The sequence below is a fragment of the Saccoglossus kowalevskii genome, chromosome 7, assembly GCF_978046115.1.
Source record: "Saccoglossus kowalevskii chromosome 7, keSacKowa6.1, whole genome shotgun sequence".
NCBI lineage: Eukaryota > Metazoa > Hemichordata > Enteropneusta > Harrimaniidae > Saccoglossus > Saccoglossus kowalevskii.
The window spans coordinates 17,433,235-17,505,323 of NC_140647.1; the positions used below are offsets into that span (position 1 = coordinate 17,433,235).

Sequence of the window (72,089 nt, forward strand, 5' to 3'; positions counted from 1 at the left end):
TTCTCAGAACAGCTGTAACAAGTTTATTCACCAAACCAAAGTTACTTTTGTGGTACCACATACCCATGGGTAAAAAGTTAGTACCGGTATGTAGAAAGTACTGTAGAATACTTTATTTTCGCTTGGAATTTATTTTCGCTATTTTCGCTGAAGGGATGATTCCGTGAAAATAAAATCCAGCGAATATACTTTTTTTCCTATATTTCACATTAAATTCATCAAAAATCAGTGAAAATAAATTCCATACAAAACACTCAAAAAGCCTTTTGAGCGAAAATTAATTCCAGCGAAAATAAAGTATTCCACAGTATGTACTGTATTCAGGCAGACTGAATTACTGTAAAAATTCAATTTCACTGATTTTTTTTTTAGTTGAGTGTAAATATAGGGGAAAAATGTACATTTGCTGGATTATACTTTCACTGAATTAAAGTATTTTACAGTACGTTTGAACAACAATTCATGTGAATAGGTTTGGGATCTAACAAAAATGCCATTGTACAAATAAATTTCAGAGTGCAATCAGAGTCAATTCAGTTGTGTGGGTGTGATTCTTACTTAGTATTAGCAGGCAGTGTTATTTCGGAATACTTTGCCTACATTTACTGAGTGCCTCGATATTCATGCACTGCCAAGTTCACTAGGAGAGGTCATGTACTCGGTCAGGGGAAAGACCAAACCTCAGCCCCCATATTTATAAAGGTGTGATAACAACGGATAAACGCACAACTCCAATCAAAATAGTGGCAATACAATATCAAAGTAAAAACAGTTATGAAACAGTTGAACCCCGAAGTGCTTTTATTCCAATACTCTTATTACAGAAAAGTACAGCAATTTCCAACAATGTACAGATAAGTGAAAATAGATACATATAGGTAGTATGCTATGATGTTGCCACAAAGCTGTTGACATGCCAGATGTTAACACAATAACTAAGTACTCAATATCACATGTCTGATAGATTTGACAATATAAGAAGACAACTACACCCAGTTTAGAGAATAAAATATAGAAAGCTGGCAATTATCACTGGTATAGTAATTGTTTTCATAATAATTACAATTAAGCGTAATAATTAAGATTGGATTTTTTCTTGGCCTGTACTTCCAATATGCCGTCCATATAGTCTTCATGTGTAAGTTCACTGGCTCCACGACGTAATGCAATCATACCCTGTCAAGCAAAAAATAAATTTCAATCAATTAACTGACTGACTGACTGATTCATACTGAGTTTTAATTTTCCTATTTGCTATGTTTCTGAGTGTGTGATGCAACAGGAGGGGGATTTACCACAGACCTTAGTATGCCAGTTTTTCACAAGTTGAATTCACATCCTTGGTCATTGTCTCTCAGAGATCCAAGATGTCTCTAATAATATGACGACAAGTGTATCAAAATTGACCAAACTCATTTTGCTTACTAGTTTGATATTGTTACACAAATGGTGGTCATACATTGGTAATATTGACAATATAACTGATCAACCCATACTGAAATTTATTTTAATCAGTACATGACAGCTACATTTACTTGCCAGGAAATGGAATTTCCAGCACTAGGACATCAATGTCGACTGGAAATCCACTACAGAATCTATCTCTCATTCTGGGTGGCTCACATTCTAAATGGTTACCCCAATTTTGAAATATAAACGTTGGTCAAAACCAATATAATTCAAAATAAAAACTAAGTTGGGTACATGTACCTTTGGCTTTTCTGCTGATTTTTAATTAGCAAAATGTCAAGAAATTCCTGTATGACAAGCGTGTTAGCAGCATATACTATCACAGATAACAGGGCTCCCTATTTGAAATCATATCAAGGTATCGGGAAGATACTTACAGCTTCAACACAAACAGCTTTACACATGGCACCGTTAAAATCATCAGTACATCGAGCAAGTTCTTCAAAGTTGACATCAGCACTGGAAATAAATTATTATTTAAACAAAACTATAATCTATTCCAGTCTGGAAATCAATAATACAAGGTCTGTTTGAACACCACAATTACCATCTACATATGATTATAACTCCCAGTAAATTAAGTGTTAGTGTTTATTGTTATAGCATAGGACTGGTTCATCTGAGAACGCCACTTAACCTAGAAGAGAAGGCATTGATACTGCAGCAATTAATTCAATAGACAAAAACAGTTCCTTGAAATACATATCTATAAATATGGCTTGTTCCCTGCCAACTTGAGTGACCCAGCATTTTGGGTTTGTGAGAGGACTGTAGATTTTTTATTTCCAGAGAATAGAGTAGAAAGTCTTCATTAGCAGGGAAAATAAAGATGCTTGTCATAATACCCCACACACATTGCCAGAAACAAATTAAACTGTTGACTTTGTGTAGTATGGTTTGGGCATTCAGAGCAGTGCAAACACCACATTGTTAAAGCGAGGGAGTCGTCACCTGGGCATGCGTCAGATGGCCACAGCGTGTCATTGTTTACAAACAAGTGTCTACCCATGATCCTTTGCGTTTTTTGCGTGTGTTACTGTCGCTTAGGACTCAATTCCCACGCGTGCACAGGTGACAACCCGCTCTCGCTTTAAATACATTTAAATTTGAGTACATTTATGCATACAATTCTCACCTAACATTCATTTTCCTTGAATGGATTTGCATAATTCTAGCTCTAGCTTCTTCATTGGGCACTGGAAATTCAATTTTTCTGTCAAGTCGCCCTGATCTTAGTAAAGCAGGATCTAATATGTCTACCCTGTTAGTCGCAGCTATCACCTAGGTAGAAAAAACATTAATTTTTTTACGTATTTATTTATATTTTGATAACATTCAGGAAGTAAACCATAGTCTCCAACTTCAGAAAAAACAATGATATTGACATGTGCGTGTTGAGGCTGGAGGTTTCTTTGCATTTACATAGTGTGAGAGTTCACTGAAATCACGCATGATGTGATATTGCTGCAATGCATGTGTCAAAACAGCTGCATCAGACCTCTAGGTACATAATTTTGACAACAATCCTACATCCTCAGACATTTTGTGATTTTTGTTTTTATTTTCTCAAATCCATCTGACCACAGGGCTACTGATTTGAGTTTTCCCCAGCCAGACTAAATAGCTACCTGTGCCAGGCGGGCAGTACTTTCAAACACTGGAGTTTGATTGTGATTAAACAGCATGCTCACTTTTATTAATGCAAAAATCACACTTTACGTACCTTAATTGACTCATTAGAAGAGAATCCATCTAATTGGTTGAGTAATTCCAACATAGTTCTTTGTACTTCTCTGTCACCAGCTTTTTCACTGTCAAATCGTTTTGTTCCAATAGCATCTAATTCATCAATAAATATAATGGCAGGTAGCTTTTCTTTGGCAAGAGCAAAGGCATCTCTCACCAGCTTAGCACCATCACCAATGAACATCTGTACTAACTGTGGACCAGCTAACTTTAAAAATGTGGACTGAAATAGGATAGTTTGAACGATTTAATATTATATTGGATTTATACAGCAGACCACAAGTGGTTGTTAAATATGTATGAACATTTTCCAAAAACAGGTCACAGTTTATAAATGTGTTCTTTCAATCAACAGATCAAATAAGATGACTTGGTAAGATATGGATTAAAGTGACATTGCTTACTTTGGTCTGTGCAGCACATGCTCTGGCCATCAGTGTCTTACCCGTTCCTGGTGCTCCGTACAGCAACACTCCTAGAAATAGACAAGGTACGATACATTTAATTCCTTGGGCATCAATTCAAACTTGTGTTAGATTGGTAATTTTAGTTTTCCCACACAATGTGTATTATCTCTCACTCAAAACCCTGATAGAACTACTGACAAATAGTGAATATTAATTAGTTACAAAGTAATGTGATTACCTTTTGGTGGCTGAATTCCAAGGTTTTCAAATCTGTCTTTGTGAGTCATTGGTAATACAACAGCCTCTACAAGCTATAATGTACAATAAATTTATAATAAATCAATAGATTTAAATGAATGTAAATCTGAAAATATAGGATGAGCAGGCAAGAAGTATTAGAATACCAATGTTTTTCATATTTTATAAAGAATACTTGATCTCTATGAAGCAACTGGGAAGATTGAATATTCAAATGGCTGTACTTCGGCATTTCACTATGCCCTATTAAATAAAAAATAAAAATTAACTAAGGAAGGAATAAAATATGGTTGTGTCTTAGGTGTGTGTCGGGGGATGTTTATTTATCAAGGTAAACTTATGATATTAAAACTCATTATATAAATAAATGCAATAAATAAATCTGTATTATCCAGCCTACCTCCTGAATTTGTTTATCTAAACCACCAATATCGCTGTATTGTTCTGTTGGTCGTTCATCAACTTCCATGGCTTTAACTCGAGAATCAAATCTAGAAAATAATACGAGAAAAATAATTATTGCAGCTCATGATTTAGAGCAAGTCATTATTACTATGCTTTTAGTTATCAATTGTAAAATAACAAGCATTAGTATACCAACATTGGCTGTGAATAATTAATTGAATATGCATATCGTGTCAAATACACAAAGCAAAAAACGTGATTTATCAAGGGGTCTCGCGAAAGGGGCATTTATGCATTGAAAATGGATAAAAAAAACATCTACATACATGGGTTTTTTATACTGTGGAATACTTTATTTTCGCGGGGATTTTATTTCTGCTTATTTCGCGGTAGGGAAATTAGCGCGAAAATAAAAACACCGCGAAGTGTTGTTTTAGCATCTCATGAATAATTAATGAGGCCAGCTTGCCGCCATATTGGATCTTAGTGAATAACACGCTACTTTTCTACACACTCTCTAAAACAGTACACAAGTTATTAAATGACAAAATTAAGTTTTATTTCCTTTACATAAATATTTATACATACAAATACTAGTACAATAAAAAAATGGCAATATTAATTCACAATTTCAAAAGTTCGTTCAGTTCCGATGTAGGGCAAATATTCATAGCCAATACTAGTATTTTACACGATTTTCTTAAACAAGTCCCGCCTGTGTAAATCCACTGACGACTATGTCATGACGACTGGATAAAATTTCATGACATTTAATCAATCATTTAGCATGCAATGGTTTCATCAGCGATGTACTGAGATCTACCTGGTTAACGTCAATACCTGTAACGTCTACACTGTTGTCGAGTGACTCGGTAACTTTGTCTGCATACCAAGACTGGAAACAGTTCTTTAATTCGTCTTTGAATTCTTTGTTGACTGCCAAATCTAATGGCTGTAGTCGATCGGTGCAACACGCTGGAATATATACCACATGTTTATGATTTCTTTGCAGTATTTCATGCATCTCTTTAGATCGGTGGGCTCTGTAAACATCGAACAAACACAGAGCTCGTTGATTTTCTTGGAGGCCAAGTAGAGTGCGTTGATTTTTGAAGTACGGCACAATTACTTTCTCTGCATACCGAATCATGGAATCTTCATTACTCCAGTGAGAAGTGGTTTGTGTGATATCCCAAGACTCGGGAAAATTTACTTTTGGGCGACAACGTTCAGTTTTCCCAGCATAGATGAGTTGAGGTGGCAGTAAATGTCCTGCTTTACTGATCGCCAACAGTACGGTGATTTGCCGCTTGTCGTCAATGCCATTCACTGTAACTTGCTGACTTCCTCGTTCTTCCAAAGTCCATTCTCCGCCAGGAACCAAACTAACACCGGTCTGATCCCAATTAACGATCAACTCATTCGGGATATCATGTTCAGACACCACATTCTTAAATCGAGGAACGCAAATTTGATATCGTCAAAATCACTTGGAAGTTTCTTTACCCCTTTCGTGCCTTTTCTCTTTACAAAATTCATCCGCTTCAGAAGTGACTTCGCCCAGGATTTACTAATGTTTACTGTTCCCCCATACTGTTGAAGTTTTCTATCGACTTTTTGCACTATTCCTTGTGTTGCAGCCATAACAATTCTTGTATTTATTACCCCACCACTTACACGCACTTTACGAATCCACTGCTGCGCCTTGATATCGAGCTCACGGCTGATGAGAAGTGGTTGACCCCGTTGACCCTTCGGTAAAGCTGTGACAATTGAACTCGAATCTTGTTTTTGTTTCCTTACATAAGAATCTCTCATGCTTCTGACGCTACTCTCAGAAACATTTTTTCCAAGATCTTTGCTAAACTTTCGAACGGTCTTCATGACACCATTTTCGAGAGCCGATCGTCCAATTTTTGCCCGAACTTCATCAGAATAAAAATTGTAGTCACCACGTTTTCGTTTGCGGGACACAGAAACACTTTGTTCAACAGCGGTGTTAGCAGCTTCGATGGCTTTAGCCTCGACGAGGGATACTTCTGCACGTGGGTCAGGAAGACCGAGACCCGGAGATGACGGTGGATTAACTTGCTTTAACCAGTTCGTTAACAGAGACATGGTGTATACAGTACTCGAACGTAAATTAAACTGACAAACTTGATGAAAATCACTGGTTTTTAAAGGTAAAAACCTTTGTTCTTTGGCGTTAATGTGTTCTATTATTAAAACAGGTACTGACTTTTGTATCGAAGTCTAGACCTAGGAAGGTGTGTTTATTTTTCATTCAAACATTAAGTAGCTTCTGCATTTACTAATCAAAATCTGGAGCATTTCCTGCCCAACTGGGCAAGTGTTGATCCCGGAAGTTAATCCCGCGAATTCTCTATTCAACTCCGCGAAAATAAAATCCCGCAAAAATGTCGGGTATCTTGAAATCGCGAAAATAAAATACCGCGAAAATAAAATATTCCACAGTAGTATGTTTTCTTTATTGAAATCACAGCATTCATGTCCGCATGGATTCAACTCATTGCAGGAAGTTTTACAGAGCTATATGAAAGAGGACCAGCTGAGAAGTATGTAAAGTCATGATTGCATATCCTGTCAACACTTCGAGTCAGGCCGCTGTCAAACTTTGTATCTCAGTAATTGACAGCCAGTGTAAGTTGTCTCCCTTAGCCCTTTAACGGCCAATTGAATACACAATGTGACAAAACATTAGTTCTTTTACTTCAAAACTTCTGGCAAAACACAATAGAATTTTTGAAAGCCATCCAACTACCCGTGACTTAACCAAAATCGACACTTACCGAGGGGTCACTGTAACTAGTGATGTGTATCTATAAAATACAGAATAATAATTTATCAAACTTACTCTTGGGGAAGAGTTTCTAAGATTAAATATGAATCTTTATTTACACCAACCAGATCACCAGGTTTTAACTGTTCAGCATCCACAAGACCAATAACAGGCAGAAAATAGGTCTGTTAAAATAAAGATGCAACACATAATATTAGATGGCTGTTAATAATAAGATAATTTAGTAGTTTCACAGTGTAAGACAGATTGTAGCGTAATATTGGAATACAACTAACAACATATTTTAATTATATGTCAAAATCAAATCAGTGCATTAGTTTTGTGCACATTCAAATACATGTATAAAGCAAATTGAGAATGGTCATTGAGTTAACATAACCACAATGACAATGATATCAACAACATCAAAACAAATAAGTTTTATTGGAAACTATTATGAGACATATCTGATTGTCTGAATTTGTGCTTTTCAGTGTGTTCAAATGCTGTTTCAGCATTCCATTTAAAAGTGGGTTTGTATTTCCCTTGCTAAGCTTTTGAATAGATTTAGAACATGTTACAGATTCAAAATATATAAATGTATATATAAAGAACAACTGATATGTGCACCATATTACTGGTTACAATGTTCAGAGCAAAATGTAATTACTTGTGTGAATATAAAGGCTATCCTGAATGCAAGTGGTATAAAGGTGTGTATGTTTGTATTAATAAGTTGAATTGGGATACTGAATCCTCACAGCTACAAGATATAACATGACATACTTACTTGTCTAGTGGATGTCTTTATAACAGCACATTTCCCTTTTCTTTGTGAATCTAAGTCTACATTAGCGCCATCTTCTTCAGCTTGGTCTTCTGGATCAACATCAAGTAGCTATGGCAACAACAAAAATCACAAAATTGGTCTGAGACATAAATGTTTTCCCTCACTATGGAAAATAAGACTTTGAGCTTCAGTCAAAAGACAAACAAATCATTATAGGCAGCATATATCATTAAGGTAGCGAGACTATTATTTGTGTTGAAAATTACGATTTTCACATTTATTTATTAATTGATGAAATGCACTATAAACTTTCATCTGATAAAGTCAACATAACATAGAATGTCATGTAAGTTGGTTAAAATGTAGATTTTCTGAAGGGGAGCATGACAGCGACAGTATGACAGCAACAGTAGTGTTTTCCAAAATCAACAACACAGGTTTAATCTGTGTGCCTATAAGTTTCAAAGATAAACTCAAGACAAAGCAATGTAAGGATGTGTTATCAGTAGCTATCTGACACACAATGAGTGTTTCCAAACATTTGAGTGGTTTGTCTCCGCCTCTGTTTGTTTCACAGATTAGTCATTTGCATATGAATGTGTCAGACACAAGGTCACACAGCCACTGAAAAAAATCATTGATTTTGGTGTTTTCATCTGCCGATTTTATTATAGCTATCCCATTCCTTTATTTTTTGGTTTCCAATAGCCTTACACATTTGGATGCCCCTACACATGTTAAAACAGACCTTAATGGGAAAACAAATTGATTGTGTCGATAAACAAGCTTGAAAATCTTTGCTGTTACTTCATTGACGTTTTCTAGGAGTTTATGTTTTTCAAAATACAAGGTCTTTAACAAAAAATAACGTATACTTATTGTCATCGGATTACCACAAAATTTTCACAGCTTTAAGGTGACAGTGAGAGGAACTTGAATGTGTCCAGACAAACTATTTCATCGATTATTTACCAACGAGTTGTGGTTTGAGTAGGGGGCAATGCGACTAAAACAGTAATTGAAATTCAGCACACTATTTTTTAAAACGCGTTGCTTGAATAAAACTGACCAGACACATTCAATTTACCAGATTATTGAACAACTAGGAAAAGTGAAAAAAATACTTCTTATCACCAGCATAAATGCGTAATTATTTTTTTTACAGAAAAAGTAATTTTTCACCTTTGATTGAGTAACGCGTCATAGAATGCGAATGCAGATACGAGCATGACAAACACATCTTTGAAAAGCTTGAAGTCTGGCGATTCTAAAAATATATACTTTCCTGGGTCTATTTGTAGTCATTTAGTCACAATTAGAAGATGAAAACAAGTATGCAAATAATAGTCCCGCTACCTTAAGACATTACCATTTGTTGTATGAGTGCATGCTTCGAGGTATGCTGGATTAACTGTCATTTAAATTAAAAATTAAATTAAATTTAAATTTTTTTCAGAGTCATGATTTCTCAGTTTGCATAGAACTCAGGCCAGCCATATAATAACATATAGGATAAGCACCAAATATTGCAGGCTCTCATTTGATTCGGGGTAGGAAGAAAGACAGTTGAAGTTAACTACCGGTACCTTGTCTCTAGGATGCCTGGACTCTTAAATTACAACACTTGATTGATTGATTTATTTGGAAAGACTTACGCCACAAGTCCCATTTACAGGCTCCACACACACACATCAAAATACAATAAATATATACTAATCAAGCACATTCTACTATATTAATATTATCATACATACAAAGATACAAATACTAATCAAGCACATTTTACTATATTATTATTATCATAGACAAAGAATCAAATACTGTCTACGTTAACAATGAAATGTATTCACACATGACAAATACTGCATTCAATAATTGAAAAAATTATATCTTACCTCAATCACATTGGATACCAAATAAGGTAAAGTTTTATTGACTTTGATTTTTTCTGTATTCTCTTTTATTTTCTCCTTCTGTGCTTGTAACTCATGCGATATACGCATGGTTTCACTCTTCATTATCTGATGGATGGAGTAGCATGTTAACATATACTATAAAATTTGTATTAAAGCAGTGATAATGCAACAGAGCTTCTACAATTATGAAAAATCATGAATTTTTGGGTTTCAATTATTTCAAAAGAATGGGTTCAACTTTTATTAGAGAGATGTGGGTTCTAATACATATTTTACAGTATAAACTGAAAAAGTACATGATATCTCAGGTCTAAGATGCAATGAATAGTTGATTTTTTAGACCAACAAGCTGCAATGGTTGAGTCAAAGCAAAGCGATTTACAATATTGTACCTGATTGGCTACTCAACCATAACACCTAACAGTAAGACCAATGGGAGATCAGTTTGTTTGTCAACAAGTTTTTTTTCAACTTATCAAATTCTGCCTTGTATATGTGCTTTGACTCAACTGTAATAATTCCTATTTTGTTTCAGTTTTTGTTAATCCAAGTAAGACTGAGCTAAATAAATACATAGAGGGTACAATCATAGGTTGTATAGGATGTACATAGAACATATACCTCGCTAACATACCTTGATTTCATTGTCTAAGAGTCGGGTTCTTTGAATTATTTCATCTGTTGACATGCGCAATACCTCCTCACCAACAGATTCCTATAAACAAAAATATTATGTACAGAATTAGCTGGGAGTACATAACCTGAATAGACCATATGTATGTGATGTGACCGGACAAAAAATAATTATTTTTGGAAAAATATGTTGTTTATTGCATGAAGAGCACAATAATTCCTGAAGGCTGATTAGTTTACTACTGTAAAATACTTTATTTTCGCTTGGGATTAACTTTCACTATTTTCGCTGAAGGAATGATTCAGTGAAAATAAAATCCAGCAAATTTACCTTTTTTTTTATGTTTTACATTCAAAAATAAATTCCATACAAAACCCCCAAAAATTAATTTCAGCTAAAAATAAAGTATTTTAAAGTATATGGCAATGTACAGAGATGCTTCAAAACAATAAATTTTATTTCCAAATGTTTTCGACAAGTGATATTTTCACAGCACCAAGGTTAAAATACGACCCCTGAGTCACGAATTAACGCACACCACAGTTAGTTGACAATATCAGTGTTTATGTTAATGCGGTTTATAATAGCAGATAAAACTTCCATGAACTCTGCGTAATGCTCGAGACAATAGAATTATAAATTAGAAGAACAGAAAAATAGCTGCTTGAACATTTTGCTGAGAAGTTGCTTTGCATGGAATTCAAATGTCTACTAACTATATGATTTAGACTTAGTTTAATTGAAACAGAATTGGCAGTCTCATATAATTCAGAACGTACTATCTACTATGTGTATGACAACATGCTACTGTTGATTTATCGAAGATAATATTTGGTAATCGTAGTCCTAAATAACTATTAAAAATAGCTAGACGTTTCGAGCAATGGCTCTTTATCGATAGCATAGAAGCAAGTGTGATAACGTACAGGTAGAACATAGGAACGTAAGAACGCGCATGAACTATAAGTTAGAATCACAACAAATTCCACAATAGAACAAATAACGCGCCTTAGGTAGTGAGCTCAACAAATGAGTTGAACTGTTTGTTAATACCACGGGGTTCTTTAGTACCAAGGCGGAATATAGTTTCCTCCTCGACACGCCTGAGCTGATTTTCGTTGCCATTGACAACACATACACCAGAAATAGACATATCTGTAATATTATGTCCACTAGAATTAAAATGAAGTGAAACCGGATAATAACGATTTTTCTGTCTAGTTTGCCGTAGATGCTCAGCAAACCGATCACCCAGTCGACGAACTGTAGAACCAATATAAAGTTTCCCGCATCTAATACATGAAATGCAATATACAACATTCATAGTGATACAACTGAACGGATATTTGACCTCAACATCTCCCTTGGGACCAAATATACGATTAGTGTCTGTAATAAAAGGACAAGTATTACACCTAGGACGATTACACGGGACAGAACCATATTTCTCAGGGTCTCCCGTTTCACCCGTATGCACCAATAACCCCCTTAAATTAGTGTCACGGCGCCAGGCAGTAGTAGGCATTAGTGGAAACGTAGAACTTGTCTCCTCACTGGTCTGTAAAATGTGAAAATGTTTGTACATAATGTTTTTAATCCTGACATTTAAAGGATGGTACGTAAGTGCCAAAATTACACGATCCTGATTGTCACGGGAAACCGTAGAACCAATACAATCAGTTCTTGACATTGACACAACCTTGGCCAATGCTTTCCCAGTGACATTACGAGGATAACCCCGTTTTCTGAAATAATCACATAAAATCCTCGCCTGGTTACGGAAATCAGTATCATCGCTGCAAATACGACGTACCCGGAGTAACTGCGAGTAAGGTATGGAGTCCTTCATTCTAGTAGGATGTGATGATTCATACTGTAAATTAGCCCTGAGTACAGTCCTGTAGGTTGGCCTCCTTCCGTTGATCATTCGGCCCCCACAGTCCTGAGAAGTCGCATAGACCGGGGATTCGACACTATTGTGAAAGAGTGTATCGGGCGATTTAAGAGGCATTCAGCTTTGCAGTTAAAAAATAAGCAGGTCGATACGTCTAACTATTCTAAATACCTTAACTGGAAGCAAAATTACATAAGATTTCCCACTAGGGTCGATCAAATCGACATTTTCCAACGTCAACCGAAAATATACGCCGCCATCTTGTTCTTGACGCATTCATAAACAAAACGTTGTTTCGTTGCGTAAAACTTGCTTTCGCCAACGTTCCAGTGCTGTAGGTTCATTTTTCGGCCACAAAAAAGGTATTTGTGATCGCTAGATTAGTCGATAGATGTTTTAGCTGGTTACAATCATGAAAACTGCAGAACGGTTCTCCGCCATAAATTTGTAGGCGGGTGTCGAATCCTCGGTCTATGCAACTTCTCAGGACTGTGGGGGCCGAATGATCAACGGAAGGAGGCCAACCTACAGGACTGTACTCAGGGCTAACTGTAAATAACAATGTGAATCAGTAGGTTTAGTGTAGATAGATGTAGAAATGCGATCACCATCTACCTTAGTAGAAATATCGAGAAATGGTAGTGTTATTTCTGATATCTCATGTGTGTATTGTATGGCGGGATTAAAGTTCTTCACAAAGTCAATGAACTGTAATAACTCATCCCGATTGCCAGACATAGCACCAAAGCCATCATCAATGTACCTGACATAAAATTCAGGTTTAGTGCCTTGAAAGGACGAAAAAATTAATTCTTCTTCTTGATATGACATGAATAAACATGCATAGCTCGGACCAGTTTATTTATAAACTACTGTTGATTTGGTGTTTTGAATGGATTCAGGATCCATCATCGTGGAATGACTAAGGGATTCTTCGAACCAATAACAAATGTATAAATTTTTGGTCAGCAAATACCAGAAGAGACGGAAGTGAATAAATAAAATCAAACCAATTCATTTATGAATATCAACATTATTTATGTCCCTTAAAAAGTTTTAGACAATTACCTCCCCGTCTTCCCAAATCGCCTTGTCTTCCAAAGTCTGCGCCATCTTGGAAAAGTGTTTGTTGTGAAATTGTATTTCCTCCAATGAGGAACTGTGAGGGCGTATTTCCTGAACATTTTGAATAGCGCAAGCGCAGAAGCTTATTCTTATTTGGCACAAGCGTGGGGTAAACCATTTATAACAAGGGGAAGCCTGCTGAGGAAATCGGGAAATAAACAAAACAAATATTTGGGTGGGCCATTTAATAACTGCCGTAAGCATTTGTTTTCAGTCCAACTCGACATTATATATCTGACATTGCTAACACTTGGGGGATGGAGAGTTTACTCCCGATCCATCATCACATTTACGAAATATTTGGAAAATACATGTATGAAGAATGTATTTATTATTCGTTCACATCGACGAAATAAGATAACATGTAAATTGTGATATCTTGTTCCGGTCATGCGATAAACATCCAAACCAAAACATTGCCACTTTGTACTTAATTTGCACGGCATTGCCACTTTGTACTTAATTTGCACGGCATTGCCACTTTGTACGTAATTTGCATGGCATTGCTGATAATAGATGTTCCTCTATAAAAAATAACTTCGAGACGAACGTCTTAAAGCGCGGAAGTCGTCGCGCAGCGCGTGTTCGAATTTCATGTAAATAAACAATGTATTTTACACGCGTTGTATACGTCGCTATGAGTCCCACATCGAACAGGACGCGGCACGACGACCGCCGCCCTTTAAACATAGAGATGCTGAATTGTTCGAGTTACGGACATCGAGATGTGAACACCGAGTTACACAAATGACCACGCCCATATTTTAGAAACCATGCCCACTCTTGGGACACCACGCCCAAATTATAACTCGATGTTAGAATAAGAGTTAACGGAACTTCGAGTTACGGACAATATATATATTTGTTAGTGTTGAATGTCCACATTTAGTAACTCGAACATTAATGGACAGTTAACAGTCACCTGCAACATAGATTTGTAGAGCACTTTATGAGTTATGTGACAAATACCAACTAGAAAATGAATATCACATTATATTGAGATGCTGAATTGTTCTATTTACGAAAATATTGAGTTACAAAAATGACCACGCCCATATATTCGGAACCTTGAATTAACAACTAACTGAACTTTGAGTTACGCGCATTATATATTCCTTGTTTGGTTTATGTTGCACGTATGTTCACAAAAGTGGGAGTGGTTTTGACAATATAGGCGTGGTAATTTTTTTTTAACTCGATGTTTTCACAACTCGATTTCGTATCTCGATGCCCGTAACTCAATGACCAATCACCCCATAATCTGGTGTACATACCGACCAATTTACAATTTTATTAGGTATACATACCACCCGATGTGCAATCACCCCCACTTCCATGCGTACATACCATCCAGGCCCGTATTGGGGGGGGGGGGGGTTCGAGGGGTTCAGTCGAACTCCCTAAATTTTGGAAAAGAATACAATTATGAACGCAGACTAGTAAATATTAAAACAAACATTAATAATTAAAATAATTATCATTGTTTAAAACACTTGACTCAGTGAGGTAATATCGTGACGTTATGCCTGCTTTGATTGGCTGGTGATGAGCTGAGTGGCTGAACAACAGCCGATCATAAAAGTTGTTATAAATAGGCCAGCATTTATTCGGAGATGGTGTAACGTGTATCGCGTTCAAGCAGCTGCTGTCAAGTATTAAGACTGGTAAACTTATTTACAAATATTTGCAAACAGTAATCTAACGGTAGTCTTTCTCAGAAGGAAGTGTTGTGGCCCTACATAGGGCCGTTTGTTGGATGCGAATATTTACTCAGTTAGTACAGTGTGTGAATTGAAGTGGGTTGATCGACCCCGTCATTTTTCTACCCAGGGAAGGGTCTCTGAATAAAATATGGTACGCAAACTGTAAAAAAAACGCGTAAAAGTGGTGTTATTTAGTCATTTGACGCTTATACCGTGATTGGGGTCGAATATTCTTAAATGTAACTTAGAATATAGCAATAAAGTGTGAAAAAAGCAATCTCATGAATTCATGTGACCTCAACTTGGAAACAGTATGATTTTAGTATATATATAGGATATCTATTTTCTGCACTTGAAAAGGAACATAATTTCACAAAAATAAGTACGTGTTTAGAGGCTTTTTAAAAAGCTATACTTCAGCATGGGTACCAGGTCTGACTTGGAGTACCACCCCTGGGTTTTTCTAGCACAGCATAACACTGTTTAATACGTGCATTACACTTGTCACTCACTAGTCGACGGGTGACCAGTCGACTTCGGTTGCGATCCCATTGCAATCGAATTCGACAAGAGAGTTGCATAGGTCAAATAGACGTACAACGATGTGAGGGAGGTCATTGAGTTGCGTTTAAAAAAAAAAATACGACCAGACTGTTAGTATTGCTGCCAAAATTGTTTTCACGCCACGCGTTGCAAGGAGTCAAACACAATGCTCAAATGGAACGGCAAATTCACCTGAAGAATATTACAGGCTGAATGTAGCTATTCTTTTTCTTAGCCACCTATGCAGTTATCTGAATGAACAGTTCACAGGCACAAAGTCTAACTTATATTTTTTAATATAATTTAAGGATATGCAGAGTAGAATATGTCCAGTCCCTGCATCTGTTTCAATGGAATTGTACTTTCTAAGTTTGATACATTAGTTTTGAATTCTTCAAATTAAAAATATTGTCATTTTTTTCACATATATGACATATCATGACATTACAAGGATGAAAATGAAATGAAAATATGGGGTCACCATCAGATCAGAGAAAATCGATCAACAAAATACAGAGAACAAAAAATATATAGTATCTTACACAATACTTTTTGAGATCTTTAATTTTTAACAAATTGATATGAACCAAACAATTCACATGCTGTTGACTATAAAAACTATAAAAACTAGTGAGTAGAATTCTACAATAAAAATGATGCTAGAATACGTCCAATCTTGTTCTTTTTGTGTACAACAATTTGTAGTAGTGGATCTAGGGTATGTGTGTCCGTGGGGAGAGATGGCTCAGGAATCCCTCCCAAAAATGGTAAAATATTTCAAAAACGTTAAGTGTAATAACTTTAAAAACAAAGCAAGCCAGTTAAATTTTAATACTGGGAACATAAAAATGTCTGTAACAGAGCTCGAAGATTCCATAGAATTCACACTTATTTTTCTTTTAAAATTCGCATGTTTCACATCAAATATACCGGTATTATTATGTTCGAAACCCTATTCAAAAGTACTGGCAACGGGCCTGCCATCCAATATCCAATCACCCCACATCCATGTGTACATACAACCCAATATCTAATCCCTTCACATCCATGTGTACATACCACCCAATATCTAATCCCTTCACATCCATGCGCACATACCACCCAATGTCCAGTAACCAACTTCCATGTGTACATACAACCCAATATCTAATCCTTTCACATCCATGTGTACATATCTCCCAATGTCCAATCACCAACATCCATGTGTACATACCACCCAATGTCCAATCACCAACATCCATGTGTACATATCTATCCAATGTCTAATCATCCTACATCCATGCGTACATACCACCCAATGTCCAATCACCAACATCCATGTGTACATATATATCCAATGTCTAATCATCCTACATCCATGTGTACATACCACCCAATGTCCAATCACCAACATCCATGTGTACATATCTATCCAATGTCTAATCATCCTACATCCATGCGTACATATCACCCAATGTCCAATCACCAACATCCATGTGTACATACCACCCAATGTTCAATCACCAACATCCATGTGTACATACCACCCAATGTCCAATCACCAACATCCATGTGTGCATAGCACCCAATGTCCAATCACCAACATCCATGTCTACATGCCACCCAATGTCCAATCACCAACATCCATGTGTACATACCACCCAATGTCCAATCACCAACATCTATGTGTACATATCCATCCAATATCTAATCATCCTACATCCATGTGTACATACCACCGAATGTTCAAACACCAACATCCATGTGTACATACCACCCAATGTCCAATCACCAACATCCATGTGTGCGTACCACCCAATGTCCAATCACCAACATTCATGTGTACATATCTATCCAATATCTAATCATCCTACATCCATGTGTACATACCACCCAATGTCCAATCACCAACATCCATGTGTACATATCCATCCAATGTCTAATCATCCTACATCCATGTGTACATACCCCCGAATGTCCAATCACCAACATCCATGTGTACATATCTATCCAATGTCCAATCACCAACATCCATGTGTACATATCTATCCAATGTCTAATCATCCTACATCCATGTGTACATACCAGCGAATGTTCAAACACCAACATCCATGTGTACATACCACCCAATGTCCAATCACCAACATCCATGTGTGCATACCACCCAATGTCGAATCACCAACATCCATGTCTACATACCACCCAATGTTCAATCACCAACATCTATGTGTACATATCCATCCAATATCTAATCATCCTACATTCATGTGTACATACCACCGAATGTTCAAACACCAACATCCATGTGTACATACCACCCAATGTCCAATCACCAACATCCATGTGTGCGTACCACCCAATGTCCAATCACCAACATTCATGTGTACATATCTATCCAATATCTAATCATCCTACATCCATGTGTACATACCACCCAATGTCCAATCACCAACATCCATGTGTACATATCACCCAATGTCCAATCACCAACATTCATGTGTACATACCACCCAATGTCCAATCACCAACATCCATGTGTACATATCTATGCAATGTCTAATGATTCTACATCCATGTGTACATACCACCCAATGTCCAATCACCAACATCCATGTGTACATACCACCCAATGTCCAATCACCAACATCCATGTGTACATACCACCCAATGTCCAATCACCACGAAATAAGATAACATGTAAATTGTGATATCTTGTTCCGGTCATGCGATAAACATCCAAACCAAGACATTGCCACTTTGTACTTAATTTGCACGGCATTGCCACTTTGTACTTAATTTGCACGGCATTGCCACTTTGTACCCCATAATCTGGTGTACATACCGACCAATTTACAATTTTACTAGGTATACATACCACCCGATGTGCAATCACCCCCACTTCCATGCGTACATACCATCCAGGCCCGTATTTGGGGGGTGGGTGGGGGTTCGAGGGGTTCAGTCGAACTCCCTAAATTTTGGAAAAGAATACAATTATGAACGCAGACTAGTAAATATTAAAACAAACATTAATAATTAAAATAATTATCATTGTTTAAAACACTTGACTCAGTGAGGTAATATCGTGACGTTATGCCTGCTTTGATTGGCTGGTGATGAGCTGAGTGGCTGAACAACAGCCGATCATAAAAGTTGTTATAAATAGGCCAGCATTTATTCGGAGATGGTGTAACGTGTATCGCGTTCAAGCAGCTGCTGTCAAGTATTAAGACTGGTAAACCTATTTACAAATATTTGCAAACAGTAATCTAACGGTAGTCTTTCTCAGAAGGAAGTGTTGTGGCCCTACATAGGGCCGTTTGTTGGATGCGAATATTTACTCAGTTAGTACAGTGTGTGAATTGAAGTGGGTTGATCGACCCCGTCATTTTTCTACCCAGGGAAGGGTCTCTGAATAAAATATGGTACGCAAACTGTAAAAAAAACGCGTAAAAGTGGTGTTATTTAGTCATTTGACGCTTATACCGTGATTGGGGTAGAATATTCTTAAATGTAACTTAGAATATAGCAATAAAGTGTGAAAAAAGCAATCTCATGAATTCATGTGACCTCAACTTGGAAACAGTATGATTTTAGTATATATATAGGATATCTATTTTCTGCACTTGAAAAGGAACATAATTTCACAAAAATAAGTACGTGTTTAGAGGCTTTTTAAAAAGCTATACTTCAGCATGGGTACCAGGTCTGACTTGGAGTACCACCCCTGGGTTTTTCTAGCACAGCATAACACTGTTTAATACGTGCATTACACTTGTCACTCACTAGTCGACGGGTGACCAGTCGACTTCGGTTGCGATCCCAATGCAATCGAATTCGACGGGAGAGTTGCATAGGTCAAATAGACGTACAACGATGTGAGGGAGGTCATTGAGTTGCGTTTAAAAAAAAAAAATACGACCAGACTGTTAGTATTGCTGCCAAAATTGTTTTCACGCCACGCGTTGCAAGGAGTCAAACACAATGCTCAAATGGAACGGCAAATTCACCTGAAGAATATTACAGGCTGAATGTAGCTATTCTTTTTCTTAGCCACCTATGCAGTTATCTGAATGAACAGTTCACAGGCACAAAGTCTAACTTATATTTTTTAATATAATTTAAGGATATGCAGAGTAGAATATGTCCAGTCCCTGCATCTGTTTCAATGGAATTGTACTTTCTAAGTTTGATACATTAGTTTTGAATTCTTCAAATTAAAAATATTGTCATTTTTTTCACATATATGACATATCATGACATTACAAGAATGAAAATGAAATGAAAATATGGGGTCACCATCAGATCAGAGAAAATCGATCAACAAAATACAGAGAACAAAAAATATATAGTATCTTACACATTACTTTTTGAGATCTTTAATTTTTAACAAATTGATATGAACCAAACAATTCACATGCTGTTGACTATAAAAACTATAAAAACTAGTGAGTAGAATTCTACAATAAAAATGATGCTAGAATACGTCCAATCTTGTTCTTTTTGTGTACAACAATTTGTAGTAGTGGATCTAGGGTGTGCGTGTCCGTGGGGAGAGATGGCTCAGGAATCCCTCCCAAAAATGGTAAAATATTTCAAAAACGTTAAGTGTAATAACTTTAAAAAAGAGTAAAACAAAGCAAGCCAGTTAAATTTTAATACTGGGAACATAAAAATGTCTGTAACAGAGCTCGAAGATTCCATAGAATTCACACTTTTTTTTCTTTTAAAATCCGCATGTTTCACATCAAATATACCGGTATTATTATGTTCGAAACCCTATTCAAAAGTACTGGCAACGGGCCTGCCATCCAATATCCAATCACCCCACATCCATGTGTACATACAACCCAATATCTAATCCCTTCACATCCATGTGTACATACCACCCAATATCTAATCCCTTCACATCCATGCGCACATACCACCCAATGTCCAGTAACCAACTTCCATGTGTACATACAACCCAATATCTAATCCTTTCACATCCATGTGTACATATCTCCCAATGTCCAATCACCAACATCCATGTGTACATACCACCCAATGTCCAATCACCAACATCCATGTGTACATATATATCCAATGTCTAATCATCCTACATCCATGTGTACATACCACCCAATGTCCAATCACCAACATCCATGTGTACATATCTATCCAATGTCTAATCATCCTACATCCATGCGTACATACCACCCAATGTCCAATCACCAACATCCATGTGTACATATATATCCAATGTCTAATCATCCTACATCCATGTGTACATACCACCCAATGTCCAATCACCAACATCCATGTGTACATATCTATCCAATGTCTAATCATCCTACATCCATGCGTACATATCACCCAATGTCCAATCACCAACATCCATGTGTACATACCACCCAATGTTCAATCACCAACATCCATGTGTACATACCATCCAATGTCCAATCACCAACATCCATGTGTGCATAGCACCCAATGTCCAATCACCAACATCCATGTCTACATGCCACCCAATGTCCAATCACCAACATCCATGTGTACATACCACCCAATGTCCAATCACCGACATCTACGTGTACATATCCATCCAATATCTAATCATCCTACATCCATGTGTACATACCACCGAATGTTCAAACACCAACATCCATGTGTACATACCACCCAATGTCCAATCACCAACATCCATGTGTGCGTACCACCCAATGTCCAATCACCAACATTCATGTGTACATATCTATCCAATCTCTAATCATCCTACATCCATGTGTACATACCACCCAATGTCCAATCACCAACATCCATGTGTACATATCCATCCAATGTCTAATCATCCTACATCCATGTGTACATACCCCCGAATGTCCAATCACCAACATCCATGTGTACATATCTATCCAATGTCCAATCACCAACATCCATGTGTACATATCTATCCAATGTCTAATCATCCTACATCCATGTGTACATACCAGCGAATGTCCAATCACCAACATCCATGTGTGCATACCACCCAATGTCCAATCACCAACATCCATGTCTACATACCACCCAATGTCCAATCACCAACATCTATGTGTACATATCCATCCAATATCTACTAAGTAATCATCCTACATTCATGTGTACATACCACCGAATGTTCAAACACCAACATCCATGTGTACATACCACCCAATGTCCAATCACCAACATCCATGTGTGCGTACCACCCAATGTCCAATCACCAACATTCATGTGTACATATCTATCCAATATCTAATCATCCTACATCCATGTGTACATACCACCCAATGTCCAATCACCAACATCCATGTGTACATATCACCCAATGTCCAATCACCAACATTCATGTGTACATACCACCCAATGTCCAATCACCAACATCCATGTGTACATATCTATGCAATGTCTAATGATTCTACATCCATGTGTACATACCACCCAATGTCCAATCACCAACATCCATGTGTACATACCACCCAATGTCCAATCACCATCATCCATGTGTACATATCCATCCAATATCTAATCATCCTACATCCATGTGTACATACCACCCAATGTCCAATCCCCAACATCCATGTGTACATACCACCCAATGTCCAATCACCAACATCCATGTGTACATATCTATCCAATGTCCAATCACCTACAGCCTTGTGCACATACCACCCAATTTCCAATCACCAACATCCATGTGTACATACCACCCAATGTCCAATCACCAACATCCATGTGTACATATCTATCCAATGACTAAACATTCTACATCCATGTGTACATACCACCCAATGTCCAATCACCAACATCCATGTGTACATATCTATCCAATGTCTAATAATCCTACATCCATGTGTACATACCACCCAATGTCCAATCACCAACATCCATGTGTACATATCTATCCAATGTCTAACCATCCTACATCCATGCGTACATACCACCCAATGTCCAATCACCAACATCCATGTGTACATATCTATTCAATGTCTGATCATCCTACATCCATGAGTACATAGCATCTAGTGTCCAATCACCAACATCCATGTCTACATACCACCCAATGTCCAATCACCAACATCTATGTGTACATATCCATCCAATATCTAATCATCCTACATCCATGTGTACATACCACCGAATGTTCAAACACCAACATCCATTTGTACATACCACCCAATGTCCAATTACCAACATCCATGTCTACATACCACCCACTGTCCAATTACCAACATCCATGTGTACATACCACCCAATGTCCAATCACCAACATCCATGTGTACATACCACCGAATGTCCAATCACCAACATTCATGTGTACATATCCATCCAATGTCTAATCATCCTACATCCATGCGTAGATACCACCCAATGTCCAATCACCAACATCCATGTGTACATATCTATCCAATGTCTAATCATCCTACATCCAAGCGTACATATCACCCAATGTCCAATCACCAACATCCATGTGTACATATCTATCCAATGTCTAATCATCCTACATCCATGCGTACATATCACCCAATGTCCAATCACCAACATCCATGTGTACATACCACCCAATGTCCAATCACCAACATCCATGTGTACATACCACCCAATGTCCAATCACCAACATCCATGTGTGCATACCACCCAATGTCCAATCACCAACATCCATGTGTACATATCCATCCAATGTCCAATCACCAAAATTCATGTGTGCATACCACCCAATGTCCAATCACCAACATTCATGTGTACATATCTATCCAATGTCTAGTCATCCTACATCCATGTGTACATACCACCCAATGTCCAATCACCAACATCCATGTGTACATATCCATCCAATATCTAATCATCCTACATCCATATGTACATACCACCGAATATCCAATCACCAACATTCATGTGTACATATCCATCCAATGTCTAATCATCCTACATCCATGCGTACATACCACCCAATGTCCAATCACCAACATCCATGTGGACATATCTATCCAATGTCTAATCATCCTACATCCATGCGTACATATCACCCAATGTCCAATCACCAACATCCATGTGTACATACCACCCAATGTCCAATCACCAACATCCATGTGTACATACCACCCAATGTCCAATCACCAACATCCATGTCTACATATCCATCCAATGTCCCATCACCAACATCCATGTGTGCATACCACCCAATGTCCAATCACCAACATTCATGTGTACATATCTATCCAATGTCTAGTCACCCTACATCCATGTGTACATACCACCCAATGTCCAATCACCAACATCCATGTGTACATATCCATCCAATGTCTAATCATCCTACATCCATGTGAACATACCCCCGAATGTCCAATCACCAACATTCATGTGTACATATCTATCCAATATCTAATCATCCTACATCCATGTGTACATATCTATCCAATGTCCAATCACCAACATCCATGTGTACATATCTATCCAATGTCTAATCATACTACATCCATGTGTACATACCAGCGAATGTTCAAACACCAACATCCATGTGTACATACCACCCAATGTCCAATCACCAACATCCATGTGTGCATACCACCCAATGTCCAATCACCAACATCCATGTCTACATACCACCCAATGTCCAATCACCAACATCTATGTGTACATATCCATCCAATATCTAATCATCCTACATCCATGTGTACATACCACCAAATGTTCAAACACCAACATCCATTTGTACATACCACCCAATGTCCAATTACCAACATCCATGTCTACATACCACCCACTGTCCAATTACCAACATCCATGTGTACATACCACCTAATGTCCAATCACCAACATCCATGTGTACATACCACCCAATGTCCAATTACCAACATTCATGTGTACATATCCATCCAATGTCTAATCATCCTACATCCATGCGTACATACCACCCAATGTCCAATCACCAACATCCATGTGTACATATCTATCCAATGTCTAATCATCCTACATCCAATCGTACATGTGACCCAATGTCCAATCACTAACATCCATGTGTACATATCTATCCAATGTCTAATCATCCTACATCCATGCGTACATATCACCCAATGTCCAATCACCAACATCCATGTGTACATACCACCCAATGTCCAATCACCAACATCCATGTGTACATACCACCCAATGTCCAATCACCAACATCCATGTGTGCATACCACCCAATGTCCAATCACCAACATCCATGTGTACATATCCATCCAATGTCCAATCACCAACATCCATGTGTGCATACCACCCAATGTCCAATCACCAACATTCATGTGTACATATCTATCCAATGTCTAGTCATCGTACATCCATGTGTACATACCACCCAATGTCCAATCACCAACATCCATGTGTACATTTCCATCCAATATCTAATCATCCTACATCCATGTGTACATACCACCGAATGTTCAAACACCAACATCCATTTGTACATACCACCCAATGTCCAATTACCAACATCCATGTCTACATACCACCCACTGTCCAATTACCAACATCCATGTGTACATACCACCCAATGTCCAATCACCAACATCCATGTGTACATATCTATCCAATGTCTAATCATCCTACATCCATGCGTAGATACCACCCAATGTCCAATCACCAACATCCATGTGTACATATCTATCCAATGTCTAATCATCCTACATCCATGCGTAGATACCACCCAATGTCCAATCACCAACATCCATGTGTACATATCTATCCAATGTCTAATCATCCTACATCCAAGCGTACATATCACCCAATGTCCAATCACCAACATCCATGTGTACATATCTATCCAATGTCTAATCATCCTACATCCATGCGTACATATCACCCAATGTCCAATCACCAACATCCATGTGTACATATCTATCCAATGTCTAATAATCCTACATCCATGTGTACATACCACCCAATGTCCAATCACCAACATCCATGTGTACATATCTATCCAATGTCTAACCATCCTACATCCATGCGTACATACCACCCAATGTCCAATCACCAACATCCATGTGTACATATCTATTCAATGTCTGATCATCCTACATCCATGAGTACATAGCATCTAGTGTCCAATCACCAACATCCATGTCTACATACCACCCAATGTCCAATCACCAACATCTATGTGTACATATCCATCCAATATCTAATCATCCTACATCCATGTGTACATACCACCGAATGTTCAAACACCAACATCCATTTGTACATACCACCCAATGTCCAATTACCAACATCCATGTCTACATACCACCCACTGTCCAATTACCAACATCCATGTGTACATACCACCCAATGTCCAATCACCAACATCCATGTGTACATACCACCGAATGTCCAATCACCAACATTCATGTGTACATATCCATCCAATGTCTAATCATCCTACATCCATGCGTAGATACCACCCAATGTCCAATCACCAACATCCATGTGTACATATCTATCCAATGTCTAATCATCCTACATCCAAGCGTACATATCACCCAATGTCCAATCACCAACATCCATGTGTACATATCTATCCAATGTCTAATCATCCTACATCCATGCGTACATATCACCCAATGTCCAATCACCAACATCCATGTGTACATACCACCCAATGTCCAATCACCAACATCCATGTGTACATACCACCCAATGTCCAATCACCAACATCCATGTGTGCATACCACCCAATGTCCAATCACCAACATCCATGTGTACATATCCATCCAATGTCCAATCACCAAAATTCATGTGTGCATACCACCCAATGTCCAATCACCAACATTCATGTGTACATATCTATCCAATGTCTAGTCATCCTACATCCATGTGTACATACCACCCAATGTCCAATCACCAACATCCATGTGTACATATCCATCCAATATCTAATCATCCTACATCCATATGTACATACCACCGAATATCCAATCACCAACATTCATGTGTACATATCCATCCAATGTCTAATCATCCTACATCCATGCGTACATACCACCCAATGTCCAATCACCAACATCCATGTGGACATATCTATCCAATGTCTAATCATCCTACATCCATGCGTACATATCACCCAATGTCCAATCACCAACATCCATGTGTACATACCACCCAATGTCCAATCACCAACATCCATGTGTACATACCACCCAATGTCCAATCACCAACATCCATGTCTACATATCCATCCAATGTCCCATCACCAACATCCATGTGTGCATACCACCCAATGTCCAATCACCAACATTCATGTGTACATATCTATCCAATGTCTAGTCACCCTACATCCATGTGTACATACCACCCAATGTCCAATCACCAACATCCATGTGTACATATCCATCCAATGTCTAATCATCCTACATCCATGTGAACATACCCCCGAATGTCCAATCACCAACATTCATGTGTACATATCTATCCAATATCTAATCATCCTACATCCATGTGTACATATCTATCCAATGTCCAATCACCAACATCCATGTGTACATATCTATCCAATGTCTAATCATACTACATCCATGTGTACATACCAGCGAATGTTCAAACACCAACATCCATGTGTACATACCACCCAATGTCCAATCACCAACATCCATGTGTGCATACCACCCAATGTCCAATCACCAACATCCATGTCTACATACCACCCAATGTCCAATCACCAACATCTATGTGTACATATCCATCCAATATCTAATCATCCTACATCCATGTGTACATACCACCAAATGTTCAAACACCAACATCCATTTGTACATACCACCCAATGTCCAATTACCAACATCCATGTCTACATACCACCCACTGTCCAATTACCAACATCCATGTGTACATACCACCTAATGTCCAATCACCAACATCCATGTGTACATACCACCCAATGTCCAATTACCAACATTCATGTGTACATATCCATCCAATGTCTAATCATCCTACATCCATGCGTACATACCACCCAATGTCCAATCACCAACATCCATGTGTACATATCTATCCAATGTCTAATCATCCTACATCCATGCGTACATATCACCCAATGTCCAATCACCAACATCCATGTGTACATATCTATCCAATGTCTAATCATCCTACATCCATGCGTACATATCACCCAATGTCCAATCACTAACATCCATGTGTACATACCACCCAATGTCCAATCACCAACATCCATGTGTACATACCACCCAATGTCCAATCACCAACATCCATGTGTGCATACCACATAATGTCCAATCACCAACATCCATGTGTACATATCCATCCAATGTCCAATCACCAACATCCATGTGTGCATACCACCCAATGTCCAATCACCAACATTCATGTGTACATATCTATCCAATGTCTAATCATCCTACATCCATGCGTACATATCACCCAATGTCCAATCACCAACATCCATGTGTACATATCTATCCAATATCTAATCATCCTACATCCATGTGTGCATACCACCCAATGTCCAATCACCAACATCCATGTATACATATCCATCCAATGTCTAATCATCCTACATCCATGTGTACATACCCCCGAATGTCCAATCACCAACATTCATGTGTACATATCTATCCAATATCTAATCATCCTACATCCATGTGTACATATCTATCCAATGTCCAATCACCAACATCCATGTGTATATATCTATCCAATGTCCAATCACCAACATCCATGTGTACATATCTATCCAATGTCTAATCATCCTACATCCATGAGTACATACCAGCGAATGTTCAAACACCAACATCCATGTGTACATACCACCCAATGTCCAATCACCAACATCCATGTGTGCATACCACCCAATGTCCAATCACCAACATCCATGTCTACATACCACCCAATGTCCAATCACCAACATCTATGTGTACATATCCATCCAATATCTAATCATCCTACATCCATGTGTACATACCACCGAATGTTCAAACACCAACATCCATTTGTACATATCTATCCAATATCTAATCATCCTACATCCATGTGTACATATCTATCCAATGTCCAATCACCAACATCCATGTATACATATCCATCCAATGTCTAATCATCCTACATCCATGTGTACATACCCCCGAATGTCCAATCACCAACATTCATGTGTACATATCTATCCAATATCTAATCATCCTACATCCATGTGTACATATCTATCCAATGTCCAATCACCAACATCCATGTGTATATATCTATCCAATGTCCAATCACCAACATCCATGTGTACATATCTATCCAATGTCTAATCATCCTACATCCATGAGTACATACCAGCGAATGTTCAAACACCAACATCCATGTGTACATACCACCCAATGTCCAATCACCAACATCCATGTGTGCATACCACCCAATGTCCAATCACCAACATCCATGTCTACATACCACCCAATGTCCAATCACCAACATCTATGTGTACATATCCATCCAATATCTAATCATCCTACATCCATGTGTACATACCACCGAATGTTCAAACACCAACATCCATTTGTACATACCACCCAATGTCCAATTACCAACATCCATGTCTACATACCACCCACTGTCCAATTACCAACATCTATGTGTACATATCCATCCAATATCTAATCATCCTACATCCATGTGTACATACCACCGAATGTTCAAACACCAACATCCATGTGTACATACCACCCAATGTCCAATCACCAACATCTATGTGTACATATCCATCCAATATCTAATCATCCTACATCCATGTGTACATGATATCTATCCAATGTCCAATCACCAACATCCATGTGTACATAGCACCCAATGTCCAATCACCAACATCCATGTGTGCATACCACCCAATGTCCAATCACCAACATCCATGTCTACATACTACCCAATATCCAATAACAACATCTATGTGTACATATCCATCCAATATCTAATCATCCTACATCCATGTGTACATACCACCGAATGTTCAAACACCAACATCCATGTGTACATACCACCCAATGTCCAATCACCAACATCCATGTGTGCGTACCACCCAATGTCCAATCACTAACATTCATGTGTACATATCTATCCAATATCTAATCATCCTACATCCATGTGTACATACAACCCAATGTCCAATCACCAACATCCATGTGTACATACCACCCAATGTCCAATCACTAACATTCATGTGTACATACCACCCAATGTCCAATCACCAACATCCATGTGTACATATCTATCCAATGTCTAATGATCCTACATCCATGTGTACATACCACCCAATGTCCAATCACCAACATCCATGTGTACATACCACCGAATGTTCAAACACCAACATCCATGTGTACATACCACCCAATGTCCAATCACCAACATCCATGTCTACATACTACCCAATATCCAATAACAACATCTATGTGTACATATCCATCCAATATCTAATCATCCTACATCCATGTGTACATACCACCGAATGTTCAAACACCAACATCCATGTGTACATACCACCCAATGTCCAATCACCAACATCCATGTGTGCGTACCACCCAATGTCCAATCACCAACATTCATGTGTACATATCTATCCAATATCTAATCATCCTACATCCATGTGTACATACAACCCAATGTCCAATCACCAACATCCATGTGTACATACCACCCAATGTCCAATCACTAACATTCATGTGTACATACCACCCAATGTCCAATCACCAACATCCGTGTGTACATATCTATCCAATGTCTAATGATCCTACATCCATGTGTACATACCACCCAATGTCCAATCACCAACATCCATGTGTACATACCACCGAATGTTCAAACACCAACATCCATGTGTACATACCACCCAATGTTCAAACACCAACATCCATGTGTACATACCACCCAATGTCCAATCACCAACATCCATGTGTACATACCACCCAATGTCCAATTACCAACATCCATGTGTGCGTACCACCCAATGTCCAATCACTAACATCCATGTGTACATACCACCCAATGTCCAATCACCAACATCCATGTGTACATATCTATCCAATGTCTAATCATCCTACATCCATGCGTACATATCACCCAATGTCCAATCACCAACATCCATGTGTACATATCTATCCAATGTCTAGTCATCCTACATCCATGTGTACATACTACCCAATGTCCAATCACCAACATTCATGTGTACATATCCATCCAATGTCTAATCATCCTACATCCATGCGTACATACCACCCAATGTCCAATCACCAACATCCATGTGGACATATCTATCCAATGTCTAATCATCCTACATCCATGCGTACATATCACCCAATGTCCAATCACCAACATCCATGTGTACATACCACCCAATGTCCAATCACCAACATCCATGTGTACATACCACCCAATGTCCAATCACCAACATCCATGTGTACATATCCATCCAATGTCCAATCACCAAAATTCATGTGTGCATACCACCCAATGTCCAATCACCAACATTCATGTGTACATATCTATCCAATGTCTAGTCATCCTACATCCATGTGTACATACCACCCAATGTCCAATCACCAACATCCATGTGTACATATCCATCCAATATCTAATCATCCTACATCCATATGTACATACCACCGAATATCCAATCACCAACATTCATGTGTACATATCCATCCAATGTCTAATCATCCTACATCCATGCGTACATACCACCCAATGTCCAATCACCAACATCCATGTGGACATATCTATCCAATGTCTAATCATCCTACATCCATGCGTACATATCACCCAATGTCCAATCACCAACATCCATGTGTACATACCACCCAATGTCCAATCACCAACATCCATGTGTACATACCACCCAATGTCCAATCACCAACATCCATGTCTACATATCCATCCAATGTCCCATCACCAACATCCATGTGTGCATACCACCCAATGTCCAATCACCAACATTCATGTGTACATATCTATCCAATGTCTAGTCACCCTACATCCATGTGTACATACCACCCAATGTCCAATCACCAACATCCATGTGTACATATCCATCCAATGTCTAATCATCCTACATCCATGTGAACATACCCCCGAATGTCCAATCACCAACATTCATGTGTACATATCTATCCAATATCTAATCATCCTACATCCATGTGTACATATCTATCCAATGTCCAATCACCAACATCCATGTGTACATATCTATCCAATGTCTAATCATACTACATCCATGTGTACATACCAGCGAATGTTCAAACACCAACATCCATGTGTACATACCACCCAATGTCCAATCACCAACATCCATGTGTGCATACCACCCAATGTCCAATCACCAACATCCATGTCTACATACCACCCAATGTCCAATCACCAACATCTATGTGTACATATCCATCCAATATCTAATCATCCTACATCCATGTGTACATACCACCAAATGTTCAAACACCAACATCCATTTGTACATACCACCCAATGTCCAATTACCAACATCCATGTCTACATACCACCCACTGTCCAATTACCAACATCCATGTGTACATACCACCTAATGTCCAATCACCAACATCCATGTGTACATACCACCCAATGTCCAATTACCAACATTCATGTGTACATATCCATCCAATGTCTAATCATCCTACATCCATGCGTACATACCACCCAATGTCCAATCACCAACATCCATGTGTACATATCTATCCAATGTCTAATCATCCTACATCCATGCGTACATATCACCCAATGTCCAATCACCAACATCCATGTGTACATATCTATCCAATGTCTAATCATCCTACATCCATGCGTACATATCACCCAATGTCCAATCACTAACATCCATGTGTACATACCACCCAATGTCCAATCACCAACATCCATGTGTACATACCACCCAATGTCCAATCACCAACATCCATGTGTGCATACCACATAATGTCCAATCACCAACATCCATGTGTACATATCCATCCAATGTCCAATCACCAACATCCATGTGTGCATACCACCCAATGTCCAATCACCAACATTCATGTGTACATATCTATCCAATGTCTAATCATCCTACATCCATGCGTACATATCACCCAATGTCCAATCACCAACATCCATGTGTACATATCTATCCAATATCTAATCATCCTACATCCATGTGTGCATACCACCCAATGTCCAATCACCAACATCCATGTATACATATCCATCCAATGTCTAATCATCCTACATCCATGTGTACATACCCCCGAATGTCCAATCACCAACATTCATGTGTACATATCTATCCAATATCTAATCATCCTACATCCATGTGTACATATCTATCCAATGTCCAATCACCAACATCCATGTGTATATATCTATCCAATGTCCAATCACCAACATCCATGTGTACATATCTATCCAATGTCTAATCATCCTACATCCATGAGTACATACCAGCGAATGTTCAAACACCAACATCCATGTGTACATACCACCCAATGTCCAATCACCAACATCCATGTGTGCATACCACCCAATGTCCAATCACCAACATCCATGTCTACATACCACCCAATGTCCAATCACCAACATCTATGTGTACATATCCATCCAATATCTAATCATCCTACATCCATGTGTACATACCACCGAATGTTCAAACACCAACATCCATTTGTACATATCTATCCAATATCTAATCATCCTACATCCATGTGTACATATCTATCCAATGTCCAATCACCAACATCCATGTATACATATCCATCCAATGTCTAATCATCCTACATCCATGTGTACATACCCCCGAATGTCCAATCACCAACATTCATGTGTACATATCTATCCAATATCTAATCATCCTACATCCATGTGTACATATCTATCCAATGTCCAATCACCAACATCCATGTGTATATATCTATCCAATGTCCAATCACCAACATCCATGTGTACATATCTATCCAATGTCTAATCATCCTACATCCATGAGTACATACCAGCGAATGTTCAAACACCAACATCCATGTGTACATACCACCCAATGTCCAATCACCAACATCCATGTGTGCATACCACCCAATGTCCAATCACCAACATCCATGTCTACATACCACCCAATGTCCAATCACCAACATCTATGTGTACATATCCATCCAATATCTAATCATCCTACATCCATGTGTACATACCACCGAATGTTCAAACACCAACATCCATTTGTACATACCACCCAATGTCCAATTACCAACATCCATGTCTACATACCACCCACTGTCCAATTACCAACATCTATGTGTACATATCCATCCAATATCTAATCATCCTACATCCATGTGTACATACCACCGAATGTTCAAACACCAACATCCATGTGTACATACCACCCAATGTCCAATCACCAACATCTATGTGTACATATCCATCCAATATCTAATCATCCTACATCCATGTGTACATGATATCTATCCAATGTCCAATCACCAACATCCATGTGTACATAGCACCCAATGTCCAATCACCAACATCCATGTGTGCATACCACCCAATGTCCAATCACCAACATCCATGTCTACATACTACCCAATATCCAATAACAACATCTATGTGTACATATCCATCCAATATCTAATCATCCTACATCCATGTGTACATACCACCGAATGTTCAAACACCAACATCCATGTGTACATACCACCCAATGTCCAATCACCAACATCCATGTGTGCGTACCACCCAATGTCCAATCACTAACATTCATGTGTACATATCTATCCAATATCTAATCATCCTACATCCATGTGTACATACAACCCAATGTCCAATCACCAACATCCATGTGTACATACCACCCAATGTCCAATCACTAACATTCATGTGTACATACCACCCAATGTCCAATCACCAACATCCATGTGTACATATCTATCCAATGTCTAATGATCCTACATCCATGTGTACATACCACCCAATGTCCAATCACCAACATCCATGTGTACATACCACCGAATGTTCAAACACCAACATCCATGTGTACATACCACCCAATGTCCAATCACCAACATCCATGTCTACATACTACCCAATATCCAATAACAACATCTATGTGTACATATCCATCCAATATCTAATCATCCTACATCCATGTGTACATACCACCGAATGTTCAAACACCAACATCCATGTGTACATACCACCCAATGTCCAATCACCAACATCCATGTGTGCGTACCACCCAATGTCCAATCACCAACATTCATGTGTACATATCTATCCAATATCTAATCATCCTACATCCATGTGTACATACAACCCAATGTCCAATCACCAACATCCATGTGTACATACCACCCAATGTCCAATCACTAACATTCATGTGTACATACCACCCAATGTCCAATCACCAACATCCGTGTGTACATATCTATCCAATGTCTAATGATCCTACATCCATGTGTACATACCACCCAATGTCCAATCACCAACATCCATGTGTACATACCACCGAATGTTCAAACACCAACATCCATGTGTACATACCACCCAATGTTCAAACACCAACATCCATGTGTACATACCACCCAATGTCCAATCACCAACATCCATGTGTACATACCACCCAATGTCCAATTACCAACATCCATGTGTGCGTACCACCCAATGTCCAATCACTAACATCCATGTGTACATACCACCCAATGTCCAATCACCAACATCCATGTGTACATATCTATCCAATGTCTAATCATCCTACATCCATGCGTACATATCACCCAATGTCCAATCACCAACATCCATGTGTACATATCTATCCAATGTCTAGTCATCCTACATCCATGTGTACATACTACCCAATGTCCAATCACCAACATCCATGTGTACAAATAAATCCGATGTCTAATCATCCTACATCCATGTGTACATACCACCCAATGTCCAATCACCAACATTCATGTGTACATATCCATCCAATGTCTAATCATCCTACATCTATGCGTACATACCACCCAATGTCCAATCACCAACATCCATGTGTACATATCTATCCAATGTCTAATCATCCTACATCCATGCGTACATATCACTCAATGTCCAATCACCAACATACATGTGTACATATCTATCCAATGTCTAATCATCCTACATCCATGCGTACATATAACCCAATGTCCAATCACCAACATCCATGTGTACATACCACCCAATGTCCAATCACCAACATCCATGTGTACATACCACCCAATGTCCAATCACCAACATCCATGTGTGCATACCACCCAATGTCCAATCACCAACATCCATGTGTACATATCCATCCAATATCCAATCACCAACATCCATGTGTGCATACCACCCAATGTCCAATCACCAACATTCATGTGTACATATCTATCCAATGTCTAATCATCCTACATCCATGCGTACATATCACCCAATGTCCAATCACCAACATCCATGTGTACATATCTATGCAATATCTAATCATCCTACATCCATGTGTACATACCACCCAATGTCCAATCACCAACATTCATGTGTACATATCTATCCAATGTCTAATCATCCTACATCCATGTGTACATGCCACCCAATGTCCAATTACCAACATCCATGTGTGCGTACCACCCAATGTCCAATCACTAACATCCATGTGTACATACCACCCAATGTCCAATCACCAACATTCATGTGTACATATCTATCCAATGTCTAATCATCCTACATCCATGCGTACATATCACCCAATGTCCAATCACCAACATCCATGTGTACATATCTATGCAATATCTAATCATCCTACATCCATGTGTACATACCACCCAATGTCCAATCACCAACATCCATGTGTACAAATCCAGCCAATGTCTAATCATCCTACATCCATGTGTTCATACCACCGAATGTCCAATCACCAACATTCATGTGTACATATCCATCCAATGTCTAATCATCCTACATCCATGCGTACATACCACCCAATGTCCAATCACCAACATCCATGTGTACATATCTATCCAATGTCTAATCATCCTACATCCATGCGTACATATCACCCAATGTCCAATCACCAACATCCATGTGTACATACCACCCAATGTCCAATCACCAACATCCATGTGTACATACCACCCAATGTCCAATCACCAACATCCATGTGTGCATACCACCCAATGTCCAATCACCAACATCCATGTGTACATATCCATCCAATGTCCAATCACCAACATCCATGTGTGCATACCACCCAATGTCCAATCACCAACATTCATGTGTACATATCTATCCAATGTCTAATCATCCTACATCCATGCGTACATATCACCCAATGTCCAATCACCAACATCCATGTGCACATATCTATCCAATATCTAATCATCCTACATCCATGTGTGCATACCACCCAATGTCCAATCACCAACATCCATGTGTACATATCTATCCAATATCTAATCATTCTACATCCATGTGTACATACCACCGAATGTTCAAACACCAACATCCATGTGTACATACCACCCAATGTCCAATCACCAACATCCGTGTGTACATATCTATCCAATGTCTAATGATCCTACATCCATGTGTACATACCACCCAATACCCAATCACCAACATCCATGTGTACATACCACCGAATGTTCAAACACCAACATCCATGTGTACATAACACCCAATGTCCAATCACAAACATCCATGTGTACATGCCACCCAATGTCCAATTACCAACATCCATGTGTGCGTACCACCCAATGTCCAATCACTAACATCCATGTGTACATACCACCCAATGTCCAATCACCAACATCCATGTGTACATATCTATCCAATGTCTAATCATCCTACATCCATGCGTACATATCACCCAATGTCCAATCACCAACATCCATGTGTACATATCTATCCAATGTCTAATCATCCTACATCCATGCGTACATATCACCCAATGTCCAATCACCAACATCCATGTGCACATACCACCCAATGTCCAATCACCAACAACCATATGTACATACCACCCAATGTCCAATCACCAACATCCATGTGTGCATACCACCCAATGTCCAATCACCAACATCCATGAGTACATATCCATCCTATGTCCAATCACCAACATCCATGTGTGCATACCACCCAATGTCCGATCACCAACATTCATGTGTACATATCTATCCAATGTCTAGTCATCCTACATCCATGTGTACATACCACCCAATGTCCAATCACCAACATCCATGTGTACATATCTATTCAATGTCTGATCATCCTACATCCATGTGTACATAGCATCTAGTGTCCAATCACCAACATCCATGTCTACATACCACCCAATGTCCAATCACCAACATCTATGTGTACATATCCATCCAATATCTAATCATCCTACATCCATGTGTACATACCACCGAATGTTCAAACACCAACATCCATTTGTACATACCACCCAATGTCCAATTACCAACATCCATGTCTACATACCACCCACTGTCCAATTACCAACATCCATGTGTACATACCACCCAATGTCCAATCACCAACATCCATGTGTACATACCACCGAATGTCCAATCACCAACATTCATGTGTACATATCCATCCAATGTCTAATCATCCTACATCCATGCGTACATACCACCCAATGTCCAATGACCAACATCCATGTGTACATATCTATCCAATGTCTAATCATCCTACATCCAAGCGTACATATCACCCAATGTCCAATCACCAACATCCATGTGTACATATCTATCCAATGTCTAATCATCCTACATCCATGCGTACATATCACCCAATGTCCAATCACCAACATCCATGTGTACATACCACCCAATGTCCAATCACCAACATCCATGTGTACATACCACCCAATGTACAATCACCAACATCCATGTGTGCATACCACCCAATGTCCAATCACCAACATCCATGTGTACATATCCATCCAATGTCCAATCACCAAAATCCATGTGTGCATACCACCCAATGTCCAATCACCAACATTCATGTGTACATATCTATCCAATGTCTAGTCATCCTACATCCATGTGTACATACCACCCAATGTCCAATCACCAACATCCATGTGTACATATCCATCCAATATCTAATCATCCTACATCCATATGTACATACCACCGAATGTCCAATCACCAACATTCATGTGTACATATCCATCCAATGTCTAATCATCCTACATCCATGCGTACATACCACCCAATGTCCAATCACCAACATCCATGTGGACATATCTATCCAATGTCTAATCATCCTACATCCATGCGTACATATCACCCAATGTCCAATCACCAACATCCATGTGTACATACCACCCAATGTCCAATCACCAACATCCATGTGTACATACCACCCAATGTCCAATCACCAACATCCATGTCTACATATCCATCCAATGTCCAATCACCAACATCCATGTGTGCATACCACCCAATGTCCAATCACCAACATTCATGTGTACATATCTATCCAATGTCTAGTCACCCTACATCCATGTGTACATACCACCCAATGTCCAATCACCAACATCCATGTGTACATATCCATCCAATGTCTAATCATCCTACATCCATGTGAACATACCCCCGAATGTCCAATCACCAACATTCATGTCTACATACCACCCACTGTCCAATTACCAACATCTATGTGTACATATCCATCCAATATCTAATCATCCTACATCCATGTGTACATACCACCGAATGTTCAAACACCAACATCCATGTGTACATACCACCCAATGTCCAATCACCAACATCCATGTGTGCGTACCACCCAATGTCCAATCACCAACATTCATGTGTACATATCTATCCAATATCTAATCATCCTACATCCATGTGTACATACCACCCAATGTCCAATCACCAACATCCATGTGTACATATCACCCAATGTCCAATCACCAACATTCATGCGTACATACCACCCAATGTCCAATCACCAACATCCATGTGTACATATCTATGCAATGTCTAATGATCCTACATCCATGTGTACATACCACCCAATGTCCAATCACCAACATCCATGTGTACATACCACCCAATGTCCAATCACCAACATCCATGTGTACATATCCATCCAATAACTAATCATCCTACATCCATGTGTACATACCACCCAATGTCCAATCCCCAACATCCATGTGTACATACCACCCAATGTCCAATCACCAACATCCATGTGTACATATCTATCCAATGTCCAATCACCTACAGCCTTGTGCACATACCACCCAATGTCCAATCACCAACATCCATGTGTACATACCACCCAATGTCCAATCACCAACATCCATGTGTACATACCTATCCAATGTCTAATCATCCTACATCCATGTGTACATACCACCAAATGTCCAATCACCAACATCCATGTGTACATATCTATCCAATGTCTAATAATCCTACATCCATGCGTACATACCACCCAATGTCCAATCACCAACATCCATGTGTACATATCTATCCAATGTCTAACCATCCTACATCCATGCGTACATACCACCCAATGTCCAATCACCAACATCCATGTGTACATACCACCCAATGTCCAATCACCAACATCCATGTGTGCATACCACCCAATGTCCAATCACCAACATCCATGTGTACATATCAATCCAATGTCCAATCACCAACATCCATGTGTGCATACCACCCAATGTCCAATCACCAACATTCATGTGTACATATCTGTCCAATGTCTAGTCATCCTACATCCAAGTGTACATACCACCCAATGTCCAATCACCAACATCCATGTGTACATATCCATCCAATATCTAATCATCCTACATCCATGTGTACATACCACCGAATGTCCATTCACCAACATTCATGTGTACATATCCATCCAATGTCCAATCACCAACATCCATGTGTGCATACCACCCAATGTCCAATCACCAACATCCATGTCTACATACCACCCAATGTCCAATCACCAACATCTATGTGTACATATCCATCCAATATCTAATCATCCTACATCCATGTGTACATACCACCCAATGTCCAATCACCAACATCCGTGTGTACATATCTATCCAATGTCTAATGATCCTACATCCATGTGTACATACCACCCAATATCCAATCACCAACATCCATGTGTACATACCACCGAATGTTCAAACACCAACATCCATGTGTACATACCACTCAATGTCCAATCACCAATATCCATGTGTACATACCACCCAATGTCCAATTACCAACATCCATGTCAACATACCACCCACTGTCCAATTACCAACATCTATGTGTACATATCCATCCAATATCTAATCATTCTACATCCATGTGTACATACCACCGAATGTTCAAACACCAACATCCATGTGTACATACCACCCAATGTCCAATCACCAACATCCGTGTGTACATATCTATCCAATGTCTAATGATCCTACATCCATGTGTACATACCACCCAATACCCAATCACCAACATCCATGTGTACATACCACCGAATGTTCAAACACCAACATCCATGTGTACATAACACCCAATGTCCAATCACCAACATCCATGTGTACATGCCACCCAATGTCCAATTACCAACATCCATGTGTGCGTACCACCCAATGTCCAATCACTAACATCCATGTGTACATACCACCCAATGTCCAATCACCAACATCCATGTGTACATATCTATCCAATGTCTAATCATCCTACATCCATGCGTACATATCACCCAATGTCCAATCACCAACATCCATGTGTACATATCTATCCAATGTCTAATCATCCTACATCCATGCGTACATATCACCCAATGTCCAATCACCAACATCCATGTGTACATACCACCCAATGTCCAATCACCAACAACCATATGTACATACCACCCAATGTCCAATCACCAACATCCATGTGTGCATACCACCCAATGTCCAATCACCAACATCCATGAGTACATATCCATCCTATGTCCAATCACCAACATCCATGTGTGCATACCACCCAATGTCCGATCACCAACATTCATGTGTACATATCTATCCAATGTCTAGTCATCCTACATCCATGTGTACATACCACCCAATGTCCAATCACCAACATCCATGTGTACATATCTATTCAATGTCTGATCATCCTACATCCATGTGTACATAGCATCTAGTGTCCAATCACCAACATCCATGTCTACATACCACCCAATGTCCAATCACCAACATCTATGTGTACATATCCATCCAATATCTAATCATCCTACATCCATGTGTACATACCACCGAATGTTCAAACACCAACATCCATTTGTACATACCACCCAATGTCCAATTACCAACATCCATGTCTACATACCACCCACTGTCCAATTACCAACATCCATGTGTACATACCACCCAATGTCCAATCACCAACATCCATGTGTACATACCACCGAATGTCCAATCACCAACATTCATGTGTACATATCCATCCAATGTCTAATCATCCTACATCCATGCGTACATACCACCCAATGTCCAATCACCAACATCCATGTGTACATATCTATCCAATGTCTAATCATCCTACATCCAAGCGTACATATCACCCAATGTCCAATCACCAACATCCATGTGTACATATCTATCCAATGTCTAATCATCCTACATCCATGCGTACATATCACCCAATGTCCAATCACCAACATCCATGTGTACATACCACCCAATGTCCAATCACCAACATCCATGTGTACATACCACCCAATGTCCAATCACCAACATCCATGTGTGCATACCACCCAATGTCCAATCACCAACATCCATGTGTACATATCCATCCAATGTCCAATCACCAAAATCCATGTGTGCATACCACCCAATGTCCAATCACCAACATTCATGTGTACATATCTATCCAATGTCTAGTCATCCTACATCCATGTGTACATACCACCCAATGTCCAATCACCAACATCCATGTGTACATATCCATCCAATATCTAATCATCCTACATCCATATGTACATACCACCGAATGTCCAATCACCAAATTCATGTGTACATATCCATCCAATGTCTAATCATCCTACATCCATGCGTACATACCACCCAATGTCCAATCACCAACATCCATGTGGACATATCTATCCAATGTCTAATCATCCTACATCCATGCGTACATATCACCCAATGTCCAATCACCAACATCCATGTGTACATACCACCCAATGTCCAATCACCAACATCCATGTGTACATACCACCCAATGTCCAATCACCAACATCCATGTCTACATATCCATCCAATGTCCAATCACCAACATCCATGTGTGCATACCACCCAATGTCCAATCACCAACATTCATGTGTACATATCTATCCAATGTCTAGTCACCCTACATCCATGTGTACATACCACCCAATGTCCAATCACCAACATCCATGTGTACATATCCATCCAATGTCTAATCATCCTACATCCATGTGAACATACCCCCGAATGTCCAATCACCAACATTCATGTGTACATATCTATCCAATATCTAATCATCCTACATCCATGTGTACATATCTATCCAATGTCCAATCACCAACATCCATGTGTACATATCTATCCAATGTCTAATCATACTACATCCATGTGTACATACCAGTGAATGTTCAAACACCAACATCCATGTGTACATACCACCCAATGTCCAATCACCAACATCCATGTGTGCATACCACCCAATGTCCAATCACCAACATCCATGTCTACATACCACCCAATGTCCAATCACCAACATCTATGTGTACATATCCATCCAATATCTAATCATCCAACATCCATGTGTACATACCACCGAATGTTCAAACACCAACATCCATTTGTACATACCACCCAATGTCCAATTACCAACATCCATGTCTACATACCACCCACTGTCCAATTACCAACATCCATGTGTACATACCACCTAATGTCCAATCAACAACATCCATGTGTACATACCACCCAATGTCCAATTACCAACATCCATGTGTACAAATCCATCCAATGTCTAATCATCCTACATCCATGTGTACATACCACCGAATGTCCAATCACCAACATTCATGTGTACATATCCATCCAATGTCTAATCATCCTACATCCATGCGTACATACCACCCAATGTCCAATCACCAACATTCATGTGTACATATCTATCCAATGTCTAATCATCCTACATCCATGCGTACATATCACCCAATGTCCAATCACCAACATCCATGTGTACATACCACCCAATGTCCAATCACCAACATCCATGTGTACATACCACCCAATGTCCAATCACCAACATCCATGTGTGCATACCACCTAATGTCCAATATCCAACATCCATGTGTACATATCCATCCAATGTCCAATCACCAACATCCATGTGTGCATACCACCCAATGTCCAATCACCAACATTCATGTGTACATATCTATCCAATGTCTAACCATCCTACATCCATGCGTACATATCACCCAATGTCCAATCACCAACATCCATGTGTACATATCTATCCAATATCTAATCATCCTACATCCATGTGTGCATACCACCCAATGTCCAATCACCAACATCCATGTATACATATCCATCCAATGTCTAATCATCCTACATCCATGTGTACATACCCCCGAATGTCCAATCACCAACATTCATGTGTACATATCTATCCAATATCTAATCATCCTACATCCATGTGTACATATCTATCCAATGTCCAATCACCAACATCCATGTGTACATATCTATCCAATGTCTAATCATCCTACATCCATGAGTACATACCAGCGAATGTTCAAACACCAACATCCATGTGTACATACCACCCAATGTCCAATCACCAACATCCATGTGTGCATACCACCCAATGTCCAATCACCAACATCCATGTCTACATACCACCCAATGTCCAATCACCAACATCTATGTGTACATATCCATCCAATATCTAATCATCCTACATCCATGTGTACATACCACCGAATGTTCAAACACCAACATCCATTTGTACATACCACCCAATGTCCAATTACCAACATCCATGTCTACATACCACCCACTGTCCAATTACCAACATCTATGTGTACATATCCATCCAATATCTAATCATCCTACATCCATGTGTACATACCACCGAATGTTCAAACACCAACATCCATGTGTACATACCACCCAATGTCCAATCACCAACATCCATGTGTGCGTACCACCCAATGTCCAATCACCAACATTCATGTGTACATATCTATCCAATATCTAATCATCCTACATCCATGTGTACATACCACCCAATGTCCAATCACCAACATCCATGTGTACATATCACCCAATGTCCAATCACCAACATTCATGCGTACATACCACCCAATGTCCAATCACCAACATCCATGTGTACATATCTATGCAATGTCTAATCATCCTACATCCATGTGTACATACCACCCAATGTCCAATCACCAACATCCATGTGTACATACCACCCAATGTCCAATCACCAACATCCATGTGTACATATCCATCCCATAACTAATCATCCTACATCCATGTGTACATACCACCCAATGTCCAATCCCCAACATCCATGTGTACATACCACCCAATGTCCAATCACCAACATCCATGTGTACATATCTATCCAATGTCCAATCACCTACAGCCTTGTGCACATACCACCCAATGTCCAATCACCAACATCCATGTGTACATACCACCCAATGTCCAATCACCAACATCCATGTGTACATACCTATCCAATGTCTAATCATCCTACATCCATGTGTACATACCACCAAATGTCCAATCACCAACATCCATGTGTACATATCTATCCAATGTCTAATAATCCTACATCCATGCGTACATACCACCCAATGTCCAATCACCAACATCCATGTGTACATATCTATCCAATGTCTAACCATCCTACATCCATGCGTACATACCACCCAATGTCCAATCACCAACATCCATGTGTACATACCACCCAATGTCCAATCACCAACATCCATGTGTGCATACCACCCAATGTCCAATCACCAACATCCATGTGTACATATCAATCCAATGTCCAATCACCAACATCCATGTGTGCATACCACCCAATGTCCAATCACCAACATTCATGTGTACATATCTGTCCAATGTCTAGTCATCCTACATCCAAGTGTACATACCACCCAATGTCCAATCACCAACATCCATGTGTACATATCCATCCAATATCTAATCATCCTACATCCATGTGTACATACCACCGAATGTCCATTCACCAACATTCATGTGTACATATCCATCCAATGTCCAATCACCAACATCCATGTGTGCATACCACCCAATGTCCAATCACCAACATCCATGTCTACATACCACCCAATGTCCAATCACCAACATCTATGTGTACATATCCATCCAATATCTAATCATCCTACATCCATGTGTACATACCACCCAATGTCCAATCACCAACATCCGTGTGTACATATCTATCCAATGTCTAATGATCCTACATCCATGTGTACATACCACCCAATATCCAATCACCAACATCCATGTGTACATACCACCGAATGTTCAAACACCAACATCCATGTGTACATACCACTCAATGTCCAATCACCAATATCCATGTGTACATACCACCCAATGTCTAATTACCAACATCCATGTGTGCGTACCACCCAATGTCCAATCACTAACATCCATGTGTACATACCACCCAATGTCCAATCACCAACATCAATGTGTACATATCTATCCAATGTCTAATCATCCTACATCCATGCATACATATCACCCAATGTCCAATCACCAACATCCATGTGTACATATCTATCCAATGTCTAATCATCCTACATCCATGTGTACATATCACCCAATGTCCAATCACCAACATCCATGTGTACATACCACCCAATGTCCAATCACCAACATCCATGTGTACATATCCATCCAATGTCCAATCACCAACATCCATGTGTGCATACCACCCAATGTCCAATCACCAACATTCATGTGTACATATCTATCCGATGTCTAGTCATCCTACATCCATGTGTACATACCACCCAATGTCCAATCACCAACATCCATGTGTACATATCCATCCAATGTCTAATCATCCTACATCCATGTGTACATACCCCCGAATGTCCAATCACCAACATTCATGTGTACATATCTATCCAATATCTAATCATCCTACATCCATGTGTACATATCTATCCAATGTCCAATTACCAACATCCATGTGTATATATCTATCCAATGTCCAATCACCAACATCCATGTGAACATATCTATCCAATGTCTAATCATCCTACATCCATGTGTACATACCACCCAATGTCCAATCACCAACATCCATGTGTACATATCACCCAATGTCCAATCACCAACATTCATGCGTACATACCACCCAATGTCTAATCACCAACATCCATGTGTACATATCTATGCAATGTCTAATGATCCTACATCCATGTGTACATACCACCCAATGTCCAATCACCAACATCCATGTGTACATACCACCCAATGTCCAATCACCAACATCCATGTGTACATATCCATCCAATAACTAATCATCCTACATCCATGTGTACATACCACCCAATGTCCAATCCCCAACATCCATGTGTACATACCACCCAATGTCCAATCACCAACATCCATGTGTACATATCTATCCAATGTCCAATCACCTACAGCCTTGTGCACATACCACCCAATGTCCAATCACCAACATCCATGTGTACATACCACCCAATGTCCAATCACCAATCACCAACATCCATGTGTACATATCTATCCAATGTCTAAACATCCTACATCCATGTGTACATACCACCCAATGTCCAATCACCAACATCCATGTGTACATATCTATCCAATGTCTAATAATCCTACATCCATGCGTACATACCACCCAATGTCCAATCACCAACATCCATGTGTACATATCTATCCAATTTCTAACCATCCTACATCCATGCGTACATACCACCCAATGTCCAATCACCAACATCCATGTGTACATACCACCCAATATCCAATCACCAACATCCATGTGTACATATATATCCAATGTCTAATGATCCTACATCCATGTGTACATACCACCCAATATCCAATCACCAACATCCATATGTACATACCACCGAATGTTCAAACACCAACATCTATGTGTACATACCACTCAATGTCCAATCACCAATATCCATGTGTACATACCACCCCATGTCCAATTACCAACATCCATGTGTGCGTACCACCCAATGTCCAATCACTAACATCCATGTGTACATACCACCCAATGTCCAATCACCAACATCCATGTGTACATATCTATCCAATGTCTAATCATCCTACATCCATGCGTACATATCACCCAATGTCCAATCACCAACATCCATGTGTACATATCTATCCAATGTCTAATCATCCTACATCCATGTGTACATATCACCCAATGTCCAATCACCAACATCCATGTGTACATACCACCCAATGTCCAATCACCAACATCCATGTGTACATATCCATCCAATAACTAATCATCCTACATCCATGTGTACATACCACCCAATGTCCAATCCCCAACATCCATGTGTACATACCACCCAATTTCCAATCACCAACATCCATGTGTACATATCTATCCAATGTCCAATCACCTACAGCCTTGTGCACATACCACCCAATGTCCAATCACGAACATCCATGTGTACATACCACCCAATGTCCAATCACCAACATCCATGTGTACATATCTATCCAATGTCTAAACATCCTACATCCATGTGTACATACCACCCAATGTCCAATCACCAACATCCATGTGTACATATCTATCCAATGTCTAATAATCCTACATCCATGCGTACATACCACCCAATGTCCAATCACCAACATCCATGTGTACATATCTATCCAATGTCTAACCATCCTACATCTATGCGTACATACCACCCAATGTCCAATCACCAACATCCATGTGTACATACCACCCAATGTCCAATCACCAACATCCATGTGTACATATATATCCAATGTCCAATCACCAACATCCATGTCTACATACCACCCAATGTCCAATCACCAACATCTATGTGTACATATCCATCCAATATCTAATCATCCTACATCCATGTGTACATATCTATCCAATGTCCAATCACCAACATCCATGTGTACATAGCACCCAATGTCCAATCACCAACATCCATGTGTGCATACCTCCCAATGTCCAATCACCAACATCCATGTCTACATACTACCCAATGTCCAATAACAACATCTATGTGTACATATCCATCCAATATCTAATCATCCTACATCCATGTGTACATACCAACGAATGTTCAAACACCAACATCCATGTGTACATACCACCCAATGTCCAATCACCAACATCCATGTGTGCGTAACACCCAATGTCCAATCACTAACATTCATGTGTACATATCTATCCAATATCTAATCATCCTACATCCATGTGTACATACCACCCAATGTCCAATCACCAACATCCATGTGTACATACCACCCAATGTCCAATCACTAACATTCATGTGTACATACCACCCAATGTCCAATCACCAACATCCGTGTGTACATATCTATCCAATGTCTAATGATCCTACATCCATATGTACATACCGCCCAATATCCAATCACCAACATCCATGTGTACATACCACCGAATGTTCAAACACCAACATCCATGTGTACATACCACCCAATGTCCAATCACCAACATCCATGTGTACATACCACCCAATGTCCAATTACCAACATCCATGTGTGCGTACCACCCAATGTCCAATCACTAACATCCATGTGTACATACCACCCAATGTCCAATCACCAACATCCATGTGTACATATATATCCAATGTCTAATCATCCTACATCCATGCGTAAATATCACCCAATGTCCAATCACCAACATCCATGTGTACATATCTATCCAATGTCTAATCATCCTACATCCATGCGTACATATCACCCAATGTCCAATCACCAACATCCATGTGTACATACCACCCAATGTCCAATCACCAACAACCATGTGTACATACCACCCAATGTCCAATCACCAACATCCATGTGTGCATACCACCCAATGTCCAATCACCAACATCCATGAGTACATATCCATCCTATGTCCAATCACCAACATCCATGTGTGCATACCACCCAATGGGCGATCACCAACATTCATGTGTACATATCTATCCAATGTCTAGTTATCCTACATCCATGTGTACATACCACCCAATGTCCAATCACCAACATCCATGTGTACATATCCATCCAATGTCTAATCATCCTACATCCATGTGTACATACCACTGAATGTCCAATCACCAACATTCATGTGTACATATCCATCCAATGTCTAATCATCCTACATCCATGCGTACATACCACCCAATGTCCAATCACCAACATCCATGTGTACATATCACCCAATGTCCAATCACCAACATTCATGCGTACATACCACCCAATGTCCAATCACCAACATCCATGTGTACATATCTATGCAATGTCTAATGATCCTACATCCATGTGTACATAACACCCAATGTCCAATCACCAACATCCATGTGTACATACCACCCAATGTCCAATCACCAACATCCATGTGTACATATCCATCCAATAACTAATCATCCTACATCCATGTGTACATACCACCCAATGTCCAATCCCCAACATCCATGTGTACATACCACCCAATGTCCAATCACCAACATCCATGTGTACATATCTATCCAATGTCCAATCACCTACAGCCTTGTGCACATATCACCCAATGTCCAATCACCAACATCCATGTGTACATACCACCCAATGTCCAATCACCAACATCCATGTGTACATATCTATCCAATGTCTAAACATCCTACATCCATGTGTACATACCACCCAATGTCCAATCACCAACATCCATGTGTACATATCTATCCAATGTCTAATAATCCTACATCCATGCGTACATACCACCCAATGTCCAATCACCAACATCCATGTGTACATATCTATCCAATGTCTAACCATCCTACATCCATGCGTACATACCACCCAATGTCCAATCACCAACATCCATGTGTACATACCACCCAATGTCCAATCACCAACATCCATGTGTACATATATATCCAATGTCCAATCACCAACATCCATGTCTACATACCACCCAATGTCCAATCACCAACATCTATGTGTACATATCCATCCAATATTTAATCATCCTACATCCATGTGTACATATCTATCCAATGTCCAATCACCAACATCCATGTGTACATAGCACCCAATGTCCAATCACCAACATCCATGTGTGCATACCTCCCAATGTCCAATCACCAACATCCATGACTACATACTACCCAATGTCCAATAACAACATCTATGTGTACATATCCATCCAATATCTAATCATCCTACATCCATGTGTACATACCAACGAATGTTCAAACACCAACATCCATGTGTACATACCACCCAATGTCCAATCACCAACATCCATGTGTGCGTACCACCCAATGTCCAATCACCAACATTCATGTGTACATATCTATCAAATATCTAATCATCCTACATCCATGTGTACATACCACCCAATGTCCAATCACCAACATCCATGTGTACATACCACCCAATGTCCAATCACTAACATTCATGTGTACATACCACCCAATGTCCAATCACCAACATCCGTGTGTACATATCTATCCAATGTCTAATGATCCTACATCCATGTGTACATACCACCCAATATTCAATCACCAACATCCATGTGTACATACCACCGAATGTTCAAACACCAACATCCATGTGTACATACCACCCAATGTCCAATCACCAACATCCATGTGTACATACCACCCAATGTCCAATTACCAACATCCATGTGTGCGTACCACCCAATGTCCAATCACTAACATCCATGTGTACATACCACCCAATGTCCAATCACCAACATCCATGTGTACATATATATCCAATGTCTAATCATCCTACATCCATGCGTACATATCACCCAATGTCCAATCACCAACATCCATGTGTACATATCTATCCAATGTCTAATCATCCTACATCCATGCGTACATATCACCCAATGTCCAATCACCAACATCCATGTGTACATACCACCCAATGTCCAATCACCAACAACCATGTGTACATACCACCCAATGTCCAATCAACAACATCCATGTGTGCATACCAGCCAATGTCCAATCACCAACATCCATGAGTACATATCCATCCTATGTCCAATCACCAACATCCATGTGTGCATACCACCCAATGGCCGATCACCAGCATTCATGTGTACATATCTATCCAATGTCTAGTCATCCTACATCCATGTGTACATACCACCCAATGTCCAATCACCAACATCCATGTGTACATATCCATCCAATGTCTAATCATCCTACATCCATGTGTACATACCACTGAATGTCCAATCACCAACATTCATGTGTACATATCCATCCAATGTCTAATCATCCTACATCCATGCGTACATACCACCCAATGTCCAATCACCAACATCCATGTGTACATATCTATCCAATGTCTAATCATCCTACATCCAATCGTACATGTGACCCAATGTCCAATCACCAACATCCATGTGTACATATCTATCCAATGTCTAATCATCCTACATCCATGCGTACATATCACCCAATGTCCAATCACCAACATCCATGTGTACATATCTATCCAATGTCTAATCATCCTACATCCATGTGTACATATCACCCAATGTCCAATCACCAACATCCATGTGTACATACCACCCAATGTCCAATCACCAACATCCATGTGTACATATCTATCCAATGTCCAATCACCTACAGCCTTGTGCACATACCACCCAATGTCCAATCACCAACATCCATGTGTACATACCACCCAATGTCCAATCACCAACATCCATGTGTACATATCTATCCAATGTCTAAACATCCTACATCCATGTGTACATACCACCCAATGTCCAATCACCAACATCCATGTGTACATATCTATCCAATGTCTAATAATCCTACATCCATGCGTACATACCACCCAATGTCCAATCTCCAACATCCATGTGTACATATCTATCCAATGTCTAACCATCCTACATCCATGCGTACATACCACCCAATGTCCAATCACCAACATCCATGTGTACATAGCACCCAATGTCCAATCACCAACATCCATGTGTGCATACCTCCCAATGTCCAATCACCAACATCCATGTCTACATACTACCCAATGTCCAATAACAACATCTATGTGTACATATCCATCCAATATCTAATCATCCTACATCCATGTGTACATACCAACGAATGTTCAAACACCAACATCCATGTGTACATACCACCCAATGTCCAATCACCAACATCCATGTGTGCGTACCACCCAATGTCCAATCACCAACATTCATGTGTACATATCTATCCAATATCTAATCATCCTACATCCATGTGTACATACCACCCAATGTCCAATCACCAACATCCATGTGTACATACCACCCAATGTCCAATCACTAACATTCATGTGTACATACCACCCAATGTCCAATCACCAACATCCGTGTGTACATATCTATCCAATGTCTAATGATCCTACATCCATGTGTACATACCACCCAATATCCAATCACCAACATCCATGTGTACATACCACCGAATGTTCAAACACCAACATCCATGTGTACATACCACCCAATGTCCAATCACCAACATCCATGTGTACATACCACCCAATGTCCAATTACCAACATCCATGTGTGCGTACCACCCAATGTCCAATCACTAACATCCATGTGTACATACCACCCAATGTCCAATCACCAACATCCATGTGTACATATATATCCAATGTCTAATCATCCTACATCCATGCGTACATATCACCCAATGTCCAATCACCAACATCCATGTGTACATACCACCCAATGTCCAATTACCAACATCCATGTGTGCGTACCACCCAATGTCCAATCACTAACATCCATGTGTACATACCACCCAATGTCCAATCACCAACATCCATGTGTACATATATATCCAATGTCTAATCATCCTACATCCATGCGTACATATCACCCAATGTCCAATCACCAACATCCATGTGTACATATCTATCCAATGTCTAATCATCCTACATCCATGCGTACATATCACCCAATGTCCAATCACCAACATCCATGTGTACATACCACCCAATGTCCAATCACCAACAACCATGTGTACATACCACCCAATGTCCAATCAACAACATCCATGTGTGCATACCAGCCAATGTCCAATCACCAACATCCATGAGTACATATCCATCCTATGTCCAATCACCAACATCCATGTGTGCATACCACCCAATGGCCGATCACCAACATTCATGTGTACATATCTATCCAATGTCTAGTCATCCTACATCCATGTGTACATACCACCCAATGTCCAATCACCAACATCCATGTGTACATATCCATCCAATGTCTAATCATCCTACATCCATGTGTACATACCACTGAATGTCCAATCACCAACATTCATGTGTACATATCCATCCAATGTCTAATCATCCTACATCCATGCGTACATACCACCCAATGTCCAATCACCAACATCCATGTGTACATATCTATCCAATGTCTAATCATCCTACATCCAATCGTACATGTGACCCAATGTCCAATCACCAACATCCATGTGTACATATCTATCCAATGTCTAATCATCCTACATCCATGCGTACATATCACCCAATGTCCAATCACCAACATCCATGTGTACATATCTATCCAATGTCTAATCATCCTACATCCATGTGTACATATCACCCAATGTCCAATCACCAACATCCATGTGTACATACCACCCAATGTCCAATCACCAACATCCATGTGTACATATCTATCCAATGTCCAATCACCTACAGCCTTGTGCACATACCACCCAATGTCCAATCACCAACATCCATGTGTACATACCACCCAATGTCCAATCACCAACATCCATGTGTACATATCTATCCAATGTCTAAACATCCTACATCCATGTGTACATACCACCCAATGTCCAATCACCAACATCCATGTGTACATATCTATCCAATGTCTAATAATCCTACATCCATGCGTACATACCACCCAATGTCCAATCTCCAACATCCATGTGTACATATCTATCCAATGTCTAACCATCCTACATCCATGCGTACATACCACCCAATGTCCAATCACCAACATCCATGTGTACATAGCACCCAATGTCCAATCACCAACATCCATGTGTGCATACCTCCCAATGTCCAATCACCAACATCCATGTCTACATACTACCCAATGTCCAATAACAACATCTATGTGTACATATCCATCCAATATCTAATCATCCTACATCCATGTGTACATACCAACGAATGTTCAAACACCAACATCCATGTGTACATACCACCCAATGTCCAATCACCAACATCCATGTGTGCGTACCACCCAATGTCCAATCACCAACATTCATGTGTACATATCTATCCAATATCTAATCATCCTACATCCATGTGTACATACCACCCAATGTCCAATCACCAACATCCATGTGTACATACCACCCAATGTCCAATCACTAACATTCATGTGTACATACCACCCAATGTCCAATCACCAACATCCGTGTGTACATATCTATCCAATGTCTAATGATCCTACATCCATGTGTACATACCACCCAATATCCAATCACCAACATCCATGTGTACATACCACCGAATGTTCAAACACCAACATCCATGTGTACATACCACCCAATGTCCAATCACCAACATCCATGTGTACATACCACCCAATGTCCAATTACCAACATCCATGTGTGCGTACCACCCAATGTCCAATCACTAACATCCATGTGTACATACCACCCAATGTCCAATCACCAACATCCATGTGTACATATATATCCAATGTCTAATCATCCTACATCCATGCGTACATATCACCCAATGTCCAATCACCAACATCCATGTGTACATACCACCCAATGTCCAATCACCAACAACCATGTGTACATACCGCCCAATGTCCAATCACCAACATCCATGTGTGCATACCACCCAATGTCCAATCACCAACATCCATGAGTACATATCCATCCTATGTCCAATCACCAACATCCATGTGTGCATACCACCCAATGGCCGATCACCAACATTCATGTGTACATATCTATCCAATGTCTAGTCATCCTACATCCATGTGTACATACCACCCAATGTCCAATCACAAACATCCATGTGTACATATCCATCCAATGTCTAATCATCCTACATCCATGTGTACATACCACCGAATGTCCAATCACCAACATTCATGTGTACATATCCATCCAATGTCTAATCATCCTACATCCATGCGTACATACCACCCAATGTCCAATCACCAACATCCATGTGTACATATCTATCCAATGTCTAATCATCCTACATCCAATCGTACATGTGACCCAATGTCCAATCACCAACATCCATGTGTACATATCTATCCAATGTCTAATCATCCTACATCCATGTGTACATATCACCCAATGTCCAATCACCAACATCCATGTGTACATACCACCCAATATCCAATCACCAACATCCATGTGTACATATCCATCCAATGTCCAATCACCAACATCCATGTGTGCATACCACCCAATGTCCAATCACCAACATTCATGTGTACATATCCATCCGATGTCTAATCATCCTACATCCATGTGTACATACCCTCGAATGTCCAATCACCAACATTCATGTGTACATATCTATCCAATATCTAATCATCCTACATCCATGTGTACATATCTATCCAATGTCCAATCACCAACATCCATGTGTATATATCTATCCAATGTCCAATCACCAACATCCATGTGTACATATCTATCCAATGTCTAATCATCCTACATCCATGTGTACATACCACCCAATGTCCAATCACCAACATCCATGTGTACATATCACCCAATGTCCAATCACCAACATTCGTGCGTACATACCACCCGATGTCCAATCACCAACATCCATGTGTACATATCTATGCAATGTCTAATGATCCTACATCCATGTGTACATACTACCCAATGTCCAATCACCAACATCCATGTGTACATACCACCCAATGTCCAATCACCAACATCCATGTGTACATATCCATCCAATAACTAATCATCCTACATCCATGTGTACATGCCACCCAATGTCCAATCCCCAACATCCATGTGTACATACGACCCAATGTCCAATCACCAACATCCATGTGTACATATCTATCCAATGTCCAATCACCTACAGCCTTGTGCACATACCACCCAATGTCCAATCACCAACATCCATGTGTACATACCACCCAATGTCCAATCACCAACATCCATGTGTACATATCTATCCAATGTCTAAACATCCTACATCCATGTGTACATACCACCCAATGTCCAATCACCAACATCCATGTGTACATATCTATCCAATGTCTAATAATCCTACATCGATGCGTACATACCACCCAATGTCCAATCACCAACATCCATGTGTACATATCTATCCAATGTCTAACCATCCTACATCCATGCGTACATACCACCCAATGTCCAATCACCAACATCCATGTGTACATACCACCCAATGTCCAATCACCAACATCCATGTGTACATATATATCCAATGTCCAATCACCAACATCCATGTGTACATACCACCCAATGTCCAATCACCAACATCTATGTGTACATATCCATCCAATATCTAATCATCCTACATCCATGTGTACATATCTATCCAATGTCCAATCACCAACATCCATGTGTACATAGCACCCAATGTCCAATCACCAACATACATGTGTGCATACCTCCCAATGTCCAATCACCAACACCCATGTCTACATACTACCCAATGTCCAATAACAACATCTATGTGTACATATCCATCCAATATCTAATCATCCTACATCCATGTGTACATACCAACGAATGTTCAAACACCAACATCCATGTGTACATACCAACCAATGTCCAATCACCAACATCCATGTGTGCGTACCACCCAATGTCCAATCACCAACATTCATGTGTACATATCTATCCAATATCTAATCATCCTACATCCATGTGTACATACCACCGAATGTTCAAACACCAACATCCATGTGTACATACCACCCAATGTCCAATCACCCACATCCATGTGTACATACCACCGAATGTCCAATTACCAACATCCATGTGTGCGTACCACCCAATGTCCAATCACTAACATCCATGTGTACATACCACCCAATGTCCAATCACCAACATCCATGTGTACATATCTATCCAATGTCTAATCATCCTACATCCATGCGTACATATCACCCAATGTCCAATCACCAACATCCATGTGTACATATCTATCCAATGTCTAATCATCCTACATCCATGCGTACATATCACCCAATGTCCAATCACCAACATCCATGTGTACATACCACCCAATGTCCAATCACCAACAACCATGTGTACATACCACCCAATGTCCAATCACCAACATCCATGTGTGCATACCACCCAATGTCCAATCACCAACATCCATGAGTACATATCCATCCTATGTCCAATCACCAACATCCATGTGTGCATACCACCCAATGGCCGATCACCAACATTCATGTGTACATATCTATCCAATGTCTAGTCATCCTACATCCATGTGTACATACCACCCAATGTCCAATCACCAACATCCATGTGTACATATCCATCCAATGTCTAATCATCCTACATCCATGTGTACATACCACTGAATGTCCAATCATCAACATTCATGTGTACATATCCATCCAATGTCTAATCATCCTACATCCATGCGTACATACCACCCAATGTCCAATCACCAACATCCATGTGTACATATCTATCCAATGTCTAATCATCCTACATCCAATCGTACATGTGACCCAATGTCCAATCACTAACATCCATGTGTACATATCTATCCAATGTCTAATCATCCTACATCCATGCGTACATATCACCCAATGTCCAATCACCAACATCCATGTGTACATACCACCCAATGTCCAATCACCAACATCCATGTGTACATACCACCCAATGTCCAATCACCAACATCCATGTGTGCATACCACCCAATGTCCAATCACCAACATCCATGTGTACATATCCATCCAATGTCCAATCACCAACATCCATGTGTGCATACCACCCAATGTCCAATCACCAACATTCATGTGTACATATCTATCCAATGTCTAGTCATCGTACATCCATGTGTACATACCACCCAATGTCCAATCACCAACATCCATGTGTACATTTCCATCCAATATCTAATCATCCTACATCCATGCGTACATACCACCCAATGTCCAATCACCAACATTCATGTGTACATATCCATCCAATGTCTAATCATCCTACATCCATGCGTACATACCACCCAATGTCCAATCACCAACATCCATGTGGACATATCTATCCAATGTCTAATCATCCTACATCCATGCGTACATATCACCCAAGGTCCAATCACCAACATCCATGTGTACATATCTATCCAATGTCTAGTCATCCTACATCCATGTGTACATGCCACCCAATGTCCAATCACCAACATCCATGTGTACAAATCCATCCAATGTCTAATCATCCTACATCCATGTGTACATACCACCCAATATCCAATCACCAACATCCATGTGTACATACCACCGAATGTTCAAACACCAACATCCATGTGTACATACCACCCAATGTCCAATCACCAACATCCATGTGTACATACCACCCAATGTCCAATTACCAACATCCATGTGTGCGTACCACCCAATGTCCAATCACCAACATCCATGCGTACATATCACCCAATGTCCAATCACCAACATCCATGTGTACATATCTATCCAATGTCTAATCATCCTACATCCATGCGTACATATCACCCAATGTCCAATCACCAACATCCATGTGTACATATCTATCCAATGTCTAATCATCCTACATCCATGCGTACATATCACCCAATGTCCAATCACCAACATCCATGTGTACATACCACCCAATGTCCAATCACCAACAACCATGTGTACATACCACCCAATGTCCAATCACCAACATCCATGTGTGCATACCACCCAATGTCCAATCACCAACATCCATGTGTGCATACCACCCAATGTCCAATCACCAACATCCATGTGTACATACCACCCAATGTTCAATTACCAACATCCATGTGTGCGTACCACCCAATGTCCAATCACCAACATCCATGCGTACATATCACCCAATGTCCAATCACCAACATCCATGTGTACATATCTATCCAATGTCTAATCATCCTACATCCATGCGTACATATCACCCAATGTCCAATCACCAACATCCATGTGTACATATCTATCCAATGTCTAATCATCCTACATCCATGCGTACATATCACCCAATGTCCAATCACCAACATCCATGTGTACATACCACCCAATGTCCAATCACCAACAACCATGTGTACATACCACCCAATGTCCAATCACCAACATCCATGTGTGCATACCACCCAATGTCCAATCACCAACATCCATGAGTACATATCCATCCTATGTCCAATCACCAACATCCATGTGTGCATACCACCCAATGTCCGATCACCAACATTCATGTGTACATATCTATCCAATGTCTAGTCATCCTACATCCATGTGTACATACCACCCAATGTCCAATCACCAACATCCATGTGTACATATCCATCCAATGTCTAATCATCCTACATCCATGTGTACATACCACCGAATGTCCAATCACCAACATTCATGTGTACATATCCATCCAATGTCTAATCATCCTACATCCATGCGTACATACCACCCAATGTCCAATCACCAACAACCATGTGTACATATCTATCCAATGTCTAATCATCCTACATCCAATCGTACATATGACCCAATGTCCAATCACCAACATCCATGTGTACGTATCTATCCAATGTCTAATCATCCTACATCCATGCGTACATATCACCCGATGTCCAATCACCAACATCCATGTGTACATACCACCCAATGTCCAATCACCAACATCCATGTGTACATACCACCCAATGTCCAATCACCAACATCCATGTGTGCATACCACCCAATGTCCAATCACCAACATCCATGTGTACATATCCATCCAATGTCCAATCACCAACATCCATGTGTGCATACCACCCAATGTCCAATCACCAACATTCATGTGTACATATCTATCCAATGTCTAGTCATCCTACATCCATGTGTACATAGCACCCAATGTCCAATCACCTACATCCATGTGTACATATCCATCCAATATCTAATCATCCTACATCCATGTGTACATACCACCGAATGTCCAATCACCAACATTCATGTGTACATATCCATCCAATGTCTAATCATCCTACATCCATGCGTACATACCACCCAATGTCCAATCACCAACATCCATGTGGACATATCTATCCAATGTCTAATCATCCTACATCCATGCGTACATATCACCCAATGTCCAATCACCAACATCCATGTGTACATATCTATCCAATGTCTAGTCATCCTACATCCATGTGTACATACCACCCAATGTCCAATCACCAACATCCATGTGTACATATCCATCCAATATCTAATCATCCTAAATCCATGTGTACATACCACCGAAAGTCCAATCACCAACATTCATGTGTACATATCCATCCAATGTCTAATCATCCTACATCCATGCTTACATACCACCCAATGTCCAATCACCAACATCCATGTGTACATATCTATCCAATGTATAATCATCCTACATCCATGCGTACATACTACCCAATGTCCAATCACCAACATCCATGTGTGCATACCACCCAATGTCCAATCACCAACATCCATGTGTACATTCCACCCAATGTCCAATCACCAACATCTATGTGTACATATCCATCCAATATCTAATCATCCTACATCCATGTGTACATATCTATCCCATGTCCAATCACCAACATCCATTTGTACATATCTATCCAATGTCTAATCATCCTACATCCATGTGTACATACCATCGAACGTTCAAACACCAACATCCATGTGTCCATACCACCCAATGTCCAATCACCAACATCCATGTGTGTATAGCACCCTATGTCCAATCACCAACATCCATGTCTACATACCACCCAATGTCCAATCACCAACATCTATGTGCACATATCCATCCAATATCTAATCATCCTACATCCATGTGTTCATACCAGCGAATGTTCAAACACCAACATCCATGTGTACATACCACCCAATGTCCAATCACAATCATCCATGTGTGCGTACCACTCAATGTCCAATTACCAACATTCATGTGTACATATCTATGCAATGTCTAATGATCCTACATCCATGTGTACATACCACCCAATGTCCAATCACCAACATCCATGTGTACATACCACCCAATGTCCAATCACCAACATTCATGTGTACATACCACCCAATGTCCAATCACCTACATCCATGTGTACATATCTATCCAATGTCTAATGATCCTACATCCATGTGTACATACCACCCAATGTCCAATCACCAACATCCATGTGTACATACCACCAAATGTCCAATCACCAACATCCATGTGTACATATCCATCCAATATCTAATCATCCTACATCCATGTGTACATACCACCCAATGTCCAATCACCAACATCCATGTGTACATACCACCCAATGTCCAACCACCAACATCCATGTGTACATATCTATCCAATATCCAATCACATACAGCCATGTGTACATACCACCCAATGTCCAATCACCAACATCCATGTGTACATACCACCCAATGTCCAATCACCAACATCCATGCGTACATATCTATCCAATGTCTAACCATCCTACATCCATGCGTACATACTACCCAATGTCCAATCACCAACATCCATGTGTGCATATCACCCAATGTCCAATCACCAACATCCATGTGTACATTCCACCCAATGTCCAATCACCAACATCTATGTGTACATATCCATCCAATATCTAATCATCCTACATCCATGTGTACATACCTATCCCATGTCCAATCACCAACATCCATTTGTACATATCTATCCAATGTCTAATCATCCTACATCCATGTGTACATACCATCGAACGTTCAAACACCAACATCCATGTGTCCATACCACCCAATGTCCAATCACCAACATCCATGTGTGTATAGCACCCTATGTCCAATCACCAACATCCATGTCTACATACCACCCAATGTCCAATCACCAACATCTATGTGCACATATCCATCCAATATCTAATCATCCTACATCCATGTGTTCATACCAGCGAATGTTCAAACACCAACATCCATGTGTACATACCACCCAATGTCCAATCACAATCATCCATGTGTGCGTACCACTCAATGTCCAATTACCAACATTCATGTGTACATATCTATGCAATGTCTAATGATCCTACATCCATGTGTACATACCACCCAATGTCCAATCACCAACATCCATGTGTACATACCACCCAATGTCCAATCACCAACATTCATGTGTACATACCACCCAATGTCCAATCACCTACATCCATGTGTACATATCTATCCAATGTCTAATGATCCTACATCCATGTGTACATACCACCCAATGTCCAATCACCAACATCCATGTGTACATACCACCAAATGTCCAATCACCAACATCCATGTGTACATATCCATCCAATATCTAATCATCCTACATCCATGTGTACATACCACCCAATGTCCAATCACCAACATCCATGTGTACATACCACCCAATGTCCAACCACCAACATCCATGTGTACATATCTATCCAATATCCAATCACATACAGCCATGTGTACATACCACCCAATGTCCAATCACCAACATCCATGTGTACATACCACCCAATGTCCAATCACCAACATCCATGCGTACATACCACCCAATGTCCAATCACCAACATCCATGTGTACATATCTATCCAATGTCTAACCATCCTACATCCATGCGTACATACCACCCAATGTCCAATCACCAACATCCATGTGTACATATCTATCCAATGTCCAATCACCAACATCCATGTCTACATACCACCCAATGTCCAATCACCAACATCTATGTGTACATATCCATCCAATATCTAATCATCCTACATCCATGTGTACATATCTATCCAATGTCCAATCACCAACATCCATGTGTACATATCTATCCAATGTCCAATCACAAACATCCATGTGTACATATCTATCCAATGTCCAATCACCAACATCCATGTCTGCATACCATCCAATGTCCAATCACCAACATCTATGTGTACATATCCATCCAATATCTAATCATCCTACATCCATGTGTACATATATATCCAATGACCAATCACCAACATCCATGTGGACATATCTATCCAATGTCCAATCACCAACATCCATGTGTACATATCTATCCAATGTCTAATCATCCTACATCCATGTGTACATACCACCGAATGTTCAAACACCAACATCCATGCGTACATACCACCCAATGTCCAATCACCAACATCCATGTGTGCATACCACCCAATGTCCAATCACCAACACCATGTCTACATACCACCCAATGTCCAATCACCAATATCTATGTGTACATATCCATCCAATATCTAATCATCCTACATCCATGTGTACATACCACCGAATGTTCAAACACCAATATCCATGTGTACATACCACCCAATGTCCAATCACCAACATCTATGTGTGCGTACCACCCAATGTCCAATCATCAACATTCATGTGTACATACCACCCAGTGTCCAATCACCAACATCCATGTGTACATATCTATCCAATATCTAATCATCCTACATCCATGTGTACATACCACCCAATGTCCAATCACCAACATCCATGTGTACATACCACCCAATGTCCAATCACCAACATTCATGTGTACATACCACCCAATGTCCAATCACCAACATCCATGTGTACATATCTATTCTATGTCTAATGAACCTACATCCATGTGTACATACCACCGAATGTCCAATCACCAACATTCATGTGTACATATCTATCCAATATCTAATCATCCTACATCCATGTGTACATATCTATCCAATGTCCAATCACCAACATCCATGTGTACATATCTATCCAATGTCAAATCACCAACATCCATGTGTACATATCTATCCAATGTCTAATCATCCTACATCCATGTGTACATACCACCGAATGTTCAAACACCAACATCCATGTGTGCATACCACCCAATGTCCAATCACCAACATCCATGTGTACATTCCACCCAATGTCCAATCACCAACATCTATGTGTACATATCCATCCAATATCTAATCATCCTACATCCATGTGTACATATCTATCCAATGTCCAATCACCAACATCCATGTCTACATACCATCCAATGTCCAATCACCAACATCTATGTGTACATATCCATCCAATATCTAATCATCCTACATCCACGTGTACATATATATCCAATGACCAATCACCAACATCCATGTGGACATATCTATCCAATGTCCAATCACCAACATCCATGTGTACATATCTATCCAATGTCTAATCATCCTACATCCATGTGTACATACCACCGAATGTTCAAACACCAACATCCATGCGTACATACCACCCAATGTCCAATCACCAACATCCATGTGTTTATACCACCCAATGTCCAATCACCAACATCCATGTCTACATACCACCCAATGTCCAATCACCAATATCTATGTGTACATATCCATCCAATATCTAATCATCCTACATCCATGTGTACATACCACCGAATGTTCAAACACCAATATCCATGTGCACATACCACCCAATGTCCAATCACCAACATCCATGTGTGCGTACCACCCAATGTCCAATCATCAACATTCATGTGTACATACCACCCAGTGTCCAATCACCAACATCCATGTGTACATATCTATCCAATATCTAATCATCCTACATCCATGTGTACATACCACCCAATGTCCAATCACCAACATCCATGTGTACATATCTATTCTATGTCTAATGAACCTACATCCATGTGTACATACCACCGAATGTCCAATCACCAACATTCATGTGTACATATCTATCCAATATCTAATCATCCTACATCCATGTGTACATATCTATCCAATGTCCAATCACCAACATCCATGTGTACATATCTATCCAATGTCAAATCACCAACATCCATGTGTACATATCTATCCAATGTCTAATCATCCTACATCCATGTGTACATACCACCGAATGTTCAAACACCAACATCCACGTGTGCATACCACCCAATGTCCAATCACCAACATCCATGTGTACATTCCACCCAATGTCCAATCACCAACATCTATGTGTACATATCCATCCAATATCTAATCATCCTACATCCATGTGTACATATCTATCCGATGTCCAATCACCAACATCCATTTGTACATATCTATCCAATGTCTAATCATCCTACATCCATGTGTACATACCATCGAACGTTCAAACACCAACATCCATGTGTCCATACCACCCAATGTCCAATCACCAACATCCATGTGTGTATAGCACCTATGTCCAATCACCAACATCCATGTCTACATACCACCCAATGTCCAATCACCAACATCTATGTGCACATATCCATCCAATATCTAATCATCCTACATCCATGTGTACATACCACCGAATGTTCAAACACCAACATCCATGTGTACATACCACCCAATGTCCAATCACAATCATCCATGTGCGCGTACCACGCAATGTCCAATTACCTACATCCATGTGTACATTTCTATCCAATGTCTAATGATCCTACATCCATGTGTACATACCACCCAATGTCCAATCACCAACATCCATGTGTACATACCACCAAATGTCCAATCACCAACATCCATGTGTACATATCCATCCAATATCTAATCATCCTACATCCATGTGTACATACCACCCAATGTCCAATCACCAACATCCATGTGTACATACCACCCAATGTCCAACCACCAACATCCATGTGTACATATCTATCCAATATCCAATCACCTACAGCCATGTGTACATACCACCCAATGTCCAATCACCAACATCCATGTGTACATACCACCCAATGTCCAATCACCAACATCCATGCGTACATACCACCCAATGTCCAATCACCAACATCCATGTGTACATATCTATCCAATGTCTAACCATCCTACATCCATGCGTACATACCACCCAATGTCCAATCACCAACATCCATGTGTACATATCTATCCAATGTCCAATCACCAACATCCATGTCTACATACCACCCAATGTCCAATCACCAACATCTATGTGTACATATCCATCCAATATCTAATCATCCTACATCCATGTGTACATATCTATCCAATGTCCAATCACCAACATCCATGTGTACATATCTATCCAATGTCCAATCACCAACATCCATGTGTACATATCTATCCAATGTCCAATCACCAACAACCATGTCTACATACCATCCAATGTCCAATCACCAACATCTATGTGTACATATCCATCCAATATCTAATCATCCTACATCCATGTGTACATATATATCCAATGACCAATCACCAACATCCATGTGGACATATTTATCCAATGTCCAATCACCAACATCCATGTGTACATATCTATCCAATGTCTAATCATCCTACATCCATGTGTACATACCACCGAATGTTCAAACACCAACATCCATGTGTACATACCACCCAATGTCCAATCACCAACATCCATGTGTGCATACCACCCAATGTCCAATCACCAACATCCATGTCTACATACCACCCAATGTCCAATCACCAATATCTATGTGTACATATCCATCCAATATCTAATCATCCTACATCCATGTGTACATACCACCGTATGTTCAAACACCAATATCCATGTGCACATACCACCCAATGTCCAATCACCAACATCCATGTGTGCGTACCACCCAATGTCCAATCATCAACATTCATGTGTACATACCACCCAGTGTCCAATCACCAACATCCATGTGTACATATCTATCCAATATCTAATCATCCTACATCCATGTGTACATACCACCCAATGTCCAATCACCAACATCCATGTGTACATACCAACCAATGTCCAATCACCAACATTCATGTGTACATACCACCCAATGTCCAATCACCAACATCCATGTGTACATATCTATTCTATGTCTAATCATCCTACATCCATGCGTACATATCACCCAATGTCCAATCACCAACATCCATGTGTACATATCTATCCAATGTCTAGTCATCCTACATCCATGTGTACATACCACCCAATGTCCAATCACCAACATCCATGTGTACAAATCCATCCAATGTCTAATCATCCTACATCCATGTGTACATACCACCCAATATCCAATCACCAACATCCATGTGTACATACCACCGAATGTTCAAACACCAACATCCATGTGTACATAGCACCCAATGTCCAATCACCAACATCCATGTGTACATACCACCCAATGTCCAATTACCAACATCCATGTGTGCGTACCACCCAATGTCCAATCACCAACATCCATGCGTACATATCACCCAATGTCCAATCACCAACATCCATGTGTACATATCTATCCAATGTCTAATCATCCTACATCCATGCGTACATATCACCCAATGTCCAATCACCAACATCCATGTGTACATATCTATCCAATGTCTAATCATCCTACATCCATGCGTACATATCACCCAATGTCCAATCACCAACATCCATGTGTACATACCACCCAATGTTGAATCACCAACAACCATGTGTACATACCACCCAATGTCCAATCACCAACATCCATGTGTGCATACCACCCAATGTCCAATCACCAACATCCATGAGTACATATCCATCCTATGTCCAATCACCAACATCCATGTGTGCATACCACCCAATGTCCGATCACCAACATTCATGTGTACATATCTATCCAATGTCTAGTCATCCTACATCCATGTGTACATACCACCCAATGTCCAATCACCAACATCCATGTGTACATATCCATCCAATGTCTAATCATCCTACATCCATGTGTACATCCCACCGAATGTCCAATCACCAACATTCATGTGTACATATCCATCCAATGTCTAATCATCCTACATCCATGCGTACATACCACCCAATGTCCAATCACCAACAACCATGTGTACATATCTATCCAATGTCTAATCATCCTACATCCAATCGTACATATGACCCAATGTCCAATCACCAACATCCATGTGTACATATCTATCCAATGTCTAATCATTCTACATCCATGTGTACATACCACCCAATGTCCAATCACCAACATCCATGTGTACATACCACCCAATGTCCAACCACCAACATCCATGTGTACATATCTATCCAATATCCAATCACCTACAGCCATGTGTACATACCACCCAATGTCCAATCACCAACATCCATGTGTACATACCACCCAATGTCCAATCACCAACATCCATGCGTACATACCACCCAATGTCCAATCACCAACATCCATGTGTACATATCTATCCAATGTCTAACCATCCTACATCCATGCGTACATACCACCCAATGTCCAATCACCAACATCCATGTGTACATATCTATCCAATGTCCAATCACCAACATCCATGTCTACATACCACCCAATGTCCAATCACCAACATCTATGTGTACATATCCATCCAATATCTAATCATCCTACATCCATGTGTACATATCTATCCAATGTCCAATCACCAACATCCATGTGTACATATCTATCCAATGTCCAATCACCAACATCCATGTGTACATATCTATCCAATGTCCAATCACCAACAACCATGTCTACATACCATCCAATGTCCAATCACCAACATCTATGTGTACATATCCATCCAATATCTAATCATCCTACATCCATGTGTACATATATATCCAATGACCAATCACCAACATCCATGTGGACATATTTATCCAATGTCCAATCACCAACATCCATGTGTACATATCTATCCAATGTCTAATCATCCTACATCCATGTGTACATACCACCGAATGTTCAAACACCAACATCCATGTGTACATACCACCCAATGTCCAATCACCAACATCCATGTGTGCATACCACCCAATGTCCAATCACCAACATCCATGTCTACATACCACCCAATGTCCAATCACCAATATCTATGTGTACATATCCATCCAATATCTAATCATCCTACATCCATGTGTACATACCACCGAATGATCAAACACCAATATCCATGTGCACATACCACCCAATGTCCAATCACCAACATCCATGTGTGCGTACCACCCAATGTCCAATCATCAACATTCATGTGTACATACCACCCAGTGTCCAATCACCAACATCCATGTGTACATATCTATCCAATATCTAATCATCCTACATCCATGTGTACATACCACCCAATGTCCAATCACCAACATCCATGTGTACATACCAACCAATGTCCAATCACCAACATTCATGTGTACATACCACCCAATGTCCAATCACCAACATCCATGTGTACATATCTATTCTATGTCTAATCATCCTACATCCATGCGTACATATCACCCAATGTCCAATCACCAACATCCATGTGTACATATCTATCCAATGTCTAGTCATCCTACATCCATGTGTACATACCACCCAATGTCCAATCACCAACATCCATGTGTACAAATCCATCCAATGTCTAATCATCCTACATCCATGTGTACATACCACCCAATATCCAATCACCAACATCCATGTGTACATACCACCGAATGTTCAAACACCAACATCCATGTGTACATAGCACCCAATGTCCAATCACCAACATCCATGTGTACATACCACCCAATGTCCAATTACCAACATCCATGTGTGCGTACCACCCAATGTCCAATCACCAACATCCATGCGTACATATCACCCAATGTCCAATCACCAACATCCATGTGTACATATCTATCCAATGTCTAATCATCCTACATCCATGCGTACATATCACCCAATGTCCAATCACCAACATCCATGTGTACATATCTATCCAATGTCTAATCATCCTACATCCATGCGTACATATCACCCAATGTCCAATCACCAACATCCATGTGTACATACCACCCAATGTTGAATCACCAACAACCATGTGTACATACCACCCAATGTCCAATCACCAACATCCATGTGTGCATACCACCCAATGTCCAATCACCAACATCCATGAGTACATATCCATCCTATGTCCAATCACCAACATCCATGTGTGCATACCACCCAATGTCCGATCACCAACATTCATGTGTACATATCTATCCAATGTCTAGTCATCCTACATCCATGTGTACATACCACCCAATGTCCAATCACCAACATCCATGTGTACATATCCATCCAATGTCTAATCATCCTACATCCATGTGTACATCCCACCGAATGTCCAATCACCAACATTCATGTGTACATATCCATCCAATGTCTAATCATCCTACATCCATGCGTACATACCACCCAATGTCCAATCACCAACAACCATGTGTACATATCTATCCAATGTCTAATCATCCTACATCCAATCGTACATATGACCCAATGTCCAATCACCAACATCCATGTGTACATATCTATCCAATGTCTAATCATCCTACATCTATGCGTACATATCACCCGATGTCCAATCACCAACATCCATGTGTACATACCACCCAATGTCCAATCACCAACATCCATGTGTACATACCACCCAATGTCCAATCACCAACATCCATGTGTGCATACCACCCAATGTCCAATCACCAACATCCATGTGTACATATCCATCCAATGTCCAATCACCAACATCCATGTGTGCATACCACCCAATGTCCAATCACCAACATTCATGTGTACATATCTATCCAATGTCTAGTCATCCTACATCCATGTGTACATAGCACCCAATGTCCAATCACCAACATCCATGTGTACATATCCATCCAATATCTAATCATCCTACATCCATGTGTACATACCACCGAATGTCCAATCACCAACATTCATGTGTACATATCCATCCAATGTCTAATCATCCTACATCCATGCGTACATACCACCCAATGTCCAATCACCAACATCCATGTGGACATATCTATCCAATGTCTAATCATCCTACATCCATGCGTACATATCACCCAATGTCCAATCACCAACATCCATGTGTACATATCTATCCAATGTCTAGTCACCCTACATCCATGTGTACATACCACCCAATGTCCAATCACCAACATCCATGTGTACATATCCATCCAATATCTAATCATCCTAAATCCATGTGTACATACCACCGAAAGTCCAATCACCAACATTCATGTGTACATATCCATCCAAT

The 72,089-nt window shown here is 39.8% G+C and overlaps 1 protein-coding gene across 1 annotated transcript; it reads right to left on the reverse strand.

The window, feature by feature from the left end:
* Positions 1-772: 772 nt before the first annotated feature.
* Positions 773-13,490, reverse strand: LOC100376932 (26S proteasome regulatory subunit 6A-B). The gene is made up of 12 exons (XM_002737189.4): positions 13,389-13,490; positions 10,427-10,507; positions 9,772-9,897; positions 7,877-7,984; positions 7,162-7,271; positions 4,282-4,372; positions 3,862-3,934; positions 3,621-3,691; positions 3,194-3,439; positions 2,606-2,751; positions 1,848-1,929; positions 773-1,176 (listed from the first exon to the last, which is right to left on the reverse strand). The coding sequence occupies exons 1-12, from the start codon at positions 13,431-13,433 to the stop codon at positions 1,066-1,068; spliced, it is 1,290 nt and encodes a 429-aa protein (XP_002737235.1). The 5' UTR covers positions 13,434-13,490; the 3' UTR covers positions 773-1,065.
* Between the last annotated feature and the right edge of the window lie 58,599 nt (positions 13,491-72,089).

What these genes read in the sequence shown, in the direction of transcription:
- LOC100376932 (XM_002737189.4), bottom strand. Translation starts at nt 13,433, where the DNA reads ATGGCGCAGACTTTGGAAGACAAGGCGATTTGGGAAGACGGGGAG. An exon ending in TTAGAAACTCTTCCCCAAGA is followed by an intron (nt 4,373 to 7,161) that starts GTAAGTTTGATA and finishes ATTATTTTCTAG; the next exon opens with ATTTGATTCTCGAGTTAAAG. An exon ending in TCAAGGAAAATGAATGTTAG is followed by an intron (nt 1,930 to 2,605) that starts GTGAGAATTGTA and finishes ATTTATTTCCAG; the next exon opens with TGCTGATGTCAACTTTGAAG.